The sequence below is a fragment of the Erythrolamprus reginae genome, chromosome 12 (genome assembly GCF_031021105.1).
Source record: "Erythrolamprus reginae isolate rEryReg1 chromosome 12, rEryReg1.hap1, whole genome shotgun sequence".
NCBI classification, from domain to species: domain Eukaryota; kingdom Metazoa; phylum Chordata; class Lepidosauria; order Squamata; family Dipsadidae; genus Erythrolamprus; species Erythrolamprus reginae.
Genome location: NC_091961.1, coordinates 16695800 through 16767888, shown reverse-complemented (window position 1 = coordinate 16767888; position 72089 = coordinate 16695800). Strand labels below are relative to the sequence as shown.

General features: G+C 41.5%; 1 protein-coding gene and 1 long non-coding RNA gene across 2 annotated transcripts; both read left to right on the top strand.

Annotated features, from left to right (window-relative positions):
• The first annotated feature begins 4098 nt into the window (after window positions 1-4098).
• Window positions 4099-17762, top strand: LOC139174929 (interleukin-36 alpha-like). The gene is made up of 4 exons (XM_070765629.1): window positions 4099-4232; window positions 10979-11104; window positions 11750-11877; window positions 17306-17762. Exons 1-4 carry the CDS (start codon window positions 4163-4165, stop codon window positions 17519-17521), a joined length of 540 nt encoding a protein of 179 aa, XP_070621730.1. The 5' UTR covers window positions 4099-4162; the 3' UTR covers window positions 17522-17762.
• A 39537-nt stretch (window positions 17763-57299) lies between these two features.
• Window positions 57300-61076, top strand: LOC139174872 (uncharacterized). The gene is made up of 2 exons (XR_011560442.1): window positions 57300-57781; window positions 57815-61076. It is a non-coding gene; the product is annotated as an uncharacterized lncRNA (long non-coding RNA).
• Window positions 61077-72089: the final 11013 nt, after the last annotated feature.

Genomic DNA, 72089 nt, shown 5'->3' with positions numbered 1-72089 from the left:
TAAGAGATATCATGGAAAAATATTTAACAGGGATGAAAAGAAAGGGGAGAGACAGAGATAATGAGACAAACATAAGTCTCCTGAAAGCTAAGACGAGGAAATATGACAAAGGGTATGTTGTGCTTGGCTTCACTGTGATTATGTTGGGAGACAAGGAAAGATTGGTATATTTACTGTGTCTACAAATGTTGGCAGCAGACTGCATTAAACCCAATCATGATAAGTTTTTATAGCGAAAACATGATGAATATTGCAACCAATTGTGCTGCCGAACAGTTGGGGGCACATGAAATTTTTTCTTTTTCCTAAGGGGTTGTAACAGAAAATAATTGAGAAGCACTGCATTAGTTGAAGCAAGGTCAGGGTGTGTTAATGTTGATTAGGAGGCATCTCTCCTTGGGGATAATCAATACTGCAGAGATAGGAAATTTATGATAACCGGATGTAGTGAAAGATGAACTATTACAGTAATTCCAAACTATTACAGGTTAATTCCAAAATCATCCATGGGCAAGTCAGGCAACACCCTCTGATAGATATAAAATCTTATGTCAGTTCCAGAGATGATCAAGCAGAAGGAATCTACTGCCCAAGAAGGAACGTCTCCACAGGTACTGTCACCTAATTTATTGAGTTAGAGAGAGAGAGAGAGAGACCTGCAGGCAGCTTATTCTCCAAGGCGAAAGCCACGCAAGAAAAAAGTTCAGAGTTTGTAATGGCTTGCAACACCTGTAAGTTTCCCTGCATGGGCTTGGGCAGAGTGTTCATACAGATGCGAGAGAAAAGAGTTGCAGCTTGCAAAAGCCAGTGGGTGGGGTGGGGAAGCTTGTTAAAAGCCACACAAGAAAAAGAGTTGGGAGGGGCTTGGAACACCCGGTAAGTTTCCCTGCATGGGCTTGGGCAGAGTGTGCATACAGATGCGAGAGAAAAGAGTTGCAGCTTGCAAAAGCCAGTGGGGGGTGGAGAAGCTTGTTAAAAGCCACACAGGAAAAAGAGTTGGGAGGGTCTTGCAACACCCGGTAAGTTTCCCTGCATGGGCTTCGGCAGTCTCTGTGTGTGTGTGTGTGTGTGTGTGTGAAAGAGAGAGAGAGAGAGAGAGAGAGAGACCTGCAGGCAGCTTATTCTCCAAGGCAAAAGCCACGCAAGAAAAAAAATCAGAGTTTGTAATGGAGGAAGGGAAGGAAGGGGAGGGGAGAAAAGGGAAGGAGGAAAGAAATGAAATGGGAAAAGAAAGGAAGGAAAGGAAAGGGGAGGAGAAAGGAAGGGAGGAAATTATACAGTATTGGGTAGAACTTAGTTAATTATATTAGTCTGGCCCTCTAAAACCAATAGAATATTCTCAAATTGTGGTGTAGGCCCCCTTGCGTGTGTGTGTGCAATTGATTCGGGGGGGGCACGTGACCTGGGGAATGTGCTTTTTTTGCCACAGGGCTTCGGGGTTGTTTGCACTGAACAATAGCACACAGCCCAGAGCAGGGGATATGAAGTCCAGATAAAAAACCCTTAACAGACACCATGGAAAAATATTTAACAGGGATGAAAAGAAAGGAGGAGAGAGACAGAGATAATGAGAGAAACATTAAGTCTCTCAAAAGCTAAGATGAGGAAATATGACAAAGCGTATGTAGCGCTTGGTTTCACTGTGACTATGGTGGAAGAAGATGTTGGCAGTGGACAGCATAAAGCCAAATAAATTAAGGTGTCACTTAAACACTTAGGGAAGATGATAACACTGGGTTTACAGTAAAGAAATAGAAATAGATTAAGGAAGATGATTACACTGGGTTTACAGTGAAAAATATAGATAGTTTAGGGAAGATAATTACACTGGGTTTACAGTGAAATAACATAAAGTCAAATAAATTAAGATGTCACTTAAACACTTAGGGAAGATGATTACACTGGATTTGCAGTGAAGATGATTACACTGGATTTGCAGTGAAAAAATACAAATAGATTAGGGAAGATGATTACACTGGGTACACAGTGAAAAAACATAAATAGAGTAGGGAAGATGACACTGAAGTATAAACAGAGTAGGGCATGATAATTATATTGGGTTGGCAGTAAAAATACAATTACAATAGGCTAACATAATGAAACATGAGAAATAGGTATAATGATAGAAGAGGTGGTATTATTTTATTAAAGGTTTTTAGATAAAAGAAATTTAAACTAATTAGGCAGATTGATAACTGAATACTATATTTTCATTAAGAACTGAATAAGATTTTATTAAATTGATGTTGATAGGTAATGATAGAAAATAAGTAGATTTAAGTGATATAATTTGGTTTCCTCTCTTTCCTTGGGAATTTATTTATTTTATTTTATTTTATTGGATTTGATATGGTTATGATAATATCTTGTAAAATTTTGATGATTAAGTATGGGTAATTAATATTTAATATTAAATATTTTTTCTATTTTAAGAGCATTTAGTATATGATAAGGGTAAATAAAATTTTAAGAGGTAAATAAGGATGTATGACATTTGAAAATAACCACTTTGGCCTAAATGTAATAAAATTTAATAGATAAGTGAAAGCAAATAGATGAGATGTAATAGCAAATAGTATTGTAAGTTTGTATAATGATATTGAAAAGTTTATATGAAAGTTTTCCAGGTGATAAAAGTAAAGGAGGCAGCATACTGTTGGATGATAAATACCGAATATAAATGTAAATCCATTGTATTGTATTGAAGATTGAAGTTATATGATATTGCACTGTTTAAAAGTGGAGAAAAAAATAAAAAACTCCCCCCCCCCAAAAAAAAAGATATTACTACCATTCTAACTCTATCCCTTCATGCTAAAGCTCAAAATCCTAATTTTGATGGTAGCGATAGTTTTATTTGGTTTGGGTTTTGTTCTTTCACAATAGAAGAAATTTTAGCCCTATATAATTTGGAATTTTGAGGAAAATGTAGGTCCTTTACAACAGGTTTAGAATATCATAAGGAAACTGTTCTAACCCGGGCCAACACAGCTTGAGAATATAGGAAGAATTCACAGAATGTTATTTATTTATTTATTTATTTTGACTTCTATGCCGCCCAATCCTGAAGACTCAGGGCTGCTTACATCAGTATAAAAATTACAATTAACACCAATAATAAAAAGAAGTCAAGGAAAAAAAACTAATTTCTAAAATCATCATTAAAACTTAGACAATTTAATATCATACATACAAACCATACAAACCAATTTGAACATGTGGACAAGCTAGTGATTGGCATAGGGCCCCCAGTTCATGATAGACAAGCCAAATTTATGCCTGTGAGTTCATTTTGGCAGCTTTTCAGTGAGAATAATTAAAAGATAACAGTCTCATGGCTAGGCTGCTGCCAAAGATCAATTGCAAATTCCTTCATGAGATAAGGAGTCTCCAGTTTCACAGCTTTCCAGCATCTCTGCAGACAGAGCACTTTTGCTCCAAGGATTTTAGCATGAAAATAACAGTTGGCTAGTGCAACCTGGTTAAAACCTCAAACATCATCCGACTCCATTGTACAACATTGAAACTCCACCCTGAATTACCCATACACCACCTTTAAATACCTATAGGAAGTGGTCAACAATTCTCTAGAGTTACAAACTACAGACTACTTCCTTTTCCCATACAAGTATTCTTGGGGGTTTTTTAGTCTTCTAAAATGGCATCTAGCAAAGGTTCCTTGTCTTCCTCCTCCTCCTCCTCTAAGCTGGACTCTACTGCCATTGGCATATCTACCACCTCTGCTGGTCCTTCAGATTCATCCAGTTCTATTTCTCCACCACTATCATTCTCTGCATCAGTTGGCAACACCACTGGCTCAGGATACCAAGATGGACCTGGCTCATCCTCCTCAGAATCTATCATTACCAAAGGTGGATGAGGAACATATGAATTCTCCTGAATTCTCCTCAATTCATATACATTTCTATCTTGATCACTGATAGCAACCTTCTCTTCCCTAATGAGTGGAACAACTTGTCTCCAGAAGTTATGGATTTCCAACGCTGGATCCATTACATTAGTACAGTATTTGAGAAAAACAACCAACATTATTCAGAAGATGTTTGATATTTTCCATCTTTTGTTTGTCAGGAATTAAGTTAAACTATTTCCTTCTTCTGAAGAACACAGAGAGACTTGAAAAGGTAGAAAAGTTGGGGAGATGGCAAGAAAGCTTCATAAGATGTCTTGGGATGAAGAAATGGCAAATTTATTTCATGATTTTAATCCAGGTGAGAAAAATGTAATTTATTTTCTGCTTTGGAAACATTGCCCAATCATGCACATTTCTTAATGGATGAAATGGATGTTTAAAACAAATGCTAAAAGTTATGTACAATGAATAGCAATAGAGCTGTCCAGCAAAAGTTTAAATTATTAATTGATTGATTGTATATACATATCAACTAAATGGTGCATGGATTATTGCATGTGTAATCTGGTTTTGTGTTGAAGAAAGTTAATTTTAGACATGTAAATTGCCATAAATTAATTTTGTCCCTTTTCTATGGGAAAACCTTCCTTATCTCCCACTGATATTCAAATTTGGGTTATACCCTTTCTTTCTTTCTTTCTTTCTTTCTCTCTCTCTCCCTCCCCCCACCTCTCTCTCCCTCTGTGTGTGTGTCCCTCCCTCCCTCCCTCTCCCTCTCTCTCTCTCTCACACACACACACACAATCAGAACTGAGATTAGGGATTAGAGAAGTTTGGTGCTAAATTACTCAGAAAAATCCCTGGGTAGAACTGATGCCAATGCATCTGATGTCAGTTAACCGCCTACTTTTTTCAGTTTGTAGTTCTGATTATAATTGAGGGATGGTTCATAGAGTTCTTTGGAATCAGTTTTAAGCAACACATTGCTTAAAACTGATTGCAAAAAATCCTATGAATTGATGCTTTCATCTCTTCAGAAGGAAGCCAATTCAAGGGATCAGGGTTTTTTTTTCCTTTAAAAAATTTTTTTTTAAAAAAAAAAGACAATACATCACATACAAACATAAAGAAACCAGACAAAACAAAGAGGAGGAACTATTATGAAGTGAGTACAATAAATGCTAAAATGGCGGAAGGGGGTGAGCCTCGCCTCGCAAAAATTGAGTCAAAGTTAGACCATCTGTTACAAATTGTTACAGGATTTGAACAAAGATTTATTACAGTGCAGACAGCATTGGGAAATCTTTCCTCAGACATAAAAACAGTTAAGAAAGAGGCTGATGTGGCTACTGAAAGAATTCAGAACATAGAAAAACAAGCTAAAGATCAGGAAGAGACTATTAAACAAATGAATTACAGAATTGCTAATCTGGAAGATCGTCAAAGCAGAAGAAATTTACATCTGTGTGGGTTTAGACCAGACTTTGCTTCAGGGACAAATTTAAACGAAGCAATAATTGGTTGGATGAAAAAGCAAGGTACCCAGGTTGGTTCTGATGATATTTTACGTGTCCATTGGGCTGCCCCATGTAGAAACAGGGAGAGGCAAAGAGACATTGTTACGGCCTTGGCCAGTGAGAAAAAAGCTGAGATCATCTAAAAGTTTTGGAAAAGTTGTGCCAGTCTTAAACAAGATGGAAATGAGATAAGAGTTCTGAGAGATCTCTCTTGGGAAACTTTGAGAGCGAGAGCTTCCTTACGCCCAATTTCAAGCCATTTATATCAAAGTGGAAAAAGGTTTACTTCTGGGTTTCCCCAGCTGCTATTTTGGTGTTCCAAGAAAATAAGATGTTCAGGGCACATTCACTGGAGGAGGGAAAGGCATTATTGTATCAACTATGAATCGGGTTTGAAGAAAGTAAAGCACAAGGAGCAGAAGGAGGGGAGAACGGATCAGTTGGTGAGCCAAAAGAAGCAGAAGGGAGAGGAGATTATTTCAGCGGTCGGTCGTAGTACCCCAGACGAGGAGGAAAGACAAAGGGAGGAACAGCTGAAGTAGTTAATGGTGCAGGTGGAGGCCATCAGAAGGGAGCAGAGGAAAACAAGAGTTCAGCATGAGAAGAAAGTGAAGAAGTGATTTTGTGCCCCCCCCTTCTCGGAGATGTTTTTGGAATGTAGTGTTAACTTTTATTCTTGTTGGGGGAAGAAGGGAAAATGGTAAAGGAAGTTAAAAAAGTTAAAGAAGGAATTATCTAAATGGATAAGGGAGGGTGGGAGGAGAATTTTTCTCTTTAATTACATTTAAAAGTGGTTGAAAGTGGGGCTCAGTAGTGTGGGAACGCAATCAGGAGAATGTGCCTCATGACTGAACAAGGGTTTTTCTTGTCCTCCCCCCTTTTGGTGGGGGGAGCATGGGAGGAGGCACTTTGGGGGGCTGATTGGGGTAAAGAAGGGGAAAATAAGTAAACCAAGAGCAAAACAAGAGGGGGTAAGGGTTATTTTTGTATATTATGAAAGAGTGTAATATAATGGTTTTAAATGTGAATGGTTTGGGATCGGATTTGAAATGTTAGAGGATATTGAGGATGGCTAAACAAAATAAGGTGGACACTATGATTTTGACAGAAACACATAAAAGACAGGGAGGAAGGGATAAATTGATTAATGATAGAAATTGGAAATTAGTATTCTAGTTAAAAAGTAATACTCCCTCCTGCTTTCCCAAACTCTTTTTGGAACCTGTTTTAAAATTATAATTTCTTTACCTTTGTAATCTTTGGTTTGGTTTCTTGTCCATTTTGAGATATCATCTCTAATTGTTTTTCTTGTAAATTTAATATGGACCTCCCTCGGTAAGTTATGTTTTCTAGCAAAGCTTGTCTGTACTCTATAAAGTTCATTGATTTCTTTTATCAGTTCCTGGGGATCAACCTGCAGAATCTCTCCTAGTATTTCTACCATTTTCGTACCTAGGTCTTCATCTTTTTCTTCTATAATATTTTGAAATCTCAGCCCGTATGAGGCGCGTTCTAATTCCAAATGAGTTATTGCCTCATCGAAGCCTCTATTAGCATAACTACAGTGTTCCCTCGATTTTCGTGGGGGGTGCGTTCTGAGACCACCCGCGAAAGTCGAATTTCCACGAAGTAGAGATGCGGAAGTAAATACACCATTTTTGGCCATGGACAGTATCATAAGCCATCCCTTAACACTTTAAACCCCTAAATTACCATTCCCCATTCCCTTACTCACCATTATTACTGGTACTCACCATTGAATAAGACACTTAGTGATTCTGATATTTATAAACATAATTATTTATTAACAATAATTATATTTTTTGTTATTTATTTGCAAAAATTATTAGTTTGGCGATGACATATGACATCATTGGGTAGGAAAAACCGTGGTATAGGGAAAAAACCGCGAAGTATTTTTTAATTAATATTTTTTGAAAAACCGTGGTATAGGCTATTCGCGAAGTTCGAACCCGCGAAAATTGAGGGAACACTGTACTGCACTCTTCAAATTCTTCCATTTTCTGCTCTACTTTCTCCATTTTGCCTTCTACAGTTTTAATCCTTTGGTCATTATCTTTTAAGGTTTGCTGTATATCTTCAATTTTTCCATCCATTTCTTTCATTCTTTCCTTCATTTCTTCCATTTCAACTTTAAGATCTCCCATTTCAGCTTGCAGGTCTTCATGTTGCTGTCTTGCTTCATCTCTATTAGTGTCTATAGAAATCTGGGGGTTTTGCATAAAGTCTTGTATTGCTCACAATGAATCTTGAATAGTTTGGAGAGTGGGTTGTGTTGAAGATTTTTTCCTTCTCCTCTTTTGCTAATATACTTTTTTTAAAAAAAAATTTTATTGGTTTATTTACTAAATTAACAACAAACAAAAAATACTTAAAAGAAAGCGTGCCCAACACCAATAAAACCCCCACCACCATTTAGGGGGTTATATTATTTACAATAAGTTTCCATTTCTTCCTTAGCTCCGGTTTACATTTCTTTACATACAAAAAGTGTTTGGAATTTATTTTTCACATTGTCGTCATAAATTCTACTTAAGATATAATTTTTCACCTTATTCCATCGTGCCATCAACTTCTCCAATTTATTTTCATCAAAGTTATTTAATATTATTTCCATAATTTCGAAGTGGATGTGGTCCACCATGTACCAGTACCAATTCTGGATTGTCCATTTATTGCTATCTTTCCACCCTAATACCACTACTGCTTGAGCGCTTTCCAAAGCTGCTGTTTTGATTTCTTTAAATTCTCGTAATTCCCCATATTTAACTAGTATTGCTAATTCTTTTGTAATTATCCAATTAATGTTTAGCATATTATTTATTTCATTCTGTACTTCCTTCCAAAATTTTTGAACTTCAACACATTCCCAGAGCATATGCATAAAAACTCCTTTTATTTGGCAACCATGCCAGCAATTTCCTTTCCCTTTCCTCTGGAAGTGTGCTAGTTTTACTGGCGTGAAATACCATTTATGTAAAATTTTCCTTCTCATCTCTCTAATTCTTGTATTCTTTATCTTATGTATATTTTCTACTACTTCTTCCATCTCGCTTTCATTAATCCGTAATTCATTTTGCCAATATCTTGTTAGGCCTTTAATCACTTCCTTTTCCACTTGTAATAACATGCTATAAATATTACCAACCTGTCCTTTTGAATCATTTTTGCTAATATACTTGTTATCGTCTTTTGTTGGGATGGAGATTCTTGTGAGGCCAAGAATAGAGTAGAAGTATGTCTTTTTGAAGTTTTTATTATAGTAGTACTAGACATATTAAAGGAGTTTCTGAGGTTAAAATTATTCCAAAATGACATCCACTTAAAATTTGATAGGCAAAACCTGACTGTGATTCAAACAAAAAACCCTAAGTACACCTATTTTGTTACACACTGTATAACTCAAAATGTATAAAATTATTAAAAATGTGCTTCTCAGATTGGCATACAATGATTATTGCTTTCTATAGTCCACAATTATTTACCTTAACTTATAAGTAATTACTTTCTTACTACTTAGCAACTAATGACTTATTAATAATTACTTAATTACTGAGAATAATATAATTGCTTAATTATTTGAATACTTAAGAATACTTAAAAATACTTTAAAATGCTTAAAAATTACTTAATTATTTGAATACTTGAAGGCTTGAGTATATGAATATTTAACACTATTTAACACGTAATTAATTAATCAAACTTAGTCAAGTCAAATCAGATATCTAACCAAAAGAAGTAAATAACAACAATATGTTATTTGAATACTTAAAAATACAATTTTTTACCTTAACTTACAAATAATTACTTTCTTACTATTCAACAACTAATTATTAATGATTATTTAATAACTAAGAATAATATAATTGCTTAATTATTTGAATATTTAAAAATACTTAAAAATACTTTTAAAATTACTTGATTATTTGAATACTTTAAAAAACTTGAGTATATGAATATTTAACAATTAATTAATCAGACTTAGTTAAATCAGATATCTAGGCCAAGAAAATTAATGGTTACAACAATGCAAGAAAAATGTAATAAAAGTTGGGGGAACACCAGGCCAGGAAGGGGGGGGGCAAATTTAGCAATTAATTCTATTCTTAAAAATAAACAAAGGAAAAAGAGAAAAGAAAATACAATAATAGAAAAGATAAAAAAAGAAAGACAACCAAATATACTTAAACTGTGTTTTCTGTCCAATTCTTCTTAAATTCAGAAATTTCTATTCAGTCTTTTTTAGTCCATAAATTTCAGACTTGTTTCAAATAAACAAAGAGTCAATTAGTCTTGAAAAATCCAACTGAAGTTCCACTGGCAAAGAAAGTCCTCAATTGTAGTCCAATATAAAAGTTCAGTCCAATTTTTACAAAAGTATTCCAAGAATTATATTTTAGTCCAGTCCAAAATGCATTTCAAATTCACACCAATTAATCCTCTTCAGTCCAATTTTTATCAATTCAAAATCGTAACTCCAATCACATTATCCAGTTAGAGTCTTAAAAAAAATTATTCTCAAAGTCAAATATTCTGTTCCACTGTATTTATTTTAGCCCTTCCTTCTCAATGTTCTTCCACTCTTTAAACCCAAAGTAACATCAACTTCATATATCCAAAAAAGAAAAAAAAAACAACCCAAAGTTTCTTCAGTTTTGTAAAATCAGATCCTAATCCCCTAAATACTGTATAAAGTAATGTTACTTCCGGGAATAGGATCACACACAAAAAATTAGGGCAATTAGATAGTTTCTTTGTTCTTTGTTCTTATAATCAAGAAAAAAAAGCGAGTTCCAGTTTGTAACTTTCCACTCCCTCAGGCAATTGAATCTGGCAACATTCTCTCGTTCTCCTTACTTTCAATTTCTTTTGCAAACTTATCTCGTGGAATCTTTTACTTTATTTGTTTTATTCTTTTACCTTCTCTCCCCTCTGGTGATCTGTTTTTTCTGATGGACTTCTTTTGAAATGTTTTTCCCTTCCTTCTCCATGGTCGTGCTGCTATGGCCGGATGCCCGCCATGTCTGGAGTCTGGTTCTTTTTCCCTGGAGCTGCAGGGCAATCCCTTCCCTTCGGGGCAGTGGCAATCTCTCCCTCGGGTTCCAGGAGACCCCCTGTTCTCAGATCAGACCCTCCGAGACTGATCAGACCGCAAAATCATGACCTCCAGGTAGAAAAAGAAGGTTCGGGGATGGAGCTCCGTCCCGCCTCCCGTCGCAGCACTGCCGCCACCCAGAAGGGATCAGTTTTTACAGAGAAAGAGGACAAATGTAGCAATAGAGAGGGTTTGCATTTTTTCTCATAATTGGGAATATCTTGTTGGAAGATGATTTATGAATGCATAAGTGTGTAGTTGTCAAAGGAATAAAGAGAAGGAGGGGAATGATGAAATAATCTATTTTTACTTCTCTTCTTTAAAAAAACATGGCTGATTCTTTCTGCAAAGATTCTTCATCTGTATCTTAAGAATATTTTCTTTGGAATGTTCACTGGAATATTCAACATTTGGAATGTTCTCTTTGCTTGTGTTTTACATGTTGATATGTACATATGCATGTTCCTGTAGAAACATCACCTGCAACAGAGGCAATGGAAAAGCCCTGGCTGTTTAAATTTTGGGATATTAGCAATAAATTTCTCAGTGTGGAGAACAACATGTTGATAGCAACTCCACAAAATTCAAATTCACCAGGTAACAGTAGAATTTCTTACATTTTGTTGGAATATTTAAGTTCTAATATTAGCCAAATTATTGATGGGACATCTTTAATGGTAGTAATTATTGTAGTCACAAGATTCGTATTGATCCAAAGTACCATCATAACAATGATGGAACAGTCAGAATTTGTTGTTCAACAGTGAGTTAATAAAAACTTTAAACCATGGTTTCAAGACCGCCCATGATTGGTCCATTCTCTGAAATTTCATCCCCAGCATGACATTGTTGGGCACCTGTTTATCTTGGGCACCTGCCTTTCTGCCAACTTGATTCCTGCCCTAATTTTCAGGAGGATAAAAGGGGGGGGGGATACTTTTTTCAAAAAGGCTTTCATAAGTTTTTAGCATTACTTTCATTAGATTTGCAATTTTTTAATAGTAGATTTATTGCTTTCATATAGTTTAACTGCTGTTTAATCCCTATTTAGTTCCTCTCTTGTTTCTAACAAGAAATATGTTTTCTTGTGTACACCATCCACCTCAGCTATAATTATCTGCTATTTATTTTGGTAAAACATACTGTTTCAGTGGTTTCTCATTTAATATTTCCAAATCAATGAAACCATTTCACTTTGTCACAAATGCATGACTCTGTTTCTTTCATATTATATTTTCCCAGGGAGTTCTTTTGATGTAATTCCTAATACCTCATTAGATTCAAAAAGGCATCCAATATTTATAGGTGCTAATAATCATGTTTTGTCATGTAAAAAATCTGGTGATGGACAGCTTCAAATTGAACTCATGGTGAGTATTTCATTTGTACTTATTCTTTTTTTGGAATAGAATGATGAGCTGGAAGGGAACTTGGAGATCTTCTAGTCCACATCCATGCTCAAGAAGGAGAACCTATACTATTTCAGATAAATTATTGTCTAGACTCTTAAAAACATCCAGTGATGGAGGATTTCTGCAGGCAAGCTGTTCATTGGTTAATTTTTCAAGAAAAATAACTGGTTCTCCTTTTTTACTAGGATTAGGATTGTGCTTACTCTGTGAAATAAGAGGACTCACAAATAAACATATGCCAGATTTATTCATTCATTCATTCATTCATTCATTTATTTATTTATTTATTGGATCTGTAGGCCGCCCCTCTCTGAGGACAGCAAGTACAAAAACAGAACAATAATATGAATCCAATGAATAATACATTAAAACAACCATTAAATTCAATTAAAAGAAGACCTTTCAAACCAATCATTCAACAATCATACTGAAAACATTCATTGGTAAGGGGAAAGATCTAAAAACCCCAAGCCTGGTGGGTTTTTAACCCTGCTGTTTTGTTCATAAAAAGTATACGCATACAACCCGGACCAAAAAAAGTTTAATCTAGGTACTTAGATTTGGTCTTTTTGAAAACTTTTTTCACTGGGATACTAATTTGAACTTTTCTGAACACAATGAGAGTATTTTTATTTTGCTTGTAAAAGCCCGCCCCTAGCGTTTTTTGCGAATTCTTTTTCAATGTATAGATATTTTAGCCTGCAAATTACTATTTTGAACATTTCTGTCTGAACAAAATGAAAAGAAAATTGAACTGAAAAAATTGATGCTTATTTGTTTATTTTGCTCATAAAAGGGCCGCCCCTGTTTTTTTCAAGCATGTCATTTTATAAATTTTTTTAGGCCCCTAATTCCAAATATTTTCAATACCTTTGGCATTGATATACTAAAATGAACATTTCTGAACATAATGAAATGAAAATTGAACTGAAAACATTGATGCTTATTTGTTTATTTTGCTCAGAAAAGGTCCCTTACCAGGCTGTGCTCAATTTTTTCAGTTTATTTACAAATTATGCTGTTAATTTCCAAATTTCATACTTGTTTTTAGTAAAATGGATTTCTTTCATAAAATTAGTTGTCTAGCCATCATGTACTTGCTTTTCAAAAGGATATTCCAAATATTTTCCGCCAAATCTATATAAAAGTGAAAATAATGGCACACAGCAAGGCCTAGGAGTGGTAGTCTTTTTCTGAGCAAAATAAACAAATAAGCATCATTTTTTTCAGTTCATTTCTATTTTTCTTATGATCAGGAATGTTCAATTTATTATATCAATACCAAAGGGGGAAAACGTTTTGGAGATTTGGAGCCTAAAAATATATATAAACTGAAAAAAGTGCTCCAAATCATGGGAGGAGGGCTTTTCTGAGCAAAATAAACAAATAAGCATCTATTTTTTCAGTTCAACTTTCATATCATTATGTTAGTATCCCAGTGAAAAAAGTTTTCAAAAAAGGTGGGACTGGCAGGATTTGGAGCCTAAAAACAAAAAGTAAAGTGAAAATGATTGCTTATAGCCATGGGGGAAGGCCCTAATTCTGAGCAAAAAAACCCAATAAGCATAATTTTTTTCAGTTACATTTTATTTTTTCTAATGATCAGGGATGTTCAAAACAGTGATCCAATTCAAAAAAAGGGGGGGGGGAGTTTGAACTGGCAGCCTGAACTAGGAAAAAGGAACAAAATTGCATAAAAACTCTAGGGGCGAGCTTTTACAAGCAAAATAAACAAATAAGCAATATTTTTTTCATCTCAATTTTACTTTCATTGTGTTCCGAAAAGTTTAAATTAGAATCCCAGCAAAAAAAAGACCAAATCTAAGTACCTAAATTAAAGCTTTTTTGGTCCAGGTCGTGTACGACCCGAACAGTACAAGTGTGACTTTTTTTGCCCAGCAAAAACTAAGCCCCCCCCCCAAAAAAAATTTATCAAAGAAAGAACCCCTCAAATGATACAAAGTCATGAAATTTCAAGTTTCAGATATGCAGGAAAATATTTTTACAGGGTCTCAAACATGGCTTTGGGTGACATACTCCTCGGAAGACAAGGAGGGCGGGGGCAGTGTGAATCTCTGGGGGGAGCTGATTCCAGAGGGCCAGAGCTCCCACAGAGAAGGCTCTTCCCCTAGGTCCCACCAGCCGACATTGTTTGGTCGACGGAACCCTAAGGAGACCAACTCTGTGGGACCTCACTGGTCGCTGGGATTTGTGCGGCAGAAGGCGGTCTCAAAGATAATCTGGTCCTATGCCATGTAGGGCTTTATAGGTCATAACCAACCAATTGTGTCCGGAAATAGTTTAGTAGCCGATGCAGTCCGTGAAGTGAGATGTGGCCATTTCTTGGAAGGCCCAAGACTGCATTTTGGACGAGTTGAAGTTTCCGAACACTCTTCAAAGGTAGCCCCATGTAGCAAGCACTGCAGTAGTCAAACCTCGAGGTGATAAGGGCATGAGTGACCATGAGCAAAGACTCCCTGTCCAAGTAGTGCCGCAACTGGTGCACCAGGCGAACCCAGGCAAACGCCCCCCTCGCCACAGTCGAAAGATGGTGTTCTAAAGTTAGCTGTGGATTGAGAAGGATGCCCAAGTTGTGAACCCTCTCTGAGGAGGTCAGTAGTGCCCCCCCATGTGATGGACACACAGATGGACGTGTCCTTGGGAGGCAGTACCCACAGCCACTCCATCTTGTCTGGATTGAGTCTGTTGGCACCCATCCAGACCCAGACAGCTTCCAGACACCGGCACATTACTTCCACTGCTTCGCTGAATGGGCATGGGGTGGAGATGTACAGCTGAGTGTCGTCAGTGTACTGATGGTAACTCAACCCATGCCCTTGGATGATCTCACCCAGCATTTCATGTAGATATTAAACAGCAGAGGGGAGAGAACCGACCCCTGAGGAACCCCACAAGGTAGGGACCTAGGAGTCGACCTCTGCCCCCCTGCTAACACCAACTGCAATCGACCAGAGAGATAGGAGGAGAACCACCGTAAAATGGTGCCTCCCACTCCCAACCCTTCCAGTCGGTGCAGAAGGATACCATGATCGATGGTATCAAAAGCCGCTGAGAGGTCAAGAAGCACCAGGACAAAGGATAAACCCTTGTCCCAGGCCTGCCAGAGATCATCCATCAGTGTGATCAAAGCAGCTTCCATGCTGTAGCCGGGTTTGAATCCTGACTGCCGAGCGCCTAGATAATCAGGTTCTTCCAAGGACCACTGGAGCTGGAGTGACACCACCTTCTCAACAACCTTCCCCATAAAGGGAAGATTGGAGACAGGATGATAGTTGTTGAATATGGCTGGGTCCAGGGAAGGCTTCTTGAGGGGGGGCGCACAAGTGCCTCCTTGTACGGAGCCGGAAAGGACCCCTGCCTCAGAGAAGCATTGGTAATCTCTAGGACCCAGCTCCATGTCACCTTCCTGCTGGCCAAGACCAGTCAGGAGGGACACGGTTCCAGCAAACAGGTGGTGGAACTCACAGCCCCAATGGCCTTGTCCAGTTCATCAGGTGTCACCAGGTCAAACTCGCTCCAAACAGGTGGACTAAGATGGGCCCCTGTCACCTCGACTGACTCGTTGTCAGCCGACTCTGCACTCCAATTGGAGTCAAGGTCAGTCTGGATTTGAGCTATTTTGTCTGCAAAAAACTTATTTAAAGCCTCGGCACTACCCTGCAAAGGCTCCCCAACTCCCCCCGATTAAGAAGGGAGTGAGTCATCCTGAATAGGGCGGCCAGGCAAGCTTGCACAGATGTAACTCTCCGAGTCTGTGGAGAGGGGCAGCATACAAATCTAATAAATAAATAAATAAAATAAACATTGTATGCACGTCTTGTCAACCTGATCGCCGCATTGTAAATCTTAATATGAGCTTTTACAAGTGTTTGGTCAGATTTGGATCTGGTCTTTCTCCTTCTCTAGACTTCTCTTCTGGTGTTGCCAGAGAGAATTGCAAAGGCACAATTTGGCCGAGAACCTCTGTCGCAGCTGTATTCCAGGCTGCAGCAAGCGACTCTGCCGAACTGTGGACAAGTGAATATGGCAAAACCCCAAGCGCCCTTTGAAAACCTTCTAGATCCATCAGGCGTCTGGGGCGGAACCTCCTAATTGGTTCTGCCTCCCTGCGGGGAAGGATTGCAGCCTTAAAATCAAGCCACAGTAGAAAATGATCTGACCATGACAATGGCAACATTTCTAAGCCCCTTGCTATCAGATCATTACTCAACTGTCCCGAGAGAAAAAACATGTCGAGAGTGTGCCCCCTCTCATGGGTTGGGCCCTAAACTACTTGGGTCATATCCATGGTTGTCATGGTGGCCATGAACTCCTGCGCCAACCTAGAGAATTCACCGAACAATGGCAGATTAAAATCCCCCAAGACAATAAGTCTGGGGGACTCCACCGCCAGCCCGGCTACCTCCTCGAGCACCGCAGGCAAGGCTGTTGACATGCAGCTGGGAGGCAGGTACATGAGCAACAAGTCCACCTGTATCCCTAGGTCCAGCCTCATAAGAAGGGACTCACAACCCGCAATCTCAGGAGCAGTGAGCCTACGCAGCTTGAAGGTATTCTTGGCTATAATTGCCACTCCTCCCCCGCCTTCCCTTGGGTCATGGCTGGTGCCACACCTGAAACCTGGCTGGGCGCATTTCTGAGAGAGGAACTCCTCCCTCTAGGCCCAGCCAGGTCTTAGTCACACACACCAGGTCTGCCTCCTCCTCAAGGAGTAAATCCTGGATGAGGGGAGCTTTATTTATAGCAAACCTGGCATTAAGCAGCAACAGCCTGAGCCCAGGGTCTGGATTTCACTTGTCACCAGTACTCCGGGTTGAGTCCATGGGGCTGGAACAAGGAACTGCTTTCAAGCAGTGGTCCCTTCTTCCCTGAGAACGGCCTACCCCATGTCTCCGGCCATATCTGCCTCTCCCCAGCAAGACCGGAATACTCCGACTCTCTACCACCCCAGAGATGGGCTCCCCCACTCCCCCTGCCCTCAGACCACCAGGTAAACTGGCCCTTCCATTCACCCTATACATTTCACTCATCCGTACGGTTCAAACATTCACACAAGGTAGTAAATGCTACCTTTCTGTCATTGTTTCTCCCTAAAATAATAACTGACAGGATTTATTTTTGTTTCTTAAATAAATTAATTTGTAGTTCTCGGCTTCATAGCATGGAACAGCAAAGTACTGTTTGCTTACTATACATATACCGTAATTAGAAGCTTCCTGTGATTTCAAGTTCTAAATCAGAAACAGTGGTACTCTTTTAGTAAGAAGAAGCTTTCTGCAAGGCCATTCTTGGTTAATCTTGTAGCCATGACTTTCATGTGATGTAATATTCTTTGTTTTGCTTTGTTTGACTTCCTTTCTTTTAGGAAGAAAATATTATGATATTGTATAGAACACCAGAAAAGTTCAAGAATTTCACTTTCTACAGTAAAAGTGACGGCAGGCCAGAGATTTGCACTTTTGAATCTGCAGAGTTCCCAGGCTGGTTCATAAGCACTTCATCTGAGGCAAATAAGCCTACTGGTTTACATCAAAAAGGAGGACCTGAAAATGTCTTGTTTCATTTTACAAAGATATCTTAAATCAAATTTACAAATGGAGAAGATAGTTATTTTATTGTAGGAGATGGATAGGAAAAGCCTGGAGATGGAGTTAAGAAATGATTCAGCTTAGAATTGTTATGGTTCCACAGGTGGTTCAAGTCTTTATTTCTATTAACTCTTGATAGCATCAATTTAATGCTGACTGTTAATTAACTAGATTCTTGTCAACTAACACATTTTGCATCTTCCATCTAGGAATTTGTAAAAATTAGCATGCACAATGTAAACTTTGCAACCAATACCATTTCTGGGTGAGACTGAGTGAATTAATTTTTTGCATTTCTTTTGACCCACATTTTATACAAGGAGCTACTGGCTTTTCTTATTAATAAAAATATGTTTCACAAGTGTGCTTGGTTCTTTATCTTGCTAATAATATTCTACTGGAAAGAAAGATCCCCATTTAGTGTTCCTTTGATTCCATTGAAGTTGCTAGTTGTGTTTCACTCATGCCTGTACTGTTTGATATCTGGATGCCAGGACATGTGACAGCTGACTCTTGTGAGCCGCCTTGAGTCTTCGGAGAAGGGCGGCATACAAATCTAATAAATAAATCAATGAATGAATAAATAAATAAATGCATGCATGCATGCATGCATATAGCAACAATGGGTTTTAAACTGGAAAAGCAGGGATAAAATGACAAAAATCCAGCACACCAAAAAGAGAAGGGGAACTCTGTAATCAGTGTTTTTCAACCTTGGTGACTTGAAGATGGATGGATTTCATCTCTCAAAATCCTCAGCCAGCATAGATTGCTGGGTGATTCTGGGAGTTGAAGTCCACTCATTTTTAAATCACCAAGGTTGAGAAATGCTTGTGTAACTGAAATGAATGAGGGTAATTTAGGAGTGCAAAGAATAGCTAAAAAAGATATGGAAATCACAGAGTTCCACTTCCACTCTTTTATACTGTCTGTGACAGGAGAAAAATTATTCTTCCTGACCTTGTCTATAGCTGAGGTTGAAGTTCTGGTTTGACGAGAGTTGCTTAGCAGCAGCAACACAAATAAGTGGATAGAGTCTGCAGAGAGGGGCGGCATACAAATCTAATACATTATTATTATTATTATTATTATTATTATTATTGTTGTTGTTGTTGTTGTTGTTGTTATTATTATTATTATTATCTTATCTGATTATCTGAGTTTCTCAAATGGAAATATAAGGAAGGAGAGAATTAAAAAGTCCTGGCATTTCCAGAGCTAAGGGAGGTAACTAGCAAAAGCTAGAAACACCAGAAGCAATGCAAGACCAGGCGAATATAACCACATTCCACTCTTGAGAAATGAATGGCTCTTAGTCAGTTATGACACAATGAAGGGAAGAAGAGATATAAGCTTTGAAAATGTCTAGCTTAATGAAAAGAAGAACTAGGGCAATGGTGAAATCTAAAAAAATTCTCTATTGGTTCTATGGGTGTAACTTATTTTGCGGGCATGGCTTGGAGGCAGGGGAAGATTCCTAAATTTTGTACTACCACTCTGTGGGCATGGCTTAATTTTGTGGGTGTAGATTGGTGGTCATGTGACTGGGTGAGCATGGCTTGATGGTCTTGTGATAGTGGGTGTTGTTTCATGGTCATGTGACTGGGCGGGTGTGGCTAAGTGGTTACGATCCAAGTTCCCCCTACAAGGATCTGGACTTTTTACCATCCCCCAAAGGACATACAGCTCTGAATCCTTAAGGCAAACCAAATACAAGTGGTCCTCACTCAATGGCCGATTGCTTAGCAAGTGTTTAAATTAATGACTGACCTCCTCAAAGGTACTTGACCTGTTTTTTGAGTTTTGACAGCCATATGCATGTACAGTGGTACTTCTACTTAAGAACTTAATTCATTCTGTGACCAGGTTCTTAAGTAGAAACATTCTTAATAGAAGGAATTTTTCCCATAGGAATCAATGTAAAAGCAAATAATGCATGCAAAACCATTAGGCAAGAATTATTAAAATTATTTTCTCTATCATACAATACTAGGACAAAGGGGCACTCCCTAAAGCTCATAGGTAAGAAAGCAAGGACAAATAAAGGGAAATATTTCTTCACCCAGAGGGTCATTGGCTTATTGAATTCACTTCCAGAAGACATCGTGAAGCTGTCAGTGTTGATAGATTCAAGGCAGGATTAGACAGATTCATGGATGCCAAGTGTATTGGTGGTTATTGAAATGGATGTTGATGTGCCGCCTCTATGTTGGTTGAGGCAGGCAGACAGGATTCCCTTGAGTACCATTTGTTGGGAGTCAGGGGAAAGGAAGGGTCTTGCCTTCTCTTTCTGCTCAAGATCCCCATAAACAATTGGTGGGCCACTGTGTGACACAGAATGCTGGACTCGATGGGCTTTGGCCTGATTCAGCATGGCTCTTCTTATGTTCTTATGTTCTACCTGCTGCCTCTTCCTTCCCATGCTGAAGGGCTCCCCTCTCATCTCGCTTGCTCGCTTTGTAGCCAGCGCCTTTCCTTCGCTGTAGTGACTCCCCGGCTGCCCAGAGCAAAGGGAGCGTTTCTTTTCTCTGGGTGCTGGCAGAGGTTTATTCCCTGTCCAAGCGCCCAGAGAAAGGAAAATACTTCGTTCACTCTAGATTGCCAAAGCATCCTTAAGCGCCACCAAAAGGCTCCTCTGGCAGCCCAGATGGCTGGGATTAAAAGGGGAATGGCAGGAAACTGGCTGGACATTCGTACCGTTCTCAAATTTCCTGGGAAATTTTTCCAGGCTCGGGTTCTTAAGTAGAAAATGGTTCTTAAGTAGAGGCAAAAAAAATCTTGAGCACCCGGTTGTGATCTAGAAAAGTTCTTAAGTAGAGGCGTTCTTAAGTAGAGGTACCACTGTACATATGTAAGCACTTGTGCACACATACACATTTATGACGAGTTATAACATCCCACAGTGTCATGTGACTGATGTTTTCTGTTTTTTGCCTGTTCCCAAATTTTTTTTCTGGTTTCCGGTTAAAAATGCCCATAGGGAAAAATGGACTTGTTTAAAAACCAGTTTTTGCTTAATGACCACAAGGTTCACTTAACGACCATGATGTTTGCCTAACCCATGGGTGTGCAGTTTAAAACACTTTTTCTATTTTCTTTTAAACAGGTATTTTTCTGTGCCTTTCTCTTTCTTTCTTTCTCCCTATCTCTCTCTTTCTCTTCTCTTTCTCACCTTTCTCTCTCATCTCGTCACTCATTTCTTTCATCTCTTTTTCTTTCTCCTCCCTTTTTCTTTCTCATCTCTCTCCTCTCTTTCTCCCTTTCTTTCTCTCATGTTTCTCTCTTTCCAGTCTCTCATTCTCTCCCTCCATCATTTTCTCATTTCTTTCTCTTTTCCTCCTCTTTCACTCATCTCTTTCACACGCACACACATATACACAAACAGATATCCTCCTGCATTAGGATCATGGGGCGGGGACAGAGAGGACTCTGTTCAAATCTCATCACCGGCTCAAGGTTGACTCAGCCTTCCATCCTTCCCAGGTGGGTAAAATGAGGACCCGGATTGTGGGGGCAATAGCCTAGCTCTGTTTAAAAAAGTGCTATTGCTAACATGTTGTAAGCCGCCCTGAGTCTAAGGAGAAGGGCGGCATAAAAATAGAATAAATAAATAAATAAATAAATAATACTCCTCTCTTTACCTCCACTTTCCTCTCTCTCATCTCTTTCACCTGTGAGTCCAGTCCTATAACCATCATTGTTGCTCTTCTCTGCACTCTTTTTAGAGTCTCAACATAATTTTTACATAGACTCAACCATTGAACTTACCTTTTATCTGAACGGTGGTTCTCTCATATAGGAGATTTCACAGTCGGTGGGTTGACCTCCGTCCGTCAACCAATCAGGACTGAGCCCATACTATAAAAGCTCAAGTTCTGTCAATCAATCCGCTTTTTTGCGAAGTTCGAAGCTTGGGCTCAGTGTGGTCAACGTGCATAACGATTGACAGACCATAAACAATTAAACAATAGAAAGTAATACAAGCACAGAAAAGTAAGTCCCCTAGGTAGGAGGAGAAATTAGAAGAAATAGATCAGTAGACTTTCAAGGAAGAGAGGGGAGTGCCCGACTGTGGAATCTCCTATATGAGAGAATCAGATAAAAGGTAAGTTCAACGGTTGATTCTCCAGCTAATAGGAGATTCCACAGTCAGTGGGACCTGCCAAAGCCTGAGTCCCTTGGGAGGGTAATATTAGGTCTCTAGTGTTGAAGCCGGTATAACTTGCTGGAGAACCCTCCTACCGAAGGCTGCATCAGAAGAGGCAAAGGTGTCTATTCTATAGTGTCTTATGAAAGTATTAGGAGCAGACCAGCTGGCTGCTCTACACATCTCCTCTAGGGAAGCTTGCTTGGACCAGGCCGCCGAGACAGCTGCACTCCTGGTAGAGTGGGCATTAATGCCCCTGGGGCGAGAAATTGCAGATATATTGTAGGCCTTAGCTATGACCGCTCTTATCCATCTACCTATGGTGTTGGAATTGACCTTTCTCCCCATCGAGGCTGGCAAGTATGAAATGAAGAGAGCTTCGGATTTCCTCCATTCTGCCGTGCGTTTTAAATATATACGTAAGGCATGTCTGACGTCCAAGGTGTGCCACTTTTGTTCCAGTGGATGTACTGGTTTGGAACAAAAGGAAGGCTGGGAGAGCTCCTGAGATCTGTGGAAAGGAGAATTTACCTTAGGGAGAAAGGACGGATCAAGGCGTAGGACTACCTTGTTGGGTAGAAAGAGACAGAGGTCTTTATGCATAGATAAGGCCGCTAATTCGGAAATTCTCCTGGCCAAGGTGATAGCGACAAGGAAGGCCACTTTTTGAGTCAGATGGCGAGTGGAAGCGTCCCGAAATGGTTCATATGGATACCTCGTCAGAGAATCCAGTACCTTGGTCAGGTTCCAGGTTGGAAAGCGATGAATGACCGGCGGACTACATAAAGAGGCACCTCTCAGAAGGCTTTTAATCAGCGGGTGTTGGGATAAAGGAGAAAAATCCGCACAGGCCAACACTGAGGATAAGGCCGAAACCTGGCGTTTTAAGGTGTTGGGGGCCAATCCTTTGGCAAAGCCATCGCTCAGGAATCCCAGCATCTTACCTACTGTCAGGTCAGTTGGTGAGCATTGCGCTTCCTTGCACTACTTGCAGAAAGTGCGCCAGGTGGAGGCATAAATTCGTTGTGTAGTGGACCGTTTGCTATTGATGATCAAGTCCATCGCTCCAGAAGGCACCTGGCAGTTTCATCCAATTGGGGTCTGGGTGACACACTGACCCCTGCTGTAATGCATTGGTTCGTACTGGGAGACGCCAAGGAGGAGATACAGACAAGGTCACAAGGTCTGCAAACCATGCTCTGCATGGCCAGTAAGGGGCCACCAGTACGAGATCTGCCCCCTCCTCCAACAGCTTGCATATCACCCTGGGGATTAGAGCAAGGGGAAGGAAGGTATAAAGGAGCCCCTCCGGCCACGGGGAACAAAGAGCATTCATGGCTTCTGCCCCATGACAGCGGAACCTGGTGAAAAAGCGAGGCAGGTGAGCATTCGTGCTGGTAGCAAAAAGGTCCACTTGAGGCCGACCGAATCGGGAGCAGATCCATTTGAAGAGACTGGGATGTAGGCACCACTCCGTCTGATCTATTTTGGAGTGGCTCAGCCAATCTGCTGTGGTGTTGTTCTCCCCTGCGATGTAGTCCGCCCTGATAGAGAGCAGGTGGGTCTCGGCCCAGGAACAAAGAGTCCTGGCCTCTTTCATAAGTGCAGGGGACCTGGTGCCCCCCTGCCTGTTTATATGTGCCTTGGCTGTGGTGTTGTCGGTGAGGATCAGGATATGCTTCCCCACCGTGAGCCGACTGAGATCTTGAAGGGCCAGGTAAACTGCCCACAGCTCCAGAATGTTGATGGGTAGGGAGGACTCCTGTAACGACCAAAAACCCTGAGCCACTGAATAGTTAATGTGGGCACCCCATCCCGATAGACTGGCATCGGTGGTAAGAACTAGCCGGGATGGTTCTAGGAAACAAGAGCCCTGACTCAAATTTTGAGGTGACCACCATAGGAGGGAATCACGTACTTTTTGGGAAATCAGAACCCTTAGGGGAGAAGAACCCCGATTCTGTTTTTGAAATGGGAGAAGGAACCATTGCAAGTCCCTAGAGTGTAGGTGTGCCCAAGGAACAATATTAATTGTCGAAATGAATTTTCCCAGGAGCGTAGAAACTAGGCGTAGAGGAATTCTGCGCTGTCGCAGAATGGAGTGATTTAAATCCACAATACTAGCCTGGCACTCGTGGGAAAGGAACACCCTACACTCTAGAGAATCGATAATGGCACCCAGGTATATAATAGAGGAAGTGGGAACAAGGTGACTTTTGTCTTTGTTAACAGAGAAACCATGATCAGCTAAGACTGATAAGGTTACCTGGATGTCCTGCAGAGCCTACAATTTGGAGGAAGCCAATAATAAAATGTCATCTAGGTAGCAGTGAATTCGGATTGGGAGAGTACTAAGGTGTGCCGCTAGGGCTGCTAACACCTTAGTGAACACTCTGGGAGCAGAGGAAAGGCCAAAAGGGAGGGCTCGGTATTGATAATGCATACCCCCATAACAAAATCTAAGATATTTTTGGAAATCAGGGTGGATAGGAATATGGAGGTAGGCCTCCATTAGGTCAATAGAGGATAGGAGGTTGCCGTTCCGTACACACGCCAAGATGGACTGAAGTGAGTGCATCTTGAACCATCAGTATCGAATATGACGGTTCAATCTCTTAAGGTCCAGAATGGCTCTCCACCTCCCCGAAGACTTAGGAACCAGAAAAAGGATGAATAAAACCCTGATCCAGCTTCAGAGGTCAGTACCTGTTGAATGGCTTTAATGCTAAGGAGGTGATTAATGGCCTCCTTCACAAGGCGCTTCTTTGCCAGGTTGTTAGACACAGTGCGCCAAATAAAAAAATTAGGGGGAGTGGAGAGGAATTCAAGGGAGAGGCCAAATTTTAGTGTCTCCCTGACCCACACATCAAATGTGGTTTCCTCCCATTGGTCCGCAAAAAGTGACAAGCGACCCCCAATGGGAGGATCCAGATCCAACTGTGACTCACTTGGTGCGGCAAAAAGAACAACCTCCTCCTCCTCGAAAGGGCCGTTTAGTGCCCCTACCATGGTAAGATTGGTTTTGGAACGACTGCTGCCTCCCTCCATAAAGATTTGGTTGCCCATAAGTGAAATTTTGCCTAGAAAGAATAGATGATTGGGCAGGGGAACGATAGGGTCTCCTTGAAGTAGGAAAAAATTTTGTGTTACCTCTAGGGTTGGTATGTTGCAAAATGTTTCGCTTATCTTTGTCCTCAGTGAGGAGCGGTTCTAGAGCTGGTCCCCATCGAAGGCAGATGTGGCGAGCTTCCACTTCTGTTTGGCATCTGCTTGCCAGGAACAGAGCTAAACATTCTGCAGGCCACAATAGCAGTTCCCATGGATCGGGATGCGAACCTGGCCGCCTGAAGAGATGTATCAGCAGCGAAGCGTGCGGCCGCCAACATCTTTGCAATATCCTGGTGCGATCTGGTGTCTTCCAGTAGAATCCTCTCCTGCAAATCTCTCAACCAAGTTAAATTAGCCCAGGCAAAGAAGGAGGACGAAGTGGTCGCTCTCACTGCCCAAGCACCTGCTTGATGGTTCTTAATGAAAGTTTGTTCAGATCTTTTCTCCTCCAATTGTAATAACTCTGCAGCCTCACCTGAGAGATTTGTGGGAGACAGGAGATCAGTGATGGGAGCATCCACCAAAGGAGGGTTAAGACAAGGAGCCAACTCTGGCCCAACATTAAATAATTTTTTGTCGTTGACTGAAGGCAAAGCCCCTGCAGAGGGAAATGCCCACTGTTGCTGCACAGCCTGCACAAACATAGGAGGACACGGGATCATCTGAGCTTCTGGTGTAGTAAGAGAGAAGAGGGGATTAATGTCTGAACCCTGAGTGGCCGAAGGGACTGCCTTAGAGATGTTAGCAGCATTTTTGGCCTTAAAGAAAAGGGAGCGGAATAAAGCGGGATGGAACAAACCCGCTGTAACTGGGGGTTCTGGAGGAATCCCTTCATCATCTGATAATTCTAAATCTGGTCCCCTGTCCTCCTCCTCCACTGGATTTGGGAATTCTGCTACATATGCCGATTGAGATAATGGTTGGCAAGGTAAAGAGGCCTGGACTGGTTGCCCCCCTGGTATACAGACCTGGTTTCCGCTAGTGGAAAGGGTCTGAGACCCCTTCATGATTTGCATACATTGGCTCACGCTCTGTGAGACTGCTGTTGAAATTATGGCTTGTAAATTTGAATTATCGATAAAACCTTGATGCATAGGAAAGGTCTGAGTTGGCACTACAGGCGGGACTAAATAAGGAGCAGCCTGATTAAAGGGGAAAGGTAAGGAAGATGGAGGAGGAGGGGGAGGAGGAGGAGGAGGAAGGGGATTAGAAGGGACAGAGAAGGCCTATTTGGAGGACCCCCAGATGTCAGCATCAGCTAATACCAAGTTGTGTGATTCCATTAAGGCCTTGTCTGCTGGGTCAGTAGGCGGTAAGGTCTCACTATTGGAAACCGCCCTGGAGGCCTTGTTGAAAAGTCGGAAACCACCAGCATTGGAACTAATACTTTATTATCAGACGGAACAGCAGGATGACAACGAGTGCCAGGAACACAGAGGTAACAGCTTGTTTACAAAGGACCTTTAAATAGGCCCAACTGGCTGAGGGAACAACCAATCAAATGTATAAACTATTCCCGCTTAAACTGTAACTTAACCAGGTGGTAACAACCAATCGCAGACTACCACTAACACACAATTATCTCTAGGCAAACTACAGGTCTGGTTACTATGCGGGGACATAACACTCCTCCCCCCTTACGTTTGAACAGACGTAATCATCTAAGTAGGCGGGCTTCCGGCAGGCCCTTCCAGAGCGCTGGGGCATGACGACATCCCCGGCTTCCCCCGTTGGTTCGGGGACTCTCTCTGAAGGAACCATCTCCCCCCCCCCCCCGTGGTAAGCTTCTGCTGGCGTTTTCCGTACTGATTGGAATGGGCGCGTTTGGAACAGCCACTTCCCCGTGATCAGACCCTGTTTGCGGGGTTTCACTGCTATCCCCCATGAGTTCCCCTGCCCTCCGTATGTGGATCTGATCGAGGTGTCTGCGCCATAAACGGCCATCCGGCAGGGCAGCCTCAAAGGAACGGGGGCCTAACTCCCAAGTCACAGCTGCGGGCACCCAGGCCAGGCCCACAGTGTATGAGCGTACAAATATAGGGGTTCCAATACTCACTTTCCTAGATGGGGGTTCTGGCCATGGAGCGGCCTGCGCATACAGGGGGTGCAGTCTATCCAGTACAATCTAGAGTTTTTGGCCCATTAACAACTCGGCCGGGGTTTTCTGGGTGGCTATGCAGGGTGTAGAGTGTTGGGCTAAGAGCAGCTCCGCTAGTTTCTTTTGCCAAGACTCCTGAGGTAACTTTTTAAGTGAGTCCTTTACCAAGCAAACCATGCATTCTGCCTGCCCATTACTAGCAGGATGCCAAGGTGATGTTAGGGCATGGCGGACCCCCGCAGCTGCCAGATAATTTTCAAAAAGAACAGAAGTAAATTGCGGGCCATTATCTGACACCACAAGGTCTGGGAACCCATGGGTGGCGAACAAAACATCTAAAGCATCAATAATGGCTTGTGACTGGGTGGAACGGAGGTGGGTGACTTCCAGCAAATGGGAATGGGCATCAGTGACAATAAGAAATGTTTGGCCTAAGAAGGGGCCGGCCAGGTCTATATGGATGCGGGCCCAAGGCCCCGCCGGTGGTTCCCAAACTAAGGGGTCTGCGTGTGGTGGCTGAGCACGATTCTCCTGGCACAATAAACATGTTGCCATGCAATGCTCCACATCGCCATCAATGCCAGGGCACCAAACATGCTCATGGGCCAGGGCTTTCATGTGGACAACCCCCGGGTGTCCCTTATGCAAGAGGGTGAGGACTCGGCCGCGGAGGGCTGGAGGAATTACCACCCTGGTGCTTGGAGTAGGGAGCCCTTTTCAACAGAAAATTCAACGCGGCAGCGAAAGAATGGGGAAATTTCTTGGGCCGGGACCATCTGTGGCCACCCTCAGAGAACCCACTGCCTTACCCTGGCCAAGGTAGGGTCTTGCCCCGTTTCCCTTGCCACCTCAGGAGCGGCCAATACTAAGGAACCCTCAGAAAGAGCCAGGACAGGAAAGGCCGGTGCCGGGTCCTCTAGAAGGTCTGGGAGGAGGCACCTACTGAGCGCATCAGCACGGGCGATGTGATGCCCAGCGCAGTATATAAGGCAGTAGGAATAGTTAGCCAGAAAAATGATCCACCGGGACATGCGAGGGGACAGAACTACCGGGCTCTGGCGATTCCCAGCCAATATCCCTAACAAAGGCTGATGATCCGTCACCAGCTCGAAACTCCTACTGTACAGATAATCATGAAAACGATGTACCCCTGCCAAAGCCTCCTTATCTATGTGTCCAAAATTCTGCTCCGCTTTGGCGAGGGTGCGTGAAAAAAATGCTAACAGTGCTTCAGACCCGTTGGGAAGCCGATGACTGAGTACCGCGCCCACCCCGAATGGGGAGGCGTCACAAGAAAGCACCAACGGCAGGGTTGGGGAGTACTGGGCTAAAATGGTGTTTGAGGTAAGTATACTCTTAACGGACTTAAAAGTGCCCACCTCTCTTGGTCCCCAGAACCATTTTGTATTCTTGTCTAACAGGCGATGAAGGGGCTCAGCTACGGAAGCCTTGTGGGGAATAAACACTGCATAAAAATTTAACAATCCCAAGAAGGCTTGGAGCTCCGGTTTCGAGCGTGGAGCAGGGGCGTCCCTAATAGCTCGTGTTTTCTCCGGGGTGGGGTGGATGCCTTCTGCATCCACTATGAAACCCCGAAAACGCATTTATGGGGCTTAAGTTTAGGGCAGTTTCTTTGAACTTGGTTAAAACCATTTTAACTCTCTTTAACAACTCGGATTCAGAGCGGGCGGAAACTAATACATCATCGAAGTATGGCACGGTCCCTTCGATTCCATAAAGGAGTCTCTCCATAAGCCCATGAAATAGTCCAGGGGCTATCGACACTCCAAACTGTAACCGGCGGCACCTGAAAACTCCTGTGAGTGATAATTGCCTGGGCGTCCGCTGTTTGAGGGTCGACTGGGAGCTGCTGGTAGGCCTGCGAGAGGTCCAGCTTAGCAAAAACACACCCATCCCCAAGTGAATGCAGCAGGTGCTGCACTACAGGGAGAGGATAGGAGTGGTGAGCCAACACCTTATTAATTGTACATTTATAATCCCCACACAAACATATTCTGCCATCCGCCTTTAAGGCAGTTACAATAGGCGTCTCCCATGGGACTTGATCGATTGGTTCCAATACCCCTTGCGCAATCAAGTGATCAAGTTCAGCATCCACCTTAGGTCGGAGGGCCAGGGGCACGCGGCGGAATTTTAAACGGACTGCAGGAACTTGGGGATCTAAACTGAACGAAATAGGGGAACCTGTGTAGCACCCAAGCTTGCCATCGAATACCTCAGGAAATTTCTGAGCCAGGTGATCAAAGGCTAAGCCCCCCCCTTATGGAGTTGACTCCCGTAACAGACAATCCCAGTGACTTAAACCAGTCCAATCCTAACAGGTTTGAAAAGGGCCCATTAACAACAATTAAAGGTAATTGTCCCACAAAGTCTTTGAAACGAACCGCAAAACGTCCTTCACCGAGGACTGGGATGGGAGCCCCTTGATAGTCGCGCAGGTTAAGGTGGCATGGCCGTAACCTTTTCTTTGTCAAACGTGGAAAACATTGTTTAGTAGTGGACCAGGAGACCAAGGAGTGGGCCGATCCGGTGTCTACCTGCATGGTGCATGAAGCCTGGCCGAGGCAGATGTCCACAGCAATCTTGTCTGATGAAATGTATGTCTCAAGCACAAAAGTAGGTGCAGGAGGAGGAATGGTGAAAATAGCATTACAATCATAATGGCAGAACGAGGTTTCCTTCCTCTGCCAACGGGGCGCAGAATAGGACTGGTCCCGCTGACCGCGAGATGAGGCCGGCAGCGAACGGCAGAGGTGGCAAACCCGTGCGATGTGGCCGCGGTTACTGCAATGCCGACAGGTGGCATCCCTGAACGGGCAACTCAGTCTGAAATGGTCGCCCCCACAACCTCGGCAAGGAGAAGGTGGTGGTCGAGGTCGGTCGGAAGGTGGGTCGCGGTTCTGGGCAGCGGCTAGGCGGCAAACCTCTTCGTCTTCCAAAGCCAGGGCCTTTTTGATGTCCTGAGGAAGCTGTGGAACATCTGGGCGCGGCACCGCCACAGTGGCATTGACAGCGCAGTACATAGCCGCAAGAGATTGAGTGGAAAGTTCGAATGCTCTAGCCTCCATTAGGGCAGCCTCCATTAGGGCAGCTAGGAGGCGGCATTTAAGGTGGCCATCCTTTACTCCAAACACAAGTCTGTCTAATAAGTAACCATTGAGGTCGTCAAACTCGCAATACAAAGCTGCACGGCACAGGGCAGCCACAAAGTCATTTATGGACTCACCCTCCAACTGACTGCGATGAAAGAACTTATAACGGCGGGCACAATGGAAGGGCACTGGGGCATAGTGGTCTTGAAGCGTGGAGAGAAATTTTTGCCAAGGAACATCGTGGATAGAAGTAGTAGCGAATAATGCGCGAGCCATTTCAAACATTTCAGTGCCGCAGAAACCAAGAAAATAGGAATGTTTACTGTCTCCAGAGATTTCCGTGTAGCCGTTGGAAATAAGGAAGCAGTCGAAACGGGCTACATATGAGTCCCAAGTCTCCCCTTGGGGGTTAAATGGTGGAAAGGTAAGTTGGGTAGACATCGTGAATAACAATAATTCGTTGTTCTTTCACAGCGAGGAGAGACAACGTGGGTAAGACCCCTCGTCACCAGTGAAAAGTCGGAAACCACCAGCATTGGAACTAATACTTTAGCATCAGACGGAACGGCAGGATGACAACAAGCGCCAGGAACACAGAGGTAACGGCTTGTTTACAAAGGACCTTTAAATAGGCCCAGCTGGCTGAGGGAACAACCAATCAAATGTATAAACTATTCCCGCTTAAACTGTAACTTAACCAAGTGCTAACAACTAATCACAGACTACCACTAACACACAATTATCTCTAGGCAAACTACAGGGCTGGTTACTATGCGGGGACATAACACTTGTCACACATTTTGGTCAATGCCTTATGCATCCTGGTCTCTGATCTTTTGGCTCGCTTTTTCGAATGAATAAATGAGTATCCCACATTGTTGGGACCTCGGGACTGAGAGTCCTTTTCGGGATTTAAGGTAGAGCTCTCTGACTTGTGGGTGATAGAATTAGAGTCAGACATTTTTTATTTTTAAAAAGGAGGCTCAGACCAGGAATTTGGCAGTTGAGGCAAATAAAATGGCCATCAGTAAGCAAAAAACCAAACTGCCAGTCAGAACAAAATGGCGGGAGGCCTAGGTAAGCTCAGTGCTGTCTGGCCTCAGAAGTACAATTAGTAACTGCCAAAAATTAAAATTAGAATTAAATGGTGCTTTGATTGCTCACTCACTCCAAACAAACTCAATTTGCGTGCAATTAACCTGAAACAGACAAAATTAAACACTGACCCAGCAATAGAAGTTAAGGAAAAGAAACTTATTGCACGCCGGAGTGGAGCGCCTCGCTGCCGCAGGAGCTGATCAGCTGTGAGGCGCTGAATTAATGAGAAAGAGGAGACTGGGTGGAATTTAAGCCGCTTCTGAAACCGAAATTGCGTTCTCAGGAAAGATCCTGCTTCGGTGAGGCTTGCCGGCAAAAGGGGCCTCCGGGTACGACTTGTGGCTATAAGAGTCAAATTACCTCTCCCACCACCAGTTTCTCCAAAGCTCCAGTAAGGCAGCAGAACAAGAAATTGCTTTAAAATAGTGATCGGCTGGCCAGCCGGCACAGCTGAGAAGGACGAACCTTCCCTCCTCACACAATATATGCCTTCCCGGGGCAGCGGCTGAAGGGGAGGAGGACAACGGGGAGAGGCTTTTTTTTTTTTAAAAAAAAAACCTGATAGGAAAGAGTAGGAAAGTAAGGAATAGGAGAGCACAGTCAGTGAGTTGACCACACGTCTTGTCCTCCTGAGGACTGAGGAAAAAAGTGGATTGATTGACAGAACTTGAGCTTTTATAGTATGGCCTCAGTCCTGATTGGTTGACGGACAGAGATCAACCCACCGACTGTGGAATCTCCTATTAGCTGGAGAATAACAGTATTTTCAATCTTTTTACTTTTATGGCATTTGGCTCCTAAAATTCTCCAGCCAGCATGCTAGCTGGGAAATTTGGGGAGTTGAAGTCCATACATCTTAAAAATGCCAAGGTTAAAAAGCACTGTGTAACAATTAAATCTATTTCAAGGACATTTATGTTAAATTAACTTAGGCATAGTTGAAGGCTTGCTGCAGGAATTCAAAATTTACCATTTTGCTGCAATGGTTTAAAAAAATCACATTTGGCACAAAATGCTGCTCCAATAGCTGCATCCTTTGCAGTCAACTAGCTCTCTTATTCTAGAGCAGTGGTTTTCAACCTGGGGATCGGGACCCCTTTGGGGGTCGAACAACTGTTTCACAGGAGTCACCTAAGACCATGGGAAAAGACAAATTTAAGAGATGTGGAAGAGGCTAGTGATGATGAAAATGAAATAGAACAGCCATCCAATGAAAGTATGCAGAGTAATGCTTCTTCAGATAACCGGGTATAGAAGGGAGTCCTTGGTTAAGTGCAAAGTTCAGAAGGTCACAGAAAAGATTAACTTTGGGGAGGAGATGTTTTAATGGGTGATCTTATATTTGTTTTGTAGTTCTTTACTGTAGGTTTTATATAGTATGTTTAATGTAGGTTGCTGACTGGTTATAAAAATTTTGACTGACTGGGAGTGGGAAGGGAAAACAGTGACTGTGACTGTAATTTGTGGTTCAGAGACAAAAATATAAATCTTTATGTACTGCATTTTATATCAGATATGATTTGGTCCATGATTTTCAACAGACTGAAGATGTAATTATAGATGTAATTATCCAGATTCCTAAGAGGTCAGTAAGGGGCGAGTACAAGTGCACTAGAGTGCCTTCCGTCCCCTGTCCTATTGCTCTCCTATACTGTATCTCCTATACCTTTCCTCTATTCCTATATCTCTTCTTCTATTCTTTCATTGATATGTTCTATTCCTATATCTTCTTTTCTATTATTTCTTAGATATATTTTACTATGAGTATCTCCTCTATAACCTTCATCATTTATTTTACTATGTGTATATTGATATATATCCACTAAAACCCTCATTGTGTATTGGACAAAATAAATAAAATAAATAAATAAAATAAATAGAAGAAGTTCTGTTTTATTCCACAGAGTGGAGGTGTTGTTCAACTATTTACTCAAGAGTATAGTATAACTGAGAACCAATTTGGTGTAGTGGTTAAAATGCTACCTTAGAAACTGAGAGATGGTGAGTTTTAGTCCCACCTTAGGCACATAGCCAGCTGGGTCATCTTAGGCCAATCACTTTCTCTTGGCCCTAGGGTGAAGGCAATGACAAACCATTTCTGGAAAATATTGCAAGAAAACTGCAGGAACATGTCCAGGCAGACTCTGAGAATAGGCGTTGATTGCTTACCTGAACGCCTCTTCTCGTACGGTGAGCGGGTACAGCAGTCACATGGGTTGCTCATGTCCAATCCGGTGGAACTGAGCCTAGTGTTAAAAAAGCTTGCCGGATCCGCCCCTTCCCCAGAATTCGCGAATCCATAGACTAGGCTCAGCTGTGAAGCTCTGTAGTGTTCAACTCTCATTGTTAGAGGAAGAAGGTTATAGGAAGGTAAAGAAGACACATACAAGGGCGGGAAGTGACTGCTGTACCCGCTCACCGTACGAGAAGAGGCGTTCAGGTAAGCAATCAACGCCTATTCTCCGTACTGAAGGAGCGGGTCCAGCAGTCACATGGGACATACCCAATAGATGGTCCCTAGGGTGGGATTAGATTGCTATCGTGTGAGATAACGGATTGGAGTACCCTTCTGCCGAAGGCAGCGTCCGCTGAAGCGTAAGAATCAATCTTGTAGTGCCTGATGAAGGAATTTGGCGAGGCCCAAGTGGCTGCTTTGCAGACCTCCTCCAACGGGGCTTGAGTCGCCCAAGCAGCCGAGGTGGCTGCGCTCCTGGTGGAATGCGCTGTGATGTTCCTTGGAACTGAGAGGGAGGCCGACTCATAGGCCTTAGATATAGTCCCTCTGATCCAACGGCCTATTACTGTTGAAGACACTTTGGCACCCATGACTCTGGGGTGATAGGCTATAAAAAGTGCTTCTGACCTCCGAAAGGGTCCTGTGCGTTGGATATAGATTCTCAGCGCTCTAATGAGATCCAGGGTGTGCCATCTAATTGCCAAGGGATGGTCTCGTTGGAGGCAGAAGGAAGGTAGGACAATATCCTGAGATCTGTGGAACATGGAACTGACCTTGGGTAAGAAGGTGGGGTCCAGTCGCAAGACTACCTTGTCCTGATGAAATTGACAAAGGTCCTGCCTGATTGAGAGGGCAGCCAGCTCCGAAATGCGTCGGGCAGAGGTAATAGCCACCAGAAAGGCTACTTTAAAGGATAGGTATCTGAGGGACGCCGATTTTAGGGGTTCGTATGGTGCCTGCGTGAGGGAGTGGAGAACCCGTGGCAAATCCCAGGATGGATACCTGTGGACCTTGGAAGGTCTAAGGTTGGCTATGCCCTTGAGGAATTCCTGAACTTCTGGGAAGGATCGGAGAGGCTGTCTGCGGGGGCCCCCTAAGACAGAGGAAATGGCCGCCAGATGACGCCGGAGGGTGCTGGTGGAAAGTCCTTTATGGAAACCTTGCATAAGGAAGGAGATGATTCTGTGTATGGGAATGCACAGGGGAGAAAGTCCTTCCTGTAGACACCACTGGTGAAACTTGGACCACGTGTGGTCGTAGATTCGATTGGTCGAACCCCTTCTGGCCTTTAAAATGACCTCCACTGTATCGGGGTCGTGACCACGCAGTTCTAAGTCTCTCCTGATAACAGCCAGGCGGTGAGGTGGAACCACTCCGGGTCTGGATGGAATGAGGCCCCCTGCCGCAGCATATCCCCCGAAACGGGGAGTCGCCAAGGGTCCTGGATGGACAACTGTTGGAGATCCGCGAACCAGGGCCGGCGGGGCCAATGAGGGGCGATTAAGATTACTCGGGCCCTCTCGGTGAGGACCTTGTGAATCACCTCCGGGAGAATTGGAATTGGAGGGAATGCGTAAAGTAGGCCTGGAGGCCATGGGCTCCGGAGGGCATTGATTGCTTCCGCTCCCGGGGAAGGAAATCTGGAAAAGAAGCGAGGGAGTTGGGCGTTCGCATTGGTCGCGAAGAGATCCAGAATTGGTAGGCCGAATCTGAGGGTGATTTGATGGAACAGGTCTTGATGGAGATTCCACTCTCCTGGGTCTATCGTTGCTCGAGATAGCCAATCCGCCTGGACGTTGAGGCTCCCCGAGATGTGGTCGGCTAGGAGCGACCGAAGATGTTTTTCCGCCCAAAGGCCTAACTTGAGGGCCTCCCTCATGAGGGCCTTGGATCTCGTGCCCCCCTGCCTGCAGATATGGCTTTTTGTGGCAATGTTGTCGGTGAGAATGAGAACGTGCCGGTTGGGAATGCGAGGAGAGAAATGCTTCAGAGCCAGGGAAACGGCTCTTAACTCTAGCCAATTGATTGGCTTGGAAGCTTCCTCCGGGGACCACGTGCCCTGGGCTATCATCCCCTGGGCGTGGGCGCCCCATCCCGATAGACTGGCATCTGTGGTGATGACAAATTGATCCGGGCACCTGAACGGGGATCCTTTGTCCATGGCCGGAGACTTCCACCACTTGAAGGATCTGCGAACCATTGGTGGGATGACAATGCGACGATTTGAGTTGCTGTGCCCCGATCTCTGAAAGGGTAATAGGAGCCACTGTAGTTCCCTAGCATGAAGGCGAGCCCAGGGAATGATGCCTATGCATGACACCATCTTCCCCAAAAGGGAAGACAGGGATACTATGGATACTGAAGGTTTAGATAAAATGCAAGAAATTAACTCCCCTATACTGAATTTTCTCTCGGGAGAGAGAAAGACCTGGGAGGATTCTGAATTAATAATGGATCCCAGGTGTGAGATGGATGTGGAAGGTTGGAGATGACTTTTATCAAAGTTGATGGAAAATCCATGGTCCTGAAGGACTGACATGGTGACAGAAAGGTCTGTTTTCACTTTCTCTAGGGAGTTCCCATGAATCAAAATATCATCAAGATAACATAAAATGTGAATGGGAGACGCCCGGATATAGGCCGCCAGGGACCCCAAGAGCTTTGTAAAAACCCGAGGGGCCGAGGAAAGGCCAAATGGCATCGCCCTATACTGGAAATGCCTGCCTTGAAAGGAGAAACGTAAAAATTTTCTATGGCATTTGGCTATAGGAATGTAGAGGTAGGCCTCAGTGAGGTCTAAAGAGACCATGAAATCTCCCGTGTGGATGGCTGCCAAAATAGATGATAGGGAGTGCATCTTAAACTTCCTATATTTGATGAATAGGTTCAGCTTCTTTAAATCCAAAATAGCTCTCCAACCTCCGGAGGATTTTGGGACCATAAATAGGATGGAATAAAAACCTAGACCCTTCTGACCGGAAGGAACCGGTTGAATGGCTCTGATGGACAATAAGTGGGAAATGGCCTCCTCCATACGGTTACAATCTGAGGAGGACCTGGGAGAAGGGCAAGAAATAAAACGTTTCGGGGGGGGAGAAATAAATTCTAACAGAAGGCCTGTTTGAACAGTGTCAATGACCCAGGGGTCCTTGGAGGTGAGACGCCAATTAGAGGCGAAATGAGCTAGGCGACCACCTATGGGAATAGAGGAAAATTTACCATCTAGGTTTCTTTGAAGCCCTGTTAGAGGACGCTCCCCTTTGGAAGCGAAAGCCTCTACCCCTGGAGTTCCTACCTTGGGAACGAAAGCGGGGGGAATACTGACCTGGAGATCTCTGATAGGAAGTCGCTTGGTCTTGCTGACGCCCTGGGCGACGAAAGGACTGCGTTTTGGTAGCCTTTTTGGTGGTTGGACCCAAAACTTTCTTCTTGTCCGTGGTTTCCGTGAGGAGTGGATCCAGAAGATCACCGAAAAGAAGGTCGCGCTTTAAAGGTCCCAGGGATAACTGCCACTTCTGGCGTACTCCGGCTTGCCAAGGGCGAATCCATAGGAGTCTTCTTGCCGTTGTAGAAGCTGCAATAGACTTAGCAGAAAATCTAGTAGATTGTAAAGTGGCATCAGCCACGTACTGAGCGGCTGCAAAGACCTTGTTGAAGTCTTGTTGACCTCTCAAGTCATCGGGAGGAATATGTTGTTGAAGTTGGCGAAGCCACAGAAGCATGGCTCTGGAGAAAAAGGAAGCCGCTGCAGAACTTTTAATGGCCCAGGAATCTGCGGTGAATCCTCTTTTGAGCATTTGTTCAATCCGCTTGTCCTCTGGGCGGAGGACTTCCTCTGCTTCGCCTGGCACAGCAGCCGCCGAGTGAAGGATTTTGACCGGTTCATCCGGTTTAGGAAAAGATAGGAGCTCCTCATAGGAAGAGGAAAGTTTGTACAATTTTCTATCCTTGGTTGAGGGATTAAGCCCAGAGGCTGGGAAATCCCACTGCTTAAGTAAGGCATCTTTAAACAATTTAGGCATAGGAATTACCTCGTTATCCTCCTGTTCCTCTGTGAAGTAAGGTAAGTTCTCCTCCGGGGGGTCAGTGGATGTGGAGGCCTGTTTCTCCTGGGCCGCCAATCCCGTAGAAATTCTAGCTTTGAGGAGGAGAGATTTGAACAATTGAGAAGGAAAAATAGTAATTGGAGAAGGCACCTTTATTTGGGATTCCTCATCATCTGAGAGGCCTTGAAAGGGATCCTCATCCTCCTCCATATCCTCATATTCATCCTGAGAGGAATCTGAATCATCCTGAATAGGAGCTCTAACCGCTGGGGAGGAACCCAAGGGGCGGGAGAGACGAGGAGGTGGAGGAGGTAAGGGAAGCTCATTGATGGTAGAGAGTTTAGCATCAATGGCCTTGGACAACACAGAAAAAATAGATTGGAATTCAGGAGGTAAACTAGAAATATCAGCAGGAATGGCAGAAGAATCCCTGATGGCCTGGGAGGATCCTGGCTGGGGGGAATCTTCAATAAGATCTGGTTCCTCTGGACCTATTCCCCATAGGTTAGGTTGGGGTCTGTCTAGGTTTGGCTCATCCAGAGATAACACAGGGACCCCAGAAGGAGGCAGACTAGAAGCCTCTGGGGAGTCTTGACTACTGAGTACTTGGGCCTGTACTTTCAAACGCTTTGCTGATTTGTCATGGATTCTTTGTAGGGCTAGGTCCCTTCTCTTCTCAGCCCTGGTGACCTTGGTCGAGGGGCGGGCCCCTGAAGAAGAGGAGGTCGAGGCCTGGGGAATACTGGTAATCTCATCGCCTGTAGGCCTGGCCTCTCTGGGACCTTTAGTTGTGCCTCTCTTGGGAAAGGTAGCCATAGTCTGACAATTAACAGAGGACCAGGCTGAGCCAAATAACTGAATAATTTGGGAGAAGAATTTCAAAGGCTTCCCAAGAGGAATGGATCCTGCTCCGAGGCCTCGGAGCTGCTGAGACTTGAGGACAATCTGGGCAAACCCAGAGTTCGTGCCCCCAAATACAGCGTGGCCAGCCTCCCTAAACTTTAATTAAAGTAAACCAAGGCACTCTGGTTGGAGGCTTAGCCAGTGGAGAATTAAGCCTGAGCGTCCCAAAGCCCACTCCGGGATCCACGCGGTGGACTGAGGCCTACGCGGCTGGCAGGAGGCCAACACGAGAGACCTAAATTTAAAAAGGGCGCGAAGGCCTTCGCGCCGAAAAATCGCTCCGTAATAGAATTCTTAAAGGGGAAGCGATCGACTAAGTCCAGGAGACTAGAACAAGCGTCTCACTCCGCAGGAGGTATTTCTTAAGCTCTTTAACAATAATACAATAATTTATCAATGAATCAATACTTGCACCAAGACCTTCAGGCCAAAGGATTAAAAGAATCCACAAGCGGCAGCGGGAATCGTACACGGCAAGACAGCCGGGGGAAAACGAAACCGCAACTTCTCCCAAGGAAAAAAGCCGAGCCACAAACGGCTGGCGCTATTAGTGCAAGTAAATAAAAAGAACAAACAAATCTTACTACTTTTGAAGGAAAAGATCGAAGGGAAGGTGTTAGAATGTTGAACGAGCTATCACAATACAACCGCAGGATATGCGAACTGAGCGAATTCTGGGGAAGGGGCGGATCCGGCAAGCTTTTTTAACACTAGGCTCAGTTCCACCGGATTGGACATGAGCAACCCATGTGACTGCTGGACCCGCTCCTTCAGTACGGAGAATTAGACACAAATGAACAGAAGGGGGCTGGGTGGGGACAAAACTTTTTCTATTGAAATTGCTCAGTAGTAGTAACTGAGAGAGGGACAATCACTTAAATATGAGCAAATATTCTATTGACCTATTAAATGCCCTCTTTTACTACATATTGATTTAAAGCAAGTAAATAAAAATTTATTCTGGCATAAAGTGATTAACTTATGTATACTTGACCCATGGTTAACTCTAAAACTCAGCATCACCAACTCAAAAGGTAAAGTTACATTTCATGCCAACTTGATTGAAGTAGAAAAAAAGATGCTTGAACATTGTTTTGGATAACAAGGCAATCAATAAAACGAATACTTGTTTGAAATACCATGGAGACAACCTAGAAAGAACATGAACTTGGTTTTTTACTGTGAAAAATTTCCTCCCCGTTTGTAAATGTAAGATTACCAATGTGGATTGCAAAATTCCAGAAGACAGCAAAGAACTCTTGAGTACTCTAAGAAGATGATAGTTACTTGGTTACTCTGGGAGCAGGGCTCTATGCAAACCTGTTCCTATGGGGCAGGGATGAGTAATTGCATAAAAAACCATAGATAGAGAGAAATGTCAAAAACCAATGCCAGGTTTAGGTATAGGATGTTGTGTTTAATTGGCAAAAAAGTAAATAGAGGTATTTTTGTTTTGGGGGGAAAAACTATTAATGAGACTATCTTCAGCCATATACCTCTCTGTTTTGCCTGCGTGTCCCAACCACCCGTAATTACAGGGTAATTAGTCCAGAAAGACACACACCACACGACAGAAGGAAAATCAAACATCTTTATCAACAGAAAAGCAGAAAAAACTCCCTTTTTAAATGTCAAAGGGATTTTCTGGTACACACAAGGCACAGGTTAAATGCAATCCAATTTCTCACCCAGTAACTGGGAAATTGAGTCCAAATTCCAAAATCCAGAAAGTCCACACACAATCTTGAACAGGGATACAACAAAACCACGATCTTGATGAAACTATGAATCAGATAAACTTCCACAAGGCTAAATCACCACGCTGCTCTTTTTATCTGTAGCACTAATTACAGCAGCCCCACCCAACCACAGGTGGCCTCTCTTATCTCCTGTAATAATCCTTCAGTTGTTCTCTTCTATGCATCACTCTCCACATGTGTGGGTCTGTCATAAGTTCTTGTTCAGAATCCAGGGATGATAAGGAAGATTGATCTCCTCCTGGGCTGTCTGCCAAACTCCCCTCTTCCCTGTCACTCATGCTTCCTTGATCAGAGGAGACTTTGTCGGCAGATGCTATCGGGAGCAAAACAGGCCTGTGGCATGTGGATGTTTCCCCCACCTCCACCTCCACATGCCTTGGGGCAGAAGCTGTGCCAGAGCTAACCACAACACCTCTCAAAGACCTATTAGATCACAAGGAGTTGGCCTTCTTCAGGTCCCGTCGACTAAACAATGCAGGTTGACGGGCCTGTGAGGGAGGGCCTTCTCTCTGGCTGCCCCGACCTTATGGAACCAGCTGCCCCCTGATGTCCATACTGCTCACACCCTATTGTCCTTCTGAAATGCCGTGAAGACCTGGCTTTGCCGGCAGGCCTGGGGGCCGGGAATGTAACATCTTATCACGACCAAATTGTAACTGATTCTGTATGCATGTGCATTTGATTGGATAATTCATTGGATTTATTATGGTTTTACTGTTCTTTATTAACTAACATTTGATTTTTGTTATATTGTATATATTATTTACTATTGTAAACCACCCTGAGTTCCATTGGGATTGGGCGGCATAGAAGTTCAAATTACCTAAATTAAATTAAATTAAATACACAAGTAAGCACCACTTGACTGCCTGATTTACTCTACTCATCTTCATTCCTTGATCTGAAGGATGAGGATTACGGTCCCCCAGATTTCAAAAGAAATGGCATTTTGTAGGATGGGCACTGCAATAGAGAAGAAGTATCTCCTACTAGAAGGATGGTTTCATAGAAGGAAACTGGAAGAGTTAATCAATTTTTGACCCAATAATTGTCCAAGAGTCAAAACCCTGGCCTTCTTCCAATTTATTAAAAGAGTCATATTGACGTGAACTGTAAGATTAACTTTTCCTACTGTTCTCTACTGAGGTTAAAGTTCATCGCTTGTCCCCATACCCACAAGTTCATCGCATGGACCACTCTGGTTCTCCCAATATCCATGATCCTCCCATGTACTTCCACCTGGTGCTGAACAAAAGCTGAACTTGAATCTCTAGAAATAATTTGTTGTGGCTAGTATTCTTCCCTCTAATGCAATCAACCCTCCCAAATTTCCACATTAATATTCATACTTGTGGCAGGCAATGTTCCCTCTAATTTGTTTTTGGTGTTGGCGGAAAAGTATAATGTCTGAGCAGCGCATTTTCATGCCTGGGCATGGATCGATTAGAAACAAAAGGGGGTCACGTGACCTCAGGATACACAGCAACAGGCATAAATATGAAATGGCAGCCAAGTTTAGATCCTGCGATAATCAGGCTGCTGCAAAGGTTCTAAGTGTGAAAAGGGTGCATAAGTCACTTTTTTCAGGGCCGTTGCGACTTTGAACGGTCAGTAAATGAACCGTTGTAAGTCGAGGACAACCTGCCTTCCCCCCTAGATGTTTTCTGTGGAGCTTCAAAATGGACTCCTGATCTGCTGATCTGCTTCTAAAATAGTGCACTGGTCAGACAGATAATCCTTGACTTCTGTTCTGACCCCAATGGAGGGCCACGTTTCTATTTCCTGAGTAAGACAGTTATTAAGTGAGTTCTGCCTCACTTTACCACCTTTCTTGCCACAGTCGTTAAATGAATCCCTGCAGTTGCTTGTCAGAAGATCCCAAAAGATGTTCACATAACCCTGGGACATTGCCACCATTGTCAAGTGTCCAAAGTTTGATCCAATAACCCCTTTATTTTTCTAACAAAGTCCTTCCTTCCTAGAAGGAAGAATGCAAAGAATAAAATGAAAAAGGGGATTAAAAGGGGAAACCAAAAAATAAAAAAGGAAAAGGTTCAGTTCAAAGTTCTGCTCAGATTAAAGAAATTGGAGTTTGAGAAGGGTTAATTAAGCTTGGAGTATTGTTTTGTTTGCTCTTTTTTAACTTTAATTATTTTTTCTATTTAGGTATATAAATTTAGGAATTGCTGATCTGTTTTAATAAAGTTAGAAGTATTGATTATAAAATGTAGTAGATGATACTGATTTGGATTAATGCATAAATAGAATTGAATTTAGAATTGTTGGGGAGATTAATGATATTAATGATTTTTAATTGATTGAAAATAGAGAATATTTAGAATTCTTTCTCTTTTTTTCTTTTCTCAAATTGACTGAAATTTAAGATTAATAATTAAGTAAGAAATGTAGATATGTATTAATTGGCTAAATGTTAGATGGGCTGAAATAATTTTTAAATTTTGGATTAGGTAAATGTACTATTTAGAGGAGAGGAAGAAGTCTGAAGTTTGTATATGTCTATGTTTTGTTTTTAATTTTCTTTTGTTAACATCTGATTGGCTATACAAGGTTTTCTTGGTTTATAGAAAAATGTATAAAGAAAGAAGGAAGCACTTTGGCATAATGGTTAATAAGTTAGAAATATAATTGGTGTACTTTTTGAAGGAACATTAAGGAGGGAATTTAATTTAAAAAAAAGTATGTACCTGGATGACAACATTAGAAAAAAAAAGTTTTGCAACTTTTTTGATGATTGATATTAGTTACTAACAAAATACACCATTTTATTCATGGAAAATTAGATGGTACACTGTATTGTCTAAACGTATGTTGAGAGAATTCTTTTTAAAAAAATTACACCCTCCCCAAAAAAGTCCTTCCTTCCTCCGTCCCTCCATTAATTTCATTATTCCTTCCTTCCTTCCTTGTTCCCGCCATTTCTTCTTCCGTACTTCCTTCTTTCCTTCCTTCCTTCCTTTTCCCTACATTTCTCCTTCCTTCCTTCCTTCCCTCCTTCCTCTCCACTTCTCTCTTCCCTCTCCCTTTTTTCCTTTCTCTCCCCTTCTCTCTCATATGTTCCTTTTTCCTCTCCCTCGTTCTTTCCCTTCATCATTTTCTCAGTTTTTTCTTACTCTTTTTTTCTCTCAAAAATTTCTCTCTCTCTCTCTTTCTTTCTTTCTCTCTCTTTCTCTCTCTCTCTTTCTCTCTCTCTCTTTCTATCTCCCCCTCTTGCTCTCTCTCTTTTTCTCCCTCGCTCTCTCTCTTTTTTTCACTTTTTCTCTCCCTTTCTTTCTTTCTCTCTCACTCTCTGTCTCTTGCTCTGTCTGTTGCTCTCTCTCTCTCTCTTGCTTCCTTTCTCTCTTTTGTTCTCTCTCTCTCTTCCTCCGTTCCTCTTTCTTTCTCCCTCTCTTTCTTTCCCCCCTCTCTTTGTTCTCTCTCTCTCCCTCCTTCCCTCCCTCCCTCTCTCTTTCTTTCTCTCTCTTCCTCTCTTTCTCTCTCCCTCTCTTTCTTTCCCTCCTTCTCTCTTCCTTATTTCCACTCTCTCTTGCCAGGGTCCAGCTGCACTCACTCTCCGCAATGACCAGGGCACAGCTGTCTTGGTCATCACGGAGAGTGAGTACAACCAGGTGCAAGCACCCCAGCAGGAAAAAGCAGCCTGCCTGGCTGCACTCACTCTCTGGCTGGCTCCTTCCTATCAGTAGCAGCAGCAGCAGCACCCATCCCCCCGCTGCTACTTGCCAATGTCCTCGCCGCCCGGGCTCAGCAGCCGAAGGAGAGATTCTATCACTCAGGGAAAGGGTGGAAGTGCCTGATGGGCACCGCCATCTTTTCCGGAACAGGTGGAGCCAAAGTTCCTCTTTGGCAATGGGAAGCCAGCGAGCTTAACAGAGCAAGCGATTGCCAACTGCACAGCTCCCTGAGTGGAAGCAGAGGCACCAGCGGTACCGGCGGCAATAATCTCTGCGCTTGGCTGGGCTGCATGGCTGGGCTGCCCAGAGGGAAGTGGCAGCTCCTGCCAGAGGAACCCGTGGCACCGGCCGCTGGCTTGGTGGGAGGCACTGGTGGTAGACACAGGTGGTGGTAGACGGGAGCCGTGGCCACCCCCGTGGCAACCCGATGAGGATTGGCCGGTGCCAAGCCTCCCGATTGCGGTCTCCCGCCTCCACCCCCTAGGGGCGCATGCCGGGGTGGCAGTGGAATGGGGACCGTGCACGCATGTGCCACAACATTCAGACAAAGAAAAACCTTGTTGCTCCCCGCCCCCAACTACGATGCCCAGCTCCTCTACGCAGCCTTGGAAAAGGCTGCACAGGGGGTTGTTTTTGCAGGTGCTCCCACGCAAAATACTGGTGGCAAACCAGTTTCCAATTCAAAATGATGAAGGCCTTCCCCCTTCAAGATGTTCTGCAAAAGGAGTGAACAAAAGAACACAGGGGGTTAATAATAATCTTTAACCACCTCATGGGGACCCTTTGGTATGCTTGGATATTTTTCATGGAACTATTTTATTAGTTTGTCAGCTTTTACATTCTAATTTTTAACCCAAGTGGCCTCAGACAAAGGGTATCTCTTCCAATGAATTAAATATTGCAATACAGTGATCCCCCAGGTATCGCGATCCCGATCATTGCGAACGGCTATATGGCGATTTTTCAACCCGGAAGTCAAAACACCATCTGCGCATGCGCGCCCTTTTTTTCTATGGCCATGCATGCGTAGATGGCGCTGGGCAGATCAGCTGCTGGGCGGCTTCCCTGGGTCTTCCCCCTCTTGCTGGCGGGAGGGCGAGCGGCGGGCATCAGCGAGGAGTTTCCCCACCGCCCACGCAAACTCCTCGCTGCTGCCACGCCCGCCGCTTGTCCGCCGCCTGCCTGCCCGCGCGCCCGCCGCTCGCCTGCCCTTTGCCCGCCCACGCCGTTCGCTCGCGCCGCTTCCCAGCTGAGTCCTGAAGCGAATTGGCTTCAGGACTCAGCTGGGAAGCGGCGCGAGCAAACGGCGTGGGCGGGCGAAGGGCGGGCGAGCGGCGGGCACACGGGCAGGCAGGCGGCGGACAAGCCGCGGGCGGACAAGACAAGCGGCGGGCGCGGCAGCAGCGAGGAGTTTGCGTGGGCGGCGGGGAAACCCCAATCTTCGGCTCCTCGCTGCTGCGGCGGAAGTAAAAACACCATCTGCGCATGCGCAGATGGTATTTTTACTTCCACAGCGCTACTTCGCGAAAAACCGATCATTGCGAGGGGTCCTGGAACGGAACCCTCGCAATGATCGGGGGACCACTGTATATAGGAGTCTAAAATCTTTTCCACTTCATAATGCATCTCCCCCTGTATTATAACTGGGGTAGGTGGTGCTTGGGTATGAGGTCTTATAGTGGACCCAATTACTGGCTTAAGCAAGCTGCAATGAAATACAGGTCTCCAAATACGAACTGAATAATCAAATTATCACAGATAAGCCCCACTCAGTTAAAGACCTTGGTATACTAATAACAAAAGACTTAAGTGCCAAAGCCCACTGCAACAACATAGCCAAGAAGTCTTCAAGAGTTATAAATCTAATCTTACTTAGCTTCTGCTCTGGCAATCTCTCACTACTTACCAGAGCTTACAAAACTTTTACCAGACCCATCCTCGAATATAGCTCATCTGTTTGGAACCCATATCGCACCTCAGACATTAACACCCTTGAAAATTCATCAGAAGAGCCCTTCACTCCTCCACTTGAAACAGAATACCCTACGAGACTAGACTTTCAATCCTGGGCCTAGAAAGCTTAGAACTAAGAGAGAACTAAGACGCCTTAAACATGATCTAAGTATTGCCCACAAGATATGCTGCAACGTCCTGCCTGTCGGCGACTACTTCAGCTTCAACCACAACAACACAAGAGCACACAACAGATTTAAGCTTAATATTAACTGCTCCAAACTTGACTGTAAAAAATATGACTTGAGTAACTGAGTTGTCGAAGCATGGAATTCATTACCGGACTCCATAGTGTCATCCCCAAACCCCCAACACTTTACCCTTAGATCTCTCCAGATTCCTAAGAGATCAGTAAGGGGCGTGCATAAGTTCACTACAGTGCCTTCTGTCCCCTGTCCTATTGCTCTCCTATATCTCCTATACCTTTCTTCTATTCCTATATCTCTTCTTCTATTCTTTCATTGATATATTTTATTCCTATATCTTCTCTTCTATTATTTGTTAGATATATGAGTATATCCTCTATAACCTTCATTATGTATTTTACTATGTGTATACCCACCAAAACCCTCATTGTGTATTGCATGAAATCAATTAATCAATCAATCAATTCTAGGTAGTGCAAGTTGCACAGTGACTGGGTTTATCACGTTCACTATTGGGAAATGGCCTAAAAATTTGGGTCCTAGCTTTTTGCTAGGCATTCTCTTTTTTTAAAAAAAAATTGAAATATCTACATTAAAAACACAACATATAAACACTTAAAGACAGACTATTATACACATACGCATTAAAAAAAGATATTCAATTGAATTGTTCTCGTTCATTAAACACATTATCTTCATAGTCATTTTTATGACTATTACCGACGGCGATATTAAAAAAAAGAATTAATTCTGGTTATTTAATTTATATACACGTTTGTTTGTTTGTTTGTTTGTTTGTTTATTTGTCAAACAAGTATAGTATTATAGTACATATTAACATAACATAACATAAGTAGAACGTAGTAATAGAAAGGATAATAAGACAGTAGGACAGAGACATTAGGCACAAAAGTGCACTTATGCACGCCCCTTACAGACCTCTTAGAAAAGGGGAGAGGTCAATTGTAGATAATGTAAGGTTGAAGATTTTGGGGTTGGGGGAAGCAACAACAGAGTCAGGTAATGAGTTCCAGGCGGTGACCACTCTATTGCTGAAATTGTATTTTCTGCAGTCAAGTTTTGAGCGATGTTCTGCTTTTAACCAACTTAAATCAATCAATATTACAATATCTCAATTAATACAAATCAAATGGTTCCTTATCGATCTTTAAAAAGTTATTATTTAGATAACTTTATCCTTCTTATTTTATATCTATTTCATAATGATATATTAATTTTGTTCTTTCCTTTTTTCTAACCGTTCATAAAATGTATTCCAAGTTTTATAATATTCTGAATCTTCTTTATTGTTTAATTTTAAAGTCAACATATCTGCTTCTGCACAATCCATAATTTTCTTTATTAATGTATAATCTGTAATGAAATTCTGGCTGCCGTTAGTATATGCAATGTTTTGTAATACAGTACTGTTCTTTTTTCCATTTTTTGATCTATTATTCCTAATAAAAATGCTTCCGTTTTTTAATTAATTTTGAATTTTGTCATTTCCTTTAACCAATTTTGTATTTTATTCCAAAATTTCTTAATATGTGGGCATGTCCACTATATATAAAAATAAGTTCCTGCTTTTTTTTTTTTTACAGTTCCAGCAATTTGGGATACATTTGTTCCAGAGTTTGGGATACATTTGTGCCAGTCGTGCTGGTGGAAGGTGCCACCTGAAATACATTTTATACAAGTTTTGCTTGTATGCTGCTGATTTGGCCAGTTTGTAATTTTTAAGCCATATTACATCCCATTTATCTATGTTTATGTTATATCCCAAATTTTTATTCCAACTAATCATGTTCCCTTTAAGATTTTCCCTCCTATATTTTAACAGAAAATTATATATTCTGGATAATATTTTTTTTATCTTATCCTAATATTATCTGGTCAAATTCTGATTTCCCTTTTTGTATTCCTATTTTTCTTTTATCTTCCTCAAATCTTGTCTTTATTTGCATGTATAGCCACCAATGGATCTTTATTCCATCTTTATCTAATCATGTAGTTGTTTTAAGTTCCCCTCTTTCATCTAATATTTCATAGTATGTAACCATTTTTTAAAAAAAATCCACAGTATGCATCATAACTTTCATACTTGAAAACAATACTGGGACTTGGGGGTAATGATGTGTTTTTCATTTTAGACCATATTTCATAGATTGCATTTCTAACTTTGTGTCTTTTAAAATATGTATGGGTTTTATCTGTATGTATGGGTTTCCATCCCAGAGGACCGAGGGCCGAGAGAGATCAGGCTCATGGCTGATCCGAAGATGTTGCTGCCTAACGCTGATTAGAGGAAACAGAATCTGACAGCCACAGATTGGCAGATTGCAACTTTGAAAGAAAAGGGATTATAAGATGTTGTTATCCACAACGAGAGAGAGACTCGGTAAGAAAAACCCTTCTGCTGTATATTGGAGAGGGTGCTCCATAAATTAAAGAGGTGGCCACTATAAATTTGTGGAACAGACTGGAATGGGTGAGAGAGAAAGAGAAAGTTTCAGACTGGCAGATCGTAAAATAACATCTGATCAACCATAGATTCTTTCAGTACTTTGTTTGATTTGGACTAATCCGGACTTTTTTGATAATGAAACGCTCTAAAACAGAAATATATTTGGGAAAAACTTGGCAGCAGAAGGTGAAAAGACTTGGGAATGCAAGAAGTTAGACTGACAGAAGATCTCAGAAATGAATAGGCAAACCAGAAGAAATGCTCAGAAAAAGGGAGGATCCGCAGCCCAGGGCACCTTTTAATGATCTATTTGGACATTTTAACTAATAAAGACTATTAAATAACTTAACGATATACACAAACTGATAACGCACTCAGCTTCTTTTGAACTGATTCGAGAAAGTTATTACATCTCATTTGGTTCCCTTTTGGATTATTTGAAATATTGACTCTAATTATTTTCCTTGAACTCCTCTCAATTTATAATCTCTCCACTTGGATTGTCCTGGTCTTTGACTGACTGACTTTTGCATTGACATTTCTATCAAATAATTTCTATAGAATCACTCCAATAATCAACTTTATGAAATGAAATACTGAAATATTGAAACTTGATTTATATTTATACTTGTTTATAAAGAACCATATATATTTATATTTATATCCTATGGATGAAAGAATGGAACCCTTCAAGGAACCCTGAAGAAAAACAAAGAATAATAGTTATTGAGGAAAAAACTGAGAAGATAGAAACCAAACTTCAACAAACAGAAACACAAACGAAGACATCCAAGTCCAACCTGGATGAATCTCTCCTTAATTTAGAATTAGAAAAAGGTGCTTTTTTTCTCAGATTCCAAAATGTACCTGAATGAAAAGAAGAAAATCTTCCTGTAGTAATGGCCGAAATCATAATAGGCATTACCAATTCAACTCCCCAAAGGGCACTTAAAGAACTGGATATACAGGGTCTATACCAGCTACGCTTGAAGAAATAGACTCCCAAAAGAGGTACACGCTTTTACAAAAAAAATAGTAAGACATGAAGTATACAACACAATTACTTATCAAGGCAGTGAGATTATAGTTTTAAAACAGACCCCAAGGAGAATAAGAGAGAGGCGCCGACCATACCACTTTCTGACTTCTAAATTAAACAAACACAGGGTTCCATTCAGATGGCTAATCCCAGAATGACTGACAATCACTTTAATGGAAAAGAAATATAGAGTTAATACAATATAAGAAGCCAAGGATTTTTTTTGAGGAACATATCAAAACAGTAGAGGAATAGGTGAAATAGAATTGGAAGGTGGTGAAAGCAGAGAAGAACTAAGCTCTGAGCATAATCTTTTGGATAAGGAGATCAAGGACAAACAAGAGGATGACAGCCAAATAGAAGCCGCAACCAGATCCCAATCAGCAGCAAAAGGACAAAAGTGAAAACAATCAGCAGATTAGAAAAATAATAGAAAAAGATTATTTTCTGTAAACATAAATGGTATAAATTCTTCCAAAAAAGGAGATAAAATATTCTATAAATTAACAAAAACCAACCAGGACATTATTTGCATCCAAGAAACCCATATCTTAAAATCTCAGTATCATCTTTTAGAAAATTCTCTACTGGGTAAACTCTTTTATACCTCAGCCTCATTTAAAAAGAGGGGAATAGCAATCTATGTTAAGGAATACCTGAATCCAAAATTAGTTTATTCTGATGATAAAGGAAGAATCTTTGCCATTCAAATAAATACAGAGGCTAAACCTACTTTAATTGTAAGCAAGTACAAAATAACCAGAGTTCTATTCCAAATTGCATAATAAACTCCTGGAATTAAATTGGGAAAAGTTATTAATCATAGGGAGTTTTAATGGAGTTTCAAATGGAACTTCACTCCTCTGCGTCAAAATCAGCTACCACAGGAGCTGGCCTGAAGCCAACCACAACAGAAACAAAACAAAAAGTTGGAGAATCTCGTAAATATTGACACAACAAAAAGAGTCAAATATTTAGGTCTGTCATTTACCTCTATGTGTAGCTCCATAAAAAAAGACAATTATGACAAGACAATACAAAAAATAACTGAAAACTTAGAGAAGTGGTCCAGACTACAATTATCATCCTTAGGCAAGATTGCTATAATAAAAATGAATATTCTCCCCCAAATCTTATTCTTATTCTCTTCAGCCCCAATCAAACCTAATAAATCCTTTTTCATTACACAAAAAATTATCTGGTTAAAAAGAAAAGCTAGAACAAAAGCTATATACATGCAGGATAACAGATTAAGAGGTGGCCTAGGAGTACCTAATTGGGAGTTATACTATTCAGCAGCAGTCCTATCTTGGTTAAAGGACTGGGTCACCCTAAGAAATCGAAAGATTTTGACTCTGGAGGGCTATAATCTACAGTTTGGATGGCATCATTATTTATTCCATCGGACAAACAAAACACCAATCAATTTCAAAGAACACTATATTAGAAAAATCCTAATAGAACAATGGCAAAAAATTTGAAAACAATTTTATGTACAGACCCCTAAATGGTTCTCCCCCACGGAAGCTGTAATATAGAAACATAGAAACATAGAAGTCTGACGGCAGAAAAAGACCTCCTGGTCCATCTAGTCTGCCCTTATACTATTTTCTGTATTTTATCTTAGGATGGATATATGTTTATCCCAGGCATGTTTAAATTCAGTTACTGTGGATTTATCTACCACGTCTGCTGGAAGTTTGTTCCGAGGATCTACTACTCTTTCAGTAAAATAATATTTTCTCATGTTGCTTTTGATCTTTCCCCCAACTAACTTCAGATTGTGTCCCCTTGTTCTTGTGTTCACTTTCCTATTAAAAACACTTCCCTCCTGGACCTTATTTAACCCTTTGACATATTTAAATGTTTCGATCATGTCCCCCCTTTTCCTTCTGTCCTCCAGACTATACAGATTGAGTTCATTAAGTTCATTAATATTTCCAAAAGTCCTAGATCCCACTAAAATTTTCACATACAATCATCTACTAAATGAACAAAACCAACTTATCTCAAAACAAAACCTAATAGAGAAAGGAATTATGGTACATTGGTTCCAATATTTCCAAATCAGAGCAAGATATAACGAGGACAAAAATGGACAAGGATTCCAAAAAGAAAATAATTTAGACAAATTTTTATTAGGAGCAGAAGACCAAATGATTTCCAAACTTTATAAATGCCTCCTTCAAAACGAATCAATTGAAGATTAATTCAAAGGCAATATGATAGTCTGGGCACAAAACATTGGACAAACAATAAACCCTACAGACTGGGGACAATTATGGAATATCAACCTCAAATTAACTCATCCTATAAAGAAAATATATATAAAATGTATTATCACTGACACTTACCACCAGCTCAATTGGCTAAAATGTCTCCTGGCTCCTCCCCACTCTGTTGGAAATACAAATAATCCATCAGAACTTATTATCACGTATGGTAGATATGCCCTAAGGTTAAACATTACTGGTCCAAAATCCAAAATTATCTAGAGTAAATTCTCCACATACAAATCCCCCTCAATCCAGAATTATTTTTATTAGGCATCTTCAAATTTCAAATAATGAAACAGGACAGATATTTGATCATACACATAACCACTGCCTATGCTCAACTATGGAAAACAGACAAATTACCCTCAACATTAAATTTAATTAACAAAATACACGAGGTGGCTGAATTGAGGAAACTAACCTTAGAACTACAAGACAAAAATGATATGGAATTTTATAAAACATGGGACAAGTGGTACACCTGGTTAAAACAAAACAAATATTTAAATACTTAATTCTCACACATTATTAGCCATTATGTACAAGAAATATCAAAATTCATTACAGATGTGTAATCTTAGAATCCAAAGATAAACAATAAATACAGAATAATAATCTTACATTACCAAATATACAAATAGTTGATTAATCTAAAGGCTGTGTAAAATAACATAGTCAACAGTTTAGTTGACAGTGTCTTTTTCTTTCTTTTTCTTCTTTTCTCTCTTTTCTCTTTTCTTTTTCCCTCTCACTGCTTTTCTTCTTTCTCTTTTTTCCCTATCCTCTTCTGTCCACCTTCCTTTCTATGATATTTGATTTTGTTATTATATTGGATATGATTTTATTTTTCTCTTTTGTTTCTCCTGTTGTGTTTAAAACTAATAAATATATTTATTTTTTTTTAAAAGATAATATAGTTCAAAGTCAGGGAGTCCAAAGCCCCTCTGTTTTCTATTATCCTGTAAGTAACATAATGTGATTCTTGGCATTTTTCCTGCCCATATGAATTTTGTCAAGATCTTGTCAAATTTTTTTTAAAAAAAATTGTTCAGAGTAATTGGAATTGTTTGAAATAGGTACAGCATTTGTGGAAGAATCAGCATTTTATTGTTGAAATTCTTCCAATTATTGAAATAGGTAATTTATTCCATTTTTCTAATTTCTCTTCAATTTTTCATTTTAAAAATTAATTCCATATAATTATCATCCTTAATTGTTATACATTTTGCAGTTTTATTAATTTATTAATATCTTCTAATAATTTTCCTTCTGTTTCCAGTGGCTCTTTAATATTGAATACTAAGTCTTCTGCAAATGCTAATAATTTGTATTCCTGTCTTTTGATCCTGAAATCTTTAATATCATTGTTGAGTCGTATTTGAATCAGTAATATTTCTATTGCTAAAATAAATATTAGGGGGGATAATGGATATCCCCGGCAAACTCCTTTTTCTATATTTATATTTTCTGTGTTATCTCCATTGACTATGATTTTGGCCATTTGTTTAGTATAAATAGTTTGTGTCGTTCTTTTAAATTTTTCTCTGAAATTCATCTTTATCAGTTGATTTTTTAAAAAAATTCCAATTTAAATTGTCAAAAGCCTTCTCTGTGTCAAGGAACATTAGGGTTACTGGTTTCTCCAATATTTAATATAGTTCTCATGTTGTTTCTAATATTTCTGTTTGGCCTAAAGCCATTTTGATCTGAGTGTATTATCTCGTTGATTGTATTTTTTCAGCAATCTGCAACTATTGTATCAAATATTTTATAATCACTATTTAATAATGAAATTAGCCTATACTATTTAATCATATGTTTCATATGATTAGAGTAATTAGAATTCGAGTAATTAATCCTTCTTCCCACATTTGCGTTTTTTTACCTTTATTTAGAACCTCATTAAATGTTAGTAGTAATAAGTTTTTCAAGGATTCCTGCATTGTTTTGTAAAACTCAGCTGGAATTCCATCTAGTCCAGGGATTGTATTATTCTTTTGTTTTTTAATTGCTCTTTCTAATTCTGTCAATGTTATATGTTCCTTGAGAAAATAATCTATAGAATCTATAGAATCTAGGCGTCTAAGGCCTAGATGGACACAAAACACTCTTATTAGAGTACTAAACTTCCGACCTTTTGGACAGTAGTTCTTGCCAGAAAAGCAAGAATGTACAAAAACATGTTTACATCCTGTATCAAGATGAAGAAATCCTATTGTTGAGGCCAATAAACATTCGTAAACAGGATAAATAACTTGATGGATTAATCTAGAGAGTTCCAAGGAACTATGATGAAATTGGATGCAAGACAACCCCATATATGGACAGGAGGAAGGGGGTGTAAATTAGACATGAAACTCCTATAAAAGATGGTTCTTGGAGTTAGGTACTTTACCTTTTTGAGTACACCTTTTGAGTGTCTTCAATTGGTCCCAATATGATACAGTGTTATTATATTGGTGTCTTTATGTTATGTGTTGATATATGTTATGTGTTGATATATGTTATGTTTAATAAATGTTTCTATGATATATATATCATGTGGTCTTTTAGCTTTTATTCTCATGGTCTGGGGAATTTTTTTAACAATTGGCGCCCAACGTGGGGCCCGAGAACTTTTTTCCTGGATGAAGGACGAGAGAAACCTGGCAGGGCCCTTACTGGAGTTTTTTCCAGTGGCTGGTTTTCTCTTGCTTCCATGTCCAGGAATTAGCTTCTTTTCGAACTGAGAGGCCAAGAGAATAAGAGATTTCCCGGGGAAAAATTGCAGCTGCCGGCGAGAGCAAGCGTCCTTGGTGAGTAAAGGTGGCCAAGGGGTCTGATCCTGAGTTGGTGATATGCACTAGCATGATTGAATACATGTGGGCACGCAGAGCATGTGAGAGAAATGTCTCTATATTTGTGCTGGGTTCTTGTGCACGAGAACTAATTTAAAACACATGTTGGGTGGTGACACTGTGGAGAAAGAGTTTTAAAGGGATCAGAGTGGATATTTACATAGTTGAATATCGGCTTGCTTATGTTTCACTTCAGGGTGAACTTCTATGTCATAATGAAACAGGGATTTTATTATGGAACATAAATATGGGTGTTGATTTTAAATTTAGGACATAGCGTATGCGAGGAATGGGTTTCGTCTAAATTAAAACTAACAGCGGATGCTGTTATTGGAAGTTTTGTTTTGTTTTTCTTCTTTCTTTTTCTTTCCCCCTCTCTGACAAAGGATGACGGCTGCTGGTAAGTTGTATCTTGAAGAGCAGAATGGTGTCTTTATGGGGGGATAGCAGCTGTGCTATGTAATATTTTGTCCTTTTGCTGGTATGATTTAAGAAGTGTAATACATATGGTTATAGTTAGATTGCTGGTAGAGCGGAAAGATTATTGCAAGAGGTGTAGGGAAGTCTAACTGATATTTTTGAATTCTTGAGAAATAGAGCTTTTGATAAATGTGATTAATAATCGAAGATAGATGTTTTGGGTGAGCAGATGGTAATTACTAAGGGTTTTTTTTGTTTGATGAATTGGAGTTGAGACTGTATGTGTAGGGTTTATAGTATTGCTTGTTTAAGACAAGGAATGTGAGAATGTGAGGCTGTCTTGAAGTTAAGTGGGTTGACAGGCTGTGTTTTCTTTTTGAGGAAGTAAGTTGTTAATTGTTGAGGGGCTATTGTTGTTCCTGGGATAGTTTGGTGCAGTAGGTTTGAAGGAGAATTAATTTATTATAGCAGGCTTGGTTTATAAGCAGCTGGAGATGAGGGGATTTGTGGATATTTGTTATGTGAGAGAGTAGAGAATTTAAATATTGTATTGGGATAGATGGCATGTGTTTAATACACAGGCGAAAGGTTTGCAGTTCTGTGGCTGAGTTGTTATGTTTATTTGTTATGTATATTAAGAGGTTGAGGATGAGAAAGAGTTATAAAGGGTTTTTTTTATGGCTTTATGTGGCAGTTGGAGGGAATTCCGTATTGGTGAATTCCAAGATTAGTGTATAGATGTGGATATGAAAGAGTTTTTTTCTATGCATAGTAGTGTGTATGTTTTACATATGATGAACTGGAGTCCAGTATTGAGGACAATAACTGGCTATTTTTGATGTTTTTTATATAAGTGTTTATCTTGGTTTGAATCAGAGAACTGAGATGGAATGTCAAGCTTACTAAGTTACTAGTAATTACTTATTAAGTTAAAGGAAAAGCTAACACTGTATCTCTAAAACAAACGTAGTCAAGATACATAGCAGGAATTGGATTTTCCTTAACAATTGCCTTTTATATCTGTTGGAAGTAATAGTCTCTTATTGTATGCCCATAAGAAAATTGCTAGCTGGGAGATTTTGAAGGATATCTTGAGATTCAAGATGAGGGGAATCATATTTTATTTTATTGTAAAAAGCTTTGATTATGAATTATGAATAGTACACCAATCTGTTAAATGAAATAAAGTACTGGTAGGGAATCTTGTGGTGTTATGAAATGAAAATATTTAATTGTTGCTGTGACAATTGTTGCTGGATTTTACAATGCTCGTAAGGAAGCTAAACATTTTAGGAAAAATTTCACAATTGAGTAGAATTCGATGATAGATACTTGTTTTCTGGATTAAATCTGTGGCATCATTGAATACAGCTGAGAAGCTCGTGTAGATTTAGATAAATTGGTTCTGTGACAATAGATTTTTGCACTGTATGGTAACGTATTTCTGGATTTGGCTCTGTTTTAAGGGAAGAGAAAGTTGTTTATGAGTGTATGAATGTTGATTGTGCAACATTTTTTTTCTTTTACATATTATTTTCTCTGGTTTGTAATGTGGTTTGTAATCTGAGAGAATGCAGGGAAGTGTGGTTGTTTTGTACAGTATGGTATAAGTAGTGTTTATACATATGTTTGGGATTGTGGTTCTGTGTTTTATATTGTTTATTGATGAAGAAATACTCCTATGTGAAAACTGTTAGAAGATATGATGTGGGATGATACGTATGAGGATGCTGGAATGAAGCCAGCGATTACATAGTGGAGCGGTTTGCCTGTTGTCATTTTTATGAATTGGTAGAGAGCTGTTTGCTGAAGAAAGGGGGTTGGATTAGATGACCTTTGAGGTCCCTTCCAACTCTGGCTGTTATAATAGTAATGTTGGTATTTGGGTTATTTGTGGCAGTAAATGTTGGGTTAGCTATAGAATGTAATAAAAAGTGTATAGCTATATTAGATAAAACTGTTGTGATTTAGAAGACAGGTAGTTTTGATAGTTTTGGATTGATGATTTCCTGTGGTGAAGGAAGGTGTTAGAGGCTGAAGACATTTGAATGGATTAGTATAAACTGGTAGGGTGTCTGTTTATAGTATAATTTTGTTTAGCTCCTAGTAAGTGAACTGGGAAAGGTTTTGTTAAAGGGGAATGTTTTACAAATGTAACAAAATTGGATAGAAGAGATTTAACAAGCAGTGGTAGTAAGCAATGTATGTGATAAGTAGGGGATTTTTTATATGCTGTCTGAGAAAAATAAAGCTGAATGATCGGTGTGACTGATTATAAGAAATGCTTGTATAAGATGTGGATTATTGAGTAAAGATGAGGTGCTGTAAAAGAGGCAGAGGGGAAGAAGAAGGTCAACTAATTTAACAGTGTGAGAAATATGTTGGACATGTGCATGAAAGGATGCATAACTGTTTTCCATTCATTGTGAAAGAAAGTTTGTTTTTGATTGAGTGTGAATGAGTGTATATACTAAAACATGGATATTGGAATAACATAAATAAGGGAATACAGTGGTTGGGACGAATAACCTGATACTGTTGATAACAAAAGTAAATCTGGTGTACCTGGTGAAGAAGGTACTCCAGGACAAGTTGATGCTAGTAGAAGTCATCCCTAGTGGTGTTGCTGGGTTTTTATTTTTTGTTTGGAATTACTTGGTTTTCCTGTTTAACCAGGAACCTCCAGGTGAGCCTGGTGAACCTGGTTAAATAGGGCCTCAAGGTTTTTGTGGTTCAATAGGTTCTTTTTGGAGAATCTGGATCTTGTGATCCGGGGTCTTATGGCAAATATGGTGGTACAAGGTTTAGGTGGTGATATTAGTCCCCACTGGTGAACCTGGTCTGATGGGTCTATGAGGTCTTCCAGGACAATTTGGAAGCCCAGGTCTAGGTCTTCCTGGTTCAACTGGACCTGATGGTTGCCCTGGTCCAGCTGATCCAGCTGGTCCACAAGGTGAACCTGGTAATATTGAATTCCCAGGACCAAAGGGTCTTTAATGGTGAACTTGGAAAATCTGGAGAGAAGGGTATTTCTGGATCTCAGTGTACTGTTTGAATTCAAAGGAATGAGAGGACTAATTGTAGTAGGTAACCTGCTGGCTGGTCATTTCAGTGAATTGAGTGAAAAAAAAAAATGCCAGCAGTTGAGATATGTATTTGGGTAAGAATTGAATCCTTTAAGTGGATGGGTGAAAGCATTTTTATTTGTAATGATAAATACTTAAGATAAGAGTGAATATAATAGTGAAACAAATATGCCTTGGTATGGAAAAGAATAATGTATATTAATAATGATAGAGGTACACGTTTTATGGTCCATTTAGTAAAATAGGGAACTGAAAAGGATTCCCTTCTGTCTGAGTGTATTTGGCAAAGGCTGGGGAGAAAATTGAATCCCAGAAACAGTATAAAGTTATAACAACTTTGAAACGTTTACCTTTAGCATTTGTATGTGTATAAATGATTGTGCAATGTATATTTAAGTGTGTAATACTGGAACGAGATGCACTGAGATGCTAAATTGTCTCTGAAACAACTAAAAGAAACTTGTCCCAGTTTTTTCTCGTTTAAGGTCTGACGGGCTGGTGACTTATTTACAAGTGCATAATTTTAAGAGTGAGGACTGATTCCTGAGTGAAAACTTAAAAGGACACAACTGGAAGTTTATTTGGGAATGTCCATTGAAAAGACTGATAATGATTGAGATGACTGTGCATGCCATGGACATATATGAAGGGTTTTATGCCTGAAGGAATGGACTTTGTCAATTTATCAGTGTCTCCCGGAAGCTGAGTGAGAGAAAGAAGGACTGAGAAACCTTTTAATGTTTTTTTTTTTTTCATAAATGGAACTTTGGAGGGTGGATTTGTGAATCTGGATAGGAATGTTTTATTTTGCCATTGTCATTCTCATAGAGAAGAGGATATATCTGAATAAGTCACATTTATGTTGTGTAAATTTGTGGATGTAAGCCCCTGAATTCAGAGTGTTAGTGTATACAATACTGTCACATATACACATGACATGCAACTATACGCTGGGGGGGCCTAGTACACATAATACATAGCAGCATGAATGTGATAATAAAGTTGGTGATTGTTTTGTGGAATGTTATACTGTACACAAAGGGGATGGGATCAGAGGCTGTGTTATCTAATCACTTGGTGATAGGATAGCAGCTCTGTTTCCATACCGGACAGGATCATTGGTATACACAAACATCATCACTAGCATTAATTGATCCAGATTTGAAAACTGGAATATGCCTCAGATCCACTTTCAGTAATGGAGTGCCAGTAGAAAAATATTCACAGTACAAATGTGGAAGAAAAAGGATTGGGATGAAGCTATGAAGTGGAAGTTATTTATAAGTAATATTTTTATAAGTATAGATTACACACCTTTATATAAGAAGTGTAGGATTATAGAAGAATAATTATTATTGCTATATCATGAAACAAAAACACCTTCCAAACTGGTATTTTTTATACAATGTAGCCTTAGCAAAACTGTGCAATAAGCTATGTGAATGAAATGAGACGAAGTTAAACAAGGGAGATGGGAGACACATTAAGAAAAGGGGAATTAACATATCCAGATACAATGCATATATGTCCCCTATTGTTTGAAGAAGTCAAGATTGTTATGAAATCTAACTTGCAAGGGTGATTACTTGGGATGCCCTAAATGGACAGAGTAAAATATGCCTGGTGATTGTAGGGAAATATGTTACCAGCTAATTAGTATGTAACATATAGGCATATAGGAACACAATTATCCATAGAGTTGCTGGAAAAGGAAAAAGCGGAAGCCCTAAGACAAGTGGGTTTTTAATTTGGTGACTTATATGTTCATGCTTATGCATTCTTGCAACTGGATTAGATGAGCCCTGCATAATAGACAAATCTAACATTTATGGAGGTAACATTTTTTTTGTAAACAAATGGGTCATTTGTGAAAGGGTAACTGAGAAGAAAAATCATTCTACACTATAACATGATAGTCATGTATTAGTAGGCATTACATAAACATGTCCCAGAAGGTGGAGAAATGGTATATGTACCCCATTATAAGCATATACCAAGCTATTGGCTTATTTAGTGGTCTATATTTACAAATGTTGTTTGATCAAGGCCCGGAGAATAGAATGTAATTGGTGACATATCCCACACTTATGGATAAGATACAAGGAGTAGTAAGGTGGGAGTAGTATAAACATATAAGATGATTTGTTGAGTATACGTCCCTGATATGCCTTAAGGAACTCAACCTAAGCAAATGAGGTATTGTACCTGTGCAATAGAAAGGGAGATAATGAATCTATAATGTGAAATAGAGTGACCATAAAGACATATGGATATAGCCATGGGAGATGAGTTATTCAAGTAGAAATAAAGCACAAGAAACTGTAGTTAAGAGTAGGATCATACAATGCTGCATCTAGTGACATATGGAACACTCCAACTCTTGGTTGCCAGACTTATTTGTAGGGGTTATTATAAACATTGTATTAAGTTATGTGTCTGTATCAAATGTATGCTGGTTTGCTGGGAGGCCCGCTGACATAAGGATGAATATCCCCACGAATTGGGTGGTCTGCATTGTGATAGACATGTTCTAAGAATTTGAATACAAAATTCTTAGAAGAAAGAGAGCAGGGATTGAGAAAATAATCTATAGAATCTATAGAATCTAGGCGTCTAAGGCCTAGATGGACACAAAACACTCTTATTAGAGTACTAAACTTCCGACCTTTTGGACAGTAGTTCTTGCCAGAAAAGCAAGAATGTACAAAAACATGTTTACATCCTGTATCAAGATGAAGAAATCCTATTGTTGAGGCCAATAAACATTCGTAAACAGGATAAATAACTTGATGGATTAATCTAGAGAGTTCCAAGGAACTATGATGAAATTGGATGCAAGACAACCCCATATATGGACAGGAGGAAGGGGGTGTAAATTAGACATGAAACTCCTATAAAAGATGGTTCTTGGAGTTAGGTACTTTACCTTTTTGAGTACACCTTTTGAGTGTCTTCAATTGGTCCCAATATGATACAGTGTTATTATATTGGTGTCTTTATGTTATGTGTTGATATATGTTATGTGTTGATATATGTTATGTTTAATAAATGTTTCTATGATATATATATCATGTGGTCTTTTAGCTTTTATTCTCATGGTCTGGGGAATTTTTTTAACATTCCTCCATTCTATCTTTATTTATTTCTGATATTTCAGGAATGTTAGGTTAGTCTAAACACACCTGTATATCTCGTTTCTCAATTTCATCTCTTTCGTATAGTTCCTGAAAGTATTCCATTATTATTTGTTTCTTCTCTTCCATCTCAAATTGTCTAATTCCTGATTTATCCCCTAATTGTTGTATATACTTTTTTATTTTTCTTTCTTTAATTTATATGCTAGCCATCTTTGGCTTGCTCAAAATTGTTGTGGTTAGCTCTGGCCCAGCTCCTGCCCGAAGGAATGTGGAGGTGGATGTGGGGGAAACATCCACATGCTACAGGTCTGTTTTGCTCCCGATAGAATCTGCCGACGAAGTCTCCTCTGACCAAGGAAGCATCAGTGACAGGGAAGAGGGGAGTTTGGCAGACAGCCCAGGAGATCAATCATCCTTATCATCCCTGGATTCTGAGCAAGAACTTATGATGGACCCATGCATGCGTAGAGTGATGCATAGGAGAGAACAACTGAAGGATTATTACAGGAGATAAGTGAGGCCACCTGTGGCTGGGTGGGGCTGCTGTAATTAGTGCTACAGATAAAAAGAGCAGCGTGCTGATTTAGCCTCATGGAAGTTTATCTGCTTCATAGTTTCATCAAGATCATGGTTTGCTGTTTCCCTGTTCAAGACTGTGTGTGGAATTTCTGGATTTTGGAATTTGGACTCAATTTCCCAGTTACTAGGTGAGAAATTGGATTGCATTTAACCTGTGCCTTGTGTGTACCAGAAGATCCCTTTGACATTTAAAAAGGGAGTTGTTTCTGCTTTTCTGTTGATAAAGATCTTTTGTTTTCTTTCTATCGTGGGGTGTGTGTCTGTTTGGGACTAATTACCCTGTCATTATGGGCGGTTGGGACATGCCAGCAGAACAGAATAAACTTTCACCAACCCCCAGACACATACCGTTCCAGAGTGAAGTGTTTTGGATTGTTTGCTTCTCTTTTTTCCGGCATTTATCTGATCATGGCTGCTGGTATGGTAGAAATGCAAGCAATCTTTGATGCTTTGAGGATGAAAATCCAAACTTTAACGCAGACAGTGCTGCAGTTGCAGAACCAGGTGGATATATTATCTCAGCAGCCTGTCATTCCACAGGTGTAGCCAGCAGCTCCTGCCCCACAGTCACTACCAAGGAGGAAATGCTTTGTGGCTCTGCCTGAAAAATTTTGGGGCGACAGACGCATGTTTGCAGCTTTCCTCAGTCAAGTGCATAACTGCCCCATTTTCCAAGAGAGGCAGAGAAGGTGGTGTTCCTCTGTAGTTCGTTGGCCGGCCCCGCTGCTTCCTGGGTGTCTCCATTTCTGGACAGAGATGATCCGATACTGCAGGATTATACCGCCTTTTGCGCCCAGTTGCAATGGCAGTTTTCGGATCTGGTGCGGGAGCAGACGGCCACGAGGGCGTTGAAACAGCTGAAACAAGGTTCACGCCCAAATCACCTAAATTGTATTTCATGTCTAATCAATTTTGCGGTTAAGTAATGTAAATCTCTTCTCACACATTCTTTTTGGGACTTGTTTTAGTACTATAATCTCTTTTCCCTTATATACCAATGATCTTCCTCTTGTATGCCTGTATATTTCATCTCTCTGTGTTTTTTTTCTAAACCAAATATGGACCTCTCTGGGTAATTGATGCCTTTTTGCATAGTTAGCTTGTATCTGGTAAACTTCATCAGTACATCTGTTCAAATCTTCTTCATCTATTCCCAATTCTTCTGATAATATTTCCAATATACAGTGATCCCCCGCTCGTTGCGAGGGTTCCGTTCCAGGAGCCCCCGCAACGAGCGGGTTTTCGCGAAGTAGCGATGCGGAAGTAAAAACACCGTCTGCGCATGTGCAGATGGTGTTTTTACTCCCACAGCGCTAGCGAGGAGCCGAAGATTGGGGGCGGCGCGGCTGTTTGCCGCCGGCATGGAGGGCTTCCTAGCAGCCCCCCAAACCCGGGTTGGGGGTCCGGGGGGCGCTGTCTCTCGGCGCTTTCGAGCCGAGTCCGGGAGCGAACTCGCTCACGGACTCGGCTCGAAAGCGCCGAGAGAGAGCGTGGACAGGCCCGTTCCTGGCGCTGTCTCTCGCCGCCTTCGAGCCGAGTCCGGGAGCGAACTCGCTCACGGACTCGGCTCGAAAGCGCCGAGAGAGAGCGTGGACAGGCCCGTTCCTGGCGCTGTCTCTCGCCGCCTTCGAGCCGAGTCCGGGAGCGAACTCGCTCACGGACTCGGCTCGAAAGCGCCGAGAGAGAGCGTGGACAGGCCCGTTCCTGGCGCTGTCTCTCGCCGTCTTCGAGCCGAGTCCGGGAGCGAACTCGCTCACGGACTCGGCTCGAAAGCGCCGAGAGAGAGCGTGGACAGGCCCGTTCCTGGCGCTGTCTCTCGCCGCCTTCGAGCCGAGTCCGTGAGCGAACTCGCTCACGGACTCGGCTCGAAAGTGCCGAGAGAGAGCGTGGACAGGCCCGTTCCTTGGCGCTGTCTCTCGCCGCCTTCGAGCCGAGTCCGTGAGCGAACTCGCTCACGGACTCGGCTCGAAAGCGCCGAGAGAGAGCGTGGACAGGCCCGTTCCTGGCGCTGTCTCTCGCCGCCTTCGAGCCGAGTCCGTGAGCGAACTCGCTCACGGACTCGGCTCGAAAGCGCCGAGAGAGAGCGTGGACATCGCCCGTATCTAGAAGAAGTTGCCACCCAAGCGCTCTTGCCCGGCGGGAGGCGAAGCATATGGGTGGGGGGGCTGTCAGGACACCCTCCCACCCCAGCACTTTGCATCCCGCCGGCAAAGAGCAATAAGGCAGCAGCTTCTGCCGGACACGGGCAATGGGCGGGACAGAGAAGCGGGAAGAATCAGGAGGTTCCTTTGGCGGCTGGAGGCTGCCTGGCACCCGCTGCAGCCAAAACAACAAAGCCAGGCAGCCCCCAGCTGCCAAAGGAGCCTCCTGATTCTCCCCGCTTCTCTGTCCCGCCCATTGCCCATGTCCGGCAGAAGCTGCCTCCCGTGCCGATGTTCCCCGCCAAGCCCAGTTCGGCTTCCCTGGCTGCTTGGCCGGAGGGGGGGGGGGCTCGGCCAAAAGGGGCTGGAGACGCAGCGATTTGCCTCCCGCCCCTCGCCCCTGTGCCACCGGCACGTCATCTTCCCTCCCAGACAAAAAGGCCGGCCTTTGGGGATGAAGGGGTGTGTTCAGCTCTGCGTCTCCAGCTCCTTTCGGCCGAGCGCCCCCCCCCCCCGGCCAAGCAGCCAGGGAATCCGAGCCAGGCTTGGCAGGGAACATCGGCACGGGAGGCAGGAGACGATCGGGCGACCGGAGCAGCAGCCAGGGGAGCCGAGCCGCGTATGGCGGTGACGGCGGCCGTCTCCTGCCTCCCGCGCCGATGTTCCCCGCCACGCCCGGCTCGGCTTTCCTGGCTGCTTGGCCGGGAGCTGGATGCTGGTGGTGGCGGAGGAAGGCGAATGCGGCTTGGAAGCTGGGAGGGGGGCAGAATATGGGAGGAGAGAGGCTTGCAATAGAGGGTGGAGGAAGCGGCCATGGGAGGGCGAGCTGCCTCAGGGAGGAGGATCGGGCGGGACCAGGTGGGGGCTGGAATTTCTCCGCCAGGGCGAAGGGCGGGCGAGCGGGTGCTGGGGAGGGCTTCTCGCCCTCCCGACAGCAAGAGGGGGGAGCGAACGGCATGGGCAGGCGAAGGGCGGGCGAGCGGCAGCGAGGAGTTTGCGTGGGCGGTGGGGAAACTCCTCGCTGACGCCAGCAAGAGGGGGAAGACCCAGGGAAGCCGCTGCCATCTACGCATGCGTGCCCGGCACGCATGCGTAGATGGTATTTTTGACTTCCGGGTTGAAAAATAGCGAAGTACCCTGTTCGCAATGGTTGGGGACGCAATAAACGGGGGATCACTGTAGTTGTGAATATATTTTCTTCTTTCACCTCCAGAATATTTTGTAATCTTAAGTAGAAGGAAGCTTTTTTCAAATTCTAAATGAGCAATTCCAATTCTTTATTGATTGTTTTAAGTTTTTCTTCTGTTTTGTTTACACTTGTTTTCGTATCTTTTTCCTTCTATTTTCTTTATTTCTGTCTCATGTCTGGTCACTGTCTCTTGCATTCCTTCTATTTTGGAGTTGAGTTTTACAAAATTTTCTTATACTTCTTCAAATTTTTGCCTGGTTTCTTGGTGATTTTGCAATATTGCCTCTTGGGTTTCATTCATAGATTCTTGTTGCTTAATCATAAATTATTGTATTTTATCCAGGGAGTTTTCTGGTGTCTGTAGTGTAGGAGCTTCTGAAACACTAGGTTCAGTAACAGTAGTGGTAGTAGATTTTTGCATAGCTGGTGATGACATCATCAGTGTCGACTTCTTGATTTTCTTAGTTAAGGTTGAGGAAGTTACCGTATTTTATCCGTCTAAATTTCTTGTAATTCTTATATATAATATAATTAATGCTATTATATTTTATATTAATTCTTATTCCTAATTAATTTTACATTAATTTTATATCTCTAAATATAGTTAATTAGTTATTAGTTATAGAATTATCACAGATAATAAAGAGATTAAATGGATTTAAATAGATTACCAAAAAAAAGAAGTAGGGGAAGAAAAATAGTTAAACCAGTAATAAATTCTATGTTAATATCAATTATATATTAAAAATAATAACTAAACAGTAAATCAATTTCCACTAAACAACTTAATAATTAATTATTAAATATCAGCCTTAATAGCAGATCATTACTTATATAATAAATATAGAATTTAGAAATTCATATAGTCCAACTTTATCTCATGGTTTCAATTCATTCAGGATATTTAATCTAAATCAGGATTCACTTATAAGTCACAAAGTTCAAAATTCATATAGTTCTTTATGTCTGTGCAATTTAAAAGTTTTTGTGTAGACCAATTGTTTCCACTATGCAAACAAACAATATGTATAATCTTCATAGAGAACTCAAGTCAAAGTCCACTAATTAATATTTTGCAATTATTAAGTCAATACCAGGTTAATCACCATTTTGTTCAGTATTATTCTTACGTGCTCATTTAGGAGAAACCAAAATGTCATCTTGCACACTGTCCCACTGTTCTGTTAAATCGCCACTTTCTGGGATCCACTCTTCCACCACCTCTGTTGCCCCTTTCTTCTTCTTAAATCTCCTTAATTAACAAACTTGCAGCCACAACACAAGGAATCCCTTTCTGTCACCTTGTGGTCTCTCAGCTCTCCATCTGTCAATCAATCTCCTTTCTCCGTCTCCATCTCCCGTTCACTGCCTCTTCCCTTCCAATCACTGCTTTTTCACAGATAGAACTATAGCCCAATCTGCATCTCAATATATACTCAGCTCACAACATAGAAAAACCTGATCCTCATCAGCTGGACAAACTCAGTAACATCATCAAACTCAGGGGCTCCTTCATCATGTAGCTCTGCAACCCATTCCGCAGCTTCCCCTCATTCATTCCCTCTGATATTCTGTCAACTAGTTGCTGATTGCTTGAAACATATGCCCATATTCTCTAATGTCTGGCCACATGCTGTGGAGGAAATAAGCTAACATTTTAGGGTCCCCATCAAACGTGGCTCAAAAATGGGGCTGTGAAAAGGGGATGGACCCCTATGATCAGAGCACTCCTGTGTTGAAGGGGGGCTCCTCCTCAGTCCGATCCCACTGGCAGGAGGCGGCTGCACTGAAGGCAAGGCACATACCCCCGGGGCTGCTGCGGAAAAAGGTTACTATACTGTCCCACAGTCTGGGAGGAGGCTAGGTGCTCATTGACATTGCACCCATCCTATTACACGGACAAAAACCACTCCCAGTCGTGCCACAACTGGCAATGCCCCTGGTTCCTGCCTTCCAAGTTGGGGGCTTCCAAAACTGGGTCGGGGTGCCATCCTTAGCTCACAATGAAGGGTCACCTAGATGTTCTTCAATCCTAAAATGGAAACTCTTGGGGTTTCACTTGCTACAGTCTGAAAAGAGGGTCCCCTACTTCCCAGGGCCCCCATGCCCAATTTTGGGAAGGAGAACGTGGTGAGAGGCCGAAGCCATTTGGGGGGTTCAGGACCCCTTTTGGGATGTGTCCCTCTTATGCTTAGGCATTTGAATTGGTCGGGGAGATCCACCTGTGTTTGACTGTGAAACATCAGTGGGTCTGCGAGACACCGACATTCTCCCAACGTTCACGATCCTCCCGTATGCTTCCAACTGGTGCTGAACAAAAGCCAGCCATTGCTCTCTGGAAATAATTTGTTGTGGTTTTCCCCCTCATGCAACCACCCCTCCCAAATTCCCACAGTACTATTCATGCTTTTGGCAGGCCAAAGTCTCCAACTCAAAATGATGGCTTCAGCTTGACAATGAGTTTGGCTTCTCTAGGGGGCATAAACAGTGGCCAGTATATGAAGCCCAAAACATTTTTAGAGACCTAAATTTTCTCAGCCTTTTTAGCTTTAGAATACTTGAGGCTAAATATAGACAGGTCATTTGATGAACTTTATAAGGAAAGGATGAAACTGTAAGACAAACTCTACAGATAGACTTTATTTGTTTAGCAATTGTTCAAATTTATGGCAGCATGAGAAAAGTAATTATGGCTTGTCTTTGAGTTTATGTTAAATATAGCATTTGTCTATTCCATGGTCATCTTACAACTAGCAGTCAATGGAGACAATGGAGACTACAATCACAAATTGTAGTCACATGACATCTGAAGTTAAGTGAGGACTACCTATATTCATTACGTCTGGTGTAAATCCATTGCTTTCCTCCATCTGAGAATCTTTAGATTTATATCTATACCATCTGCCCACCGAATAATGGATATTGTTTGAAGCACACATCATCAGCTTTGAACTGAATCTGGCTACAGTTGCCACACAGAGGGGAAAGTGTAAGACTCTCCGAGTCTTCGGAGAGGGGCGGCATACAAATCTAAGTAATAAATAAATAAATAAATTACAGTGTTCCCTCGATTTTCGCAGGTTCAAACTTCGCGAATAGCCTATACCACGGTTTTAAAAAAAATATTAATTAAAAAACACTTTGCGGTTTTTTCCTATACCATGGTTTTTCCCACCCGATGACATCATATGTCATCACCAAACTAATAATTTTTGCAAATAAATAACAAAAAAATAATTATTGTTAATAATTATGTTTATAAATATCAGGATCACTAAGTGTCTTATTCAATGGTGAGTACCAGTAATAATGGTGAGTAAATGGTTGTTAAGGGAATGGGAAATGGTAATTTAAGGGTTTAAAGTGTTAAGGGATGGCTTGTGATACTGTCCATAGCCAAAAATGGTGTATTTACTTCGCGGAAATTCGACTTTCGCGGGCGGTCTCAGAACGTATCCCCCGCGGAAATCGAGGGAACACTGTACTAGACACAACAAAGAGCTTTCTCATGAGAACCAAGGTCATATCCACTGCCAACCGATAAGTTGGTGAAGGAGTGTCTGAAGAGACCACCAATTAATCCAATTGGCAAATGTGACCTGTGACACTTGGGGATGGGGTTATTTCCTAATTTAATTATACTGAAACCATGGAAAAGATTTAGATTTCAGTTTCCATTGAAGCTGTGCTGATATGATGTAATTAAAGAAGATATTTCAGAAGTAGCCAAGTCTCAAAGTTCTGATTTGCTTGATTTAGTTAGTTGAAGCCTTGACACACACTACTTCAAGAGCCTTAACCAAGTGAGATGACATTTTTGTGATGAATGATATCCAAATGAATTTTCCATAGGAAAAGGTCCATAAAATAGACAAAACAAGAAGATCCAATTTATCCCTGGTAGAAGTGCAAGAGGGTTTTATCAAGTGGTAAAGATGCCTTTTTTCCAGGTGGATGCTGTTAATCCATTTGATGGATTTAGCATCTTATTAAAGTGCTACACCAACATATTTATTCTTTTTCAGGATTAAGTGTCAGGTATGTGGTGACAGCTTCCAGGGTAAATGGAAGCTTTTGCTTTTTTTTCTGTCAAAAACTCAGAAGAATAATCTGAGCCTGTTCTATCATGTTTTGATTACCTCAATGGACCATGTATGCTGTACACAGGCTACTTAGCTGGGTGTTAAACAAACAGCCTAATCTGTCACATCAAGCAGGCGAGGCAACAGGTAATACAGTACATTAAATGGGACCCACAACCCTTCCAGCTGCTGCCCTGGTGAGTTTCCCCACTTTAAGACTTAATTTTTGCCAAAGTACCAATTAATGAGGACTGCCCACAGGGTCTGTCCTGCTGCCATCTGATGTCAGTCACTTGGAGAGACGAAGAGCAGCTGGCTCTTCATTAAAGGGACAAAACAGAACAAATATTTATTCTTGCTCCACACCTTCCCCAAGGGGGCTGATAGGGCCAAGCTGGCAGATGCAAGGCAGTGAACACTGTTGGGGGAAGTGTGTTGAGGGAGGAGATGTGCTCCGGAGGATTTGCATGTCAAAGAGGAATTTGTAGAAGAGGAGAGTTACATCCCCTAGCCTTTGACTTCCCTTTCTATTAGCTTGTAAAGCAGCCTTGGGGCTTCCTAGGGATTAGGGATGGTAGATCAGCTGGGTCCTGCAATATCACTGTTTCTTGTATTTCAAAATGACATCTCATGACCCACTGGGATAGGGCAGTGAAGATTACTCTTTTACAGCTGGACAAAGTTCTGTCTCTCACATTTTCCCCAGCAAAAGAATCATTCTAGTTGGATTGGTTCAAGAAAAATGGATTGAAGTAGCCCATTCAGTTCCAGTGTTGCTTGTCCATGCAGGTAAAGACCATGCAAAGTAAGTGTGCAATACTGGTTCCCCTTTCCTGATCTGTAACCCTTCATGCATGTTCCATTCATTTGGAATTGGGCTGAAGGCTGGCTTTTGTGGATTCATCAGAAAAAGCCAAAGAGACTTAGATAGCATCATCTGAGGCTATTTTTCCCCTAAAGCTTTCTCCAAACATTGTTTTATTTTGGGATTATTGGGGGTTGTGGGCTGTTAATTTAAAAAGGACACGTTTCTAATCTTTTCACAGACCGCAATCCAGCAGGAAGAGGGGAGCAGAGGAAAGGGTAAGAAAGGAAGCCTGGAAGAACAAAAAAAACACAATCATAGATGCCCAAAACAACACAATTCCTATGAAAAAGAAAAACAGTCAATTAATACTTATCTACATTTCTTACTTAATTTAATTTCTTACTTACAGTATACAGTATACTCGAGTATAAGTTGATATTTTCAGCACAAAAAATGTGCTGAAAAATCCAACCTCGACTTATACTAGAGTCACTGACTTTCACTGACCTGAAAACTGTCCCAAAGCTCTAGTTCTGATGTGTAAGGCAGGGAGGAAAGAAACCTCATGGCTGGCAACACGAGGTTTTTTTTTCTTTCTGCTCTTGCTACCCCTCAGCTGCCTGATTGGCAGCAGGCTGAACCAATCACAGCTCCTTCTCTACACAGAAAGGAGGTACTGAGAGAGCTATCTGATTGGCAGCAGGCTGTACCAATCACAGCTCCTCCTCTGCAGGAAGCACTGGGGGAAGGAGCGGGAGGGTTGAAGAGACTTTCAGAACGAAGAAACCATGGCTTTCTCTTCTGATCAAGCCAGCAACACTATTTTACAAGTAAATAAAATGTACAAGTAAAATGTAAGTTACCCATTTAAATTTGATTAACAGGATAGGTTATTTTGTAAGAAAATGTTGCTTAAAGTGGGGATAATTCTGTGTAATTAAACTTTTTCTTCCAGCTATACTTATCCTACCCAAGAGGATTGTTAATGCTGACTTGTTTAAAACAATACAAAGGTTAGGATAATATAATAGTATGAATTTTGTCATTAATCATTTGTTCTACATAATTAATATGAATAGATTTACCTTTTTTAAAGAGTATGGTTTCTCCTCATGCAAGATAAATATCATGTAGAAGAAATATTTTACAATTAATGATTGAGTAACCCCCCAATTGTTATTTACTGATCTATTGAGATAGTAATAATGATTTTAACTTATGAAATACGTTTTAAATGGAGAATCTGAATATTTATGATATGGAAGTTTGATTTAAGCAATTGTTTTGAAAGAATATATGAAATCCCAATTATTAAGAAAATTATAATGATATTGTAATGAAGATTAAGATAACAGGTTTTAAGATTAAGATAACATTCCTAAAGATATTTTAAGAGGTTTTTGGAATTTAAAAAAAAGGAAGATTTTGGAAGGGGAGGAGGAAAGATGCAAGAAATAAAAAACATTTTGGAAGGAAAAAAGTTACATAATATAATAATAACAACAGGGTTGGAAGGGGCCTTGGAGGTCTTCTAGTCTAACCCCTTGCTTAGACAGGAAACCCTACACTACTTCAGACAAATGGGTATGTAACATCTTCTTTAAAACGTCCAGTGTTGGAGCATTCACAATTTTTGGTGGAAGGCTGTTCCACAGATTCATTGTTCCAACTTTCAGGATTTTTTTCCTTAGTTCTAAGTTGCTTCTCTCCTTGTTTAGTTTCCACCCATTGCTTCTTGTTCTGCCCTCAGGTGCTTTGGAGAATAGGTTGACTCTTTCTTCTTTGTGGCAAACTCTGAGATATTGGAAGAATGCTATCATGTCTCCCCTGGTCCTTTTTTTCGTTGAATTAGATATACCCAGTTCCTGCAACCGTAAAAAATATGTTTTTTTTATTCTCCTACAAAAACAATTTTAAGAAGCTACAATAGAAGAATATTCCATTTTTATAAGTTACCAGTAGCCACTGTATTTTCCACCCTGGACTTATATTCGAGTCAATAAGTTTTCCCAGTTTTTGTGGCAAAAGTAGGTGCCTCGACTTATAATTGGGTTGACTTATACTCGAGTATATACGGGTAATTAAATTTCAGTCAATTTGACAAAAAAAAAATCTAAATATTCTCTATTTTCAATCAATTAAA

Excerpts from the sequence above, each read along its gene's own strand:
- LOC139174929 (XM_070765629.1), top strand. The coding sequence starts at position 4,163 with ATGGCAAGAAAGCTTCATAAGATGTCTTGGGATGAAGAAATGGCAAAT. Across the intron at positions 4,233-10,978 it reads ATTTCATGATTTTAATCCAG|AAACATCACCTGCAACAGAG; the intron begins GTGAGAAAAATG and ends ATGTTCCTGTAG. Across the intron at positions 11,105-11,749 it reads ACAAAATTCAAATTCACCAG|GGAGTTCTTTTGATGTAATT; the intron begins GTAACAGTAGAA and ends ATATTTTCCCAG.